Source organism: Balaenoptera acutorostrata, chromosome 9 (genome assembly GCF_949987535.1).
Source record: "Balaenoptera acutorostrata chromosome 9, mBalAcu1.1, whole genome shotgun sequence".
Taxonomy (NCBI): domain Eukaryota; kingdom Metazoa; phylum Chordata; class Mammalia; order Artiodactyla; family Balaenopteridae; genus Balaenoptera; species Balaenoptera acutorostrata.
In genome coordinates, this window is record NC_080072.1 from 73,679,211 (window position 1) to 73,751,299 (window position 72,089).

Below are 72,089 nucleotides of genomic sequence, written 5' to 3' on the forward strand. Positions count from 1 at the left end.
CCGCTTTTCTTGCCAAACTAGGCCCTTTTGACTAATTAGGTCAGTAGAGACTCAGATAATAACTGATAAACTTTCTGAGTCTTTGATGTACTGATAATGTGTACTCTGCCAGTATGGTAACTAGAATGTTAAAATCTGACTTTATTAAATATATTAAAGATAACCAGAATGTTAAAATCTGACTTTATTTTTTGTGTTGTTCAGTCAGTCAACTGAGAGGTGGTCGTTTTTTCTGCACTTTTCTTAATAATTATATCAAAACATTTCAAGCAAAACTTATTTTTATGAGCTTGTTGCCTTGTGTGATGTTGGTGAGTGAGTTTGGGGTTGATTGTTGGGTTCCAGCTGGCTGGCTGGGTTGGGGTATTTGGTTTGCAGCCCGATCTGAAGGATGACTTGGTGGGAATCACCTGGCACTTGGCTGATCCAAGTTGCTAGGAGGGATGAGCGAACATAGGACAATAAGTGCCAGCATGTGAAAATCTTCTCTGCAAGTCACCACTGTCTTCTCAATGCTGTATGTATATTTCACATCATTAAGTCATTGACACATCCCAATAAACCAATCCACAAATAAAGGAACAAGACAATTTCAAGTGGGCATATGTTCTGTGAAGAGATGAAAGGGGATGGGATGAGAGTGCAGAATGGGCAGTGTGGTTCAGTGGTCAGGGAATACTTCATAGAGCAGGAGACCTTTTTGAGTCCCAAATGACAAGAAGGAAGGTCAGGAGCTGATTTCCACTTGGATGAAACAGCAAGTGTAACAGCCCTAACATAGAGCTTGGTGTTTTTGTGTGGATAGAGAGGAAGCTCATTTGTGTCTGGGGCACTGAGAAGGGAGAGGCAGGGTCCAGGGTATGCAGGACCTTGTAGCTCATGTGAAATATTTGAGTTTTTTTCAAATTGAAATGAGAAGGCATTGGAAGTTTAAAAGAGCACTTGGCATGATATAATTTGCATAGTTAACTAATCACCTTAATTGTTCTGTGGACCCCTTGGGGGCAGGAGAAGTAGTTAGAACATCTAAGTAATACAGGTGAGAATTGATGGTTACTGACTTAGGCCATAGTGTTGAAAATGCACAGAAGTGGCCAAACTCAGAATAAATTTTGGAAATTGAACATGATAGTTTGGATGCAGAAGGAAACACTTCAGAGAATCAAACCACATCTCTCTTCCCTCCAGCTCTCCCCTACAGAATTTCAGTAAGAATCTGGAATTTGAAGCACCATGTAAGACTACAGGCAGGACTAATGAAAAAGTAAGGCTTCTTTGAAGTTCTGATTGAGGAGTAGCAAAAGCCCATGTGTCATCCCTATCACCATGCAGCTAGGCAACTCTGTGGTAGTATATTCTGTGGGAAACTGAAGCTGAGAGACTGAACTCTGGATCCGCAGTGGAGGATGGCAGTGAGATGCTTGGCTGGAAAGATGATTAAGCCCTGTATTGAGATGGTGGAACCACATGATGGAAGCAGACTGGAATTACTGGGAAGGCAGCAGCCCTAGAGAGCAACTGGACCATAGTAGATCTCATATGAGCAAGGAGTAAACTTTCAGGTGATAAGTAACTGAGATCTTGAGGGCTTTTGGTCCTTTCATTTAGGTCAGTTGTGGATATGGCAGTGCAGAGAAATAAGGGAACTTTGAAAAGTCTCTATGAAGACAGTAGCCTGGCTCATATTGCTATTTTAAATTTTAGAAACTGAAATTTTCCTTGTTATATTTCAGGGATATTACAATCTCTTCCCGGCAGATACACGCTCCAAATAGCCTAGGCTAACAAACTTGGGCGATTTGAAGGCCAGGAAACAAAAATAAATTTCAGAAAATATTTCTTCCACTACACTCCTTATATTTTCACTCACTTTTATACTTGAAACAAAATTTCCTTTGCCCAATAAAGAGAAGCAATGTTAAAAATACAGTTTAGTTTTACCAGTATACTGGTTCCTAAATTAGTCTTCTTGACCTAAGTAGGCATTTCTCAACAGAAGATATACAAATGGCCAACAGGCCCATGAAAAGATGCTCAACATCGCTAATTATTAAAGAAATGCAAATCAAAACCACAGAGGGGTATCACCTCACACCTGTCAGAATGGCCATCATCAAAAAGTGTACAAATAATAAATGCTGGAGAGGGTGTGGATGAAAGGGAACCCTCTTACACTTTCGGTGGGAATGCAAATTGGTTCAGCCACTATGGAAAACTGTATGGAGGTTGCTTAAAAAAACTAAAAATAGAGCTACCATATGATCCAACAATCCCATTCCTAGGCGTATATCCAGAAAAGACGAAAACTCTAATTCGAAAAGATACATGCACCCCAGTGTTCATAACAGCCCTTTTTACAATAGCCAAGACATGGAAACAAACCAAGTGCCCATCAACAGATGATTAGTTTAAGAAGAAGTGGTATATACATATCGTGGAATATTACTCAGCTACAAAATTATGAAATATTGTCACTTGCAGCAGCATAGAAGGACCTAGAGAATATCATACTAAGTGAAGTAAGTAAGACAGAAAAAGTCAAATAGATTACTTACATGTGTAATCTAAAAAACAATACAGGTGAATCTATATACAAAACAGAAACAGACTCACAGACATAGAAAACAAACTTGTGGTTTGCTAAGGGGAAAGGGAGCAGGGGAAGGATAAATTAGGGGTATGGTATTAACAGATACACACTACTGTACAGAAAACAGATAAGCAACAAGGATTTGCACAAAAAAACAAAACAAACAAAAACCAAACAAAAAAAACCCCCTAGGATTTGCTATATAGCACAGGGAACTGTATTCAATATCTTGAAATAACCTATTATGAAAAATAATCTGAAAACATATGTATATCACAATCACTATTCTGTACACCTGCGACTAACACAATATTGCAAATCAACTATACTTCCATTAAAAAAAAAATTAGTCTTCTTGAAAGGATCAGGAGCTGGGGGTGGTGATGAAGGGGGTTCATCAAGCAATTCTATTGAAAATTCTATTTTATTTCAAGTCAACCGGCACACTCATTTAGATATTCACAATCTGGACCACTCTTCTCAGGAAAAGATACCCAGATCCAGCTCTTCTTCCATGGTCAGTAAGTTGTTGCTATACTTAATCTTGGAAAAGCAAGGGACATTGACAATGACAATTACATAAAGGCAAGGATAGAGCCACCTTTGTTCTCACTGCCACGATCTCTCTTAGGCCTCTCTCCACTCCTGAGAAATAACAATCACGAATCCACTGTATATTCATAAAGTTTGTAGACAAAGGCTACGAAATCGAAAAGTAGTATGTCATGTGGTTTAAACAACATACCCGCACCATCAACTTTTAAAAAAGTCAATATTACAGTTACAAGATCTAAAGACTTTCTTATCTATAGTTCTTAGTCAGTTCAACAAAGTCAACTAGATCTGTGTAATTTATTTTATTTTATTCCTTCTGCTGCTGATGGACAATAGGGTTATTTGCAAATCTTTGTTATTTCAAACTATGCTTTACAGAACCGCTTTGTATATAGGATTCCTGGGTTGTATTTATGTTCACTTTTAACTTTTTAGGAAAAGCCAGCTTGCCCTCCAATTTCCACCTCTATTGGCAGTGTGGGAGAGTTCTGGTTTCTCCCTATCTTGACCCACTTTTTTATATTGTCAGACCTAATTGAAATGGGCAGAGAATAGCTTCTTAGATTGCTAGTGATCCTGCACATCTTCTTGTATTTATTGGCCATTTGGATTTCCTCTTTTCTGAATTACCTATTCTAAAGCTCTGCCTACTTTTTTTGGTTTGACTATTTTTTGTTGTTGTTATGTGGAAGTTATGTGATATTCAGGATACTAATTCATTGTCTATTTCATGTATGATGACAAACTTCTCCTAGACTGTAATTTCTTTTAATTTTTTAAGTCATTGTATGAGTCAGGGTTCTTCAGAGTAATAGAACCGGTAGGACATATGTGTATAGCTCTTAGTAGAGGAACTCATTCATTTGGCTATGGAGGCTGAGGAATCCCACGATCTGTCAGGTGGGCCATCAGCAAGATGGAGAACAGGGAATATGGTTGGGTCTGGGTTCGAAAGCCTGGGAACCAGGAGTGCCCACGTCACGTGTCCCAAAGCAAGAGAAGACGGATGCGTCTGCTCAAGCAGAGAGAGTAAATTCACCCTTACTCTGCTCTTTTGTTGAATCTGGGCTCTCAGTGGTTTGGGTGATCCCACCTGCAGTGGTGAAGGCACTCTTTACTCAGTCTACTGATGCTAGTGCTAATCTCTTCCCTGAAGAGCCATGCAGGACACACAGAAGTGATGCTTTACCAGCTATCTAGGCATCTCTTAGCCCAATCTACATGTGAAATTAACCATCACAGTCATTAGTTTGGAATCATTTAAATATATCAGACATTCCCATCATGGTGCTTTTGGTTCTCTAAGCCATTGTTCCACCCTGAGTTCATAAAGACATTCTTCAATATTTTCTCTTAAAATTCTGTATTGTATCCATCTGTAATGCACCTCAAATTTATTTAGGTAAGTTGTATGAGGTCAAGCTCCAATTCCACCCCCCAAAATAGTGCCACTGCCACTACCACATATTAAATAGCCCATCCTTCCCCATTGGTTTGCTACACTACCTCCATCATAGGCACACTCCCACATATCCATGTGTCTGTGTCTGGCCTCTCTATTTTGTACGTAGATATATTTGTCCATTGAAGCTCAAATATCACAGTTTGGTAGAGGAGAAGTCACCCCACTTTGTTCTTCTTTTACGGAATCATCTTGGAGATTCTTGTTTGAATACTTCCCTACTTACTAGATCTGTCATCTTGAGCAAGTTTCTTAATATCTCCTTGATGCGGTTTCCTCATATGAGAAATAGGGTTCATAGGATTTCCCTTATAGGGTCATTATGAAGATAAGGCATAAATAAATTATTCTATGCAGAGTGCCTGGCACTCTTTGAACAGTGTCTGGCATTAGATAGTCACCATATATTAGCTATTTTTAATAATATTTGTTCTGTTGGAGGTACAGAGAAACTTCTGTGGATCAAAAACAATGAAAAAGAGAGGGAAAAGACAAATCAAAGAGTGAGAACAGATATCGCATTACTCATACCCAGTAAAGAACTAATAAGCAGAACATGTAACTACTACCAAGGCAGACAACCCAGCAGAAAAATGGACAAAATACTTGATGAGGCACTTCCTGAAGGAGCACCTCCAATCAGGCAATAATCATCAGAAAAATTGGTTCAACCCTATTAGGAACCAAGTAAATGCAAATCATTATGAGCTACCCCTATGCCCTCACCTGATCGGCTAAAACTAAAAAGGCAGAAAATCACCAAAGGTTTGCAAAAGTGAAGGGCGATGAGCACCCTTGCATGCAGCTAGTGTGTAAACTGGTAAAATGTGTTGAAAAAATTTGGCAAGTTGAAGTTTACATATTCTATGGCCAGTATACACGTCAGAGAATTTTCAGAGCAACGCTGTTTGTAAGAGACCAAAAGTGGAAACAACCCAAAGCCCCATCAACAGTAGAAAGTTTATATGGTTGAATACTTTACAGCCCTGAAACAGAGAAGTCCATCTGCATGTAACGGTGTAAATGATGAAAAAATACACCAAAAATACACTAAAGTACATAAATACATTTGTGTTTCTTCAAGGTTATATAAAGATTTCAAAAATGGACAGATTTTTAATTTTATAATGTTTACCAAAATTACTATGTGAATAGTTAGGATAAGGTCAGTGTAGGAGGCAGAAGGGGCTGTAATCTGGGAAAAAGAGCACAAGTCAGGCAGCCAGGTGCCTGGCAATGTTGCATTTCTTGACCTGGGTAGTGGCTCCACTTCTGTTCACTCTATAGTCATTTGTTGAACTGTACATATATGCTCTACAGATGTCTGTGAACACTTTATATTTCATAATTTAAAATATTTTTAAAAGTGCTCTAAAAAATTAAGTCACATAGTGGTTCATAGAATCATTTGGTTTATAGCATGTTGTATTGTAGACTGTTTCCAAAACTCAGATTATGTTTCTAATTTTTTTCTTTCTAATATTGTTTATTGATGCCTTCTCCTGTTTGTTTATTATTTACCATATTATATTTAGTAATATGTAAGTTTTTGGACAGTTTTAGACTTACAAAACATTGAGCACGTGGATCAGGGAGTATTGACCCAACCCCACTCACATGTCCCCCTATTTTTAACATCTTAATTCCCAAGGTATATTGATGACAATTAATGAACAAATGTCAATATGTTATTGTCTACTAAAGGCTCTCATTGGTTCAGATTTCCTCACCTTTTACCCAACCTCCTTTTTCTGTTCCAAGATCTCATCTAAAATATCAAATTACATTTAGTTTTCATGTCTCCTTAGGTTTCTCTTGGCTGTAACAGATTCTCAGACTTTCCTTGTTTTTGACCAAAAGTTAGTATAGAAACCTGAAAGTTTGGGGGAATACTGGTCAGGTATATTGTAAGATGCCCCTCTAGTGGAATTTGATGCTTTTCTTATGATTATCTTGGGTTTCTGTATTTTTTTGGAGGAAGATTTCGGAGGGAATTTTATCACATTTTAATCGCATCATATCAAGCACATATACTATTAAAGTAATTTATGGCTTTTTTTTTTTTTGGCCACACCTCGCAGTTTGTGGGATCTTAGTTCCCTGGCCAGGGATCGAACCTGGGCCCTAGGCAGTGAAAGCGCGGAGTTCTAACCACTGGACTGCCAGGGAATTCCCAGTTTACGACTCTTGATGTTGACCTGGTTAAAATGGTGTTTGGCACGGTCCTCCTCTATAAAATCACTACCTCTCCCCGACTCCCATCCCCACTTACCACTCTGCACCTGCTTCTCACGCTAAGGGAGCACTCCCTTCCTTTAGCAGGGAGCACGATATAATTTATTACCCAGTCCTTTCTTTATTTTATTTTTTAAGTAACAGACTTCTACTTTATTAATCATTTGTATTTTTGTATATGGCTGTTCTCCCTTTTGTTTTTTGAATTGTTCTATCATTTTTATATTTTTTTTCTTTCAAATAATTCTGAGGTATTCTGGTTTAGGTTTTACTAACTACTTGTGTACAACATAAAAATCAATAGATTTTAAGCTATTATATGGATATTGTTGTAGATGTTATGTGGATATTCATTTTTATATAAATATGGTTGTGTTCAGTTTTTCGATTATTGACTTTCAATTTTATTTCATGATTGAAATAAAAGATTGATCAAGATGGTACTCAATATGTGATTCTATGGAATTTTTGTTGAGATTTATTATGTGGTCTTACAGTGGTAAATTTTTGTAAATGTTTTATATGTGTTGAAAAGCATTTTGCTATGTGGTCGCTGCAGGTAATATAATCAAAGTTGTTAAATTTATTGTTTAAACTTTTATAACGTTATTAATTTTCTTCTCTCCTCGTCTATCAGTTTCTGGGGGAACGGTGTTTGAAAAAAAAAACTTCCCACCATGATTGCAAATATGCCAGTTTTACCTCATAAGTCTCAGTCTTGGTGTTCTATGTCTCAGTGCTATGTGTCTAGGTGCGTAAAGTACGTCATTGTAATCTTTCCCATGAGTTGTTCTTTTTGATAACCATAAGCTGTCCTTCTTTGACCTTATAAATACATTTGATATTAATTGCTGCTAGACCAGGTTTCTTTTGTTTAATATTTGCTTGGTTTGACTTTCGCACGCCTTTTATTTTCAACCTCTTAGTTCGCGGTCAGATTGGTTTAAAAAATCAAAAGGGCGCAGACAAAGTGGGCTGACCAACCAGAGCAAATACCTTTGATTGGTGCTGATCAAATTATACCTTTGCCCCAGTAGAAAGCCAGAGCCATCAGGACATGGGTCTGCATTTGGAGATCAGCTGCCCAGAGAACACTGTCTCTCTCTCTGGGTCCTTGAATATCTCCAACTGGAATCAGGATTTTGTTGGTAGAAGGTAGGTCACTTTATTTCTGTAATTTGTGCGCATGAGCAAAAGAGTTATTTTCCTACCAGAAGTTTTAAAAAATGACACTATTTATGCATATATATATAGAGAGAGAGAGAGAGTGAGAGGGAACTATACATTGGGATATCCTTTCCTTGAGTTTTTATTTTTAAACTATTTTCCAACTTGTTAAGTTAATGTTTTCTTAATATTTTCTTGGTAAAAATCACACAGATTTTCAGGAAAAAGCACCTCATTGAGTGAACTGCGATCTAACGGGAATGAGAGGGTTTCTAGAACTGGGTAAGGAGCGTGTCAATTGGAAGGGACTTGAAAATTATGTGGGATCAAATTAGAGATTTTGATTGGATATGAGTGTATTAGAATTGGGGTGGTACTGATTGAATTGAACTTGCTGTGGGACATACATAGCCAGACTTTGAGCACAGCCTGTTTCATTCAGAGGCTGAATCCTTCAAGGAAACCATTTTCTGGGTCCTCGTGTATCATCATTTGGAATTAAGATTTTAGACTAGCAGAAGGCAAGCACATTTTTGGCCTTTTTTTTTTTATCCTTTAAAGCATAAAGATGAAAAGGATGACATTTTATATCAGAGAACAACTCTTTTTCCCTGGTAAAATTTTCATTTATTTATGCATTTAAACTACAAGCATTGCATGCATATCATTTTTAGATTTCTTTATTGGGGCCATGTATTTCTGTTATTAAAGGGATTAAAACCTTTTTACTCTTTCACTTTATAATTGATTGTGTGCAGAAGCCCGACGTCAGGCAGCGGCTGCCCGGGCCCGCCCTTGCCGAAGAGGTCCAAGGTCACGTACTGGCTCAGCTGGCGGTAGTAGGGGACCCGCGCCTGGCGCTCGTCCCAGTTGCTCACCACCCAGGCCACCAGCCCTTGTTTCCGGGCCAGCGGCGGGACCAGACCCGCCGGCTGCTCGCTGGGATGGGTCCTAGGGTAGAGGTAGCCGTAAGGCACGAAGATGTCCGAGTCGGCCCGGTAGGAGAGCGTCCAGTTGAAGAGGTTACGTGCCAGGCTCTGCAGCCCCGGGGAGTGGGTGGGTGACTCGAAGTTCATCCACACCCAGCGCTCAGCCAGGGCTAAGGCCTCCGCGGCTTTCTCCTCGTCGTCGATCAGCACCTGCTGCTCCTCCGCCGGGCGCACGTGGACGCCCCAGGGCGGGGGCCAGTCCGGGGGTCCCTTCACCAAGTCTCCGTGGTGGAAAAGCACCGCCTGGGCCTCCCCGGAGGCCGCGCGATCAGTGAGCAGGCGGCAGCCGCTGATGTTGAAGCGCAGCCGGCAATCAGCGGGCGGCCTTTTGGCTCTGTGCCGGCCCCCGAAGGGCTCCCACCACAGCAGCACGCTCACCCGCCGCGGCGGGACGGAGGAGGCCCAGGGCAGCGGCGGCAGCTGCTTCCAGCAAACATAGACGACCACGGCGCTGCACACCAGGCTGGCGGCCATCAGCGCCAACTGGGCCTCGGACAGCCTCAGGCCTCCACGCCGAGTGCGCTGCCGGCCCCACCGCGCGCCCATGGCGAGCGCCGGCAGAGCCGCCGCCGCCCGCCGCGCGGCCGCAAGCCCGGAGCGGCGGTGCCCGCTCTCATGCTGCCGCTGAGGGTTCAGCCTTCGTTGCTGCTCGCCGCCCGACCTGGAGCGGGAAAGGGCGGTCCCAGGATCTAAAGGCCCGCAGGTCTTGCTCTCTTCCCCACCACTCGCCGCCTGGCGAGAGTCCAGGGCGAGGGAAGCGGACCCGGCGGCCCAGCCCAGCGCAGCCCCGTCCCTCCCCTCCACCGCGCGCCCGACCAGACCAGCCCGGCCAAGCCCCAGGCGCCTCCTGCAGCACCTCCGCCCACTCCCCGGCCCCTCCAGGGTTCCCGGACTCCCCGGCAGCGCCCCGCCCGCGACTCCGGATGCCGTCGCCGTGATCCCGGACCTCTCCGCGCACCCCACGCCTTGGCCTGGCGCTGGCGCTCTCGCCTGCCGGGGATTCCTTCCCAGCTGCGCCCGAGCCCTCAATCGCGGCCGCCCAGATTCTTGCCTTCCAGAGTGAGGGCCCGGTTCATCCCTGGGCGCCGGCAGCTGGCGCGAGACCCTCCAGAAGCTGCGGCGGCGCGAGCGCAGGCGGGCGCGGGAGGAAGGCGGCCCAGGGGTACCGAGCCTCCGGGCGGGAACGAAGATCCTCTTCCTTCCTCTCGCCCCATCAATGGCCAGCGACGCCTGCCGGAGGGAGGGAGCCCGCGAGGCCGCGGAAACGTGCTGACAGAGGCGCAGCCTACGCGGAGCGGACCTTTACCTCGTGACCTGCCGCCGACGCAGGCAGGTAGCGCAGTCAGCTCCCGAGGCGCGGCCCACAGAGGTGGTGCATTTTGTGAAACCAAGTTTTCAAGGAAACCCTACTGTCAGGAGAACATTCGCTTTGCCTACTGCCCCAGCAGAGGAAACAGAAGAATCGAAAGTTTTCTGAGCAGTGAAAACACGTTCTTTTTCTTCGCTCCCCCACTGAATGAACGCTTCTGCCTGCTGGCTCATAGCTTTCTTTGTACCAGAGCTATGAACTTCCTGCCTATTCAGTGAGATGAATGAATGAACAACACCATTAATTTTACTAAGCACTTAAGAAGCAGCTTAATATCTGGGCTCATGAAGATCCAGCAAAACACTGTGGACTATAAAACGATGACTAAGATAAATATTATAGCATCCAAGTTTAGGGTATAAAGGGTATCACACTGGCCTCTTCAGGTTTATCAATGAAGCAACTGAGGCATCTACTTCTACCGTGACTTAAGGAGGTTTTTTTCTCGATGGCTTGAATTTGAATTTCTGGATTTTGGCCTTCATTTATGTAATTACACTTTTATTCAGCAAAGTTCTAAATAGGGCATGGGTGGGCTGTTGACCTAAGGAGAGGAGGCAGTTTGAGAGAATTTTTAGATCACAGCGGTGCATTGGTGGTGCCCCAGCCCAGTGCCATGTAAGTTACAAGATGTTAGGGAAGAAATAGACTTGCTGGGAATGGGGCCAACCTGTCAGGTATTTTTGATGTTATGCCATTTGGATTTATTATGAAGAACTTTTTCATTGAAAACCAAGTACAGATTGTAAAAGCTTCTATAAAAATGGTTTCATTTAGGTAGTTTCAAGTGGCATTACCTGCCCGCCCACAGTGACAGTTTGGGAGCTGAATGGACAGCGTTAGGTGCTCTGGCTATACCCATCAGCCTAGTGATACTTTCTCTTACACACCAAAAGCTTTTATAATAATGTTTTTATAGAATCATTTTTCAAGCTAGTTAAACAAATTGTCTTTGAAATTAGAAATTTCAGTGATTCTCCACTCTGTTATTTTTAATTAGAAAGAAAAGGCTATAAATGCATGAATAACTTTTTTCAACCAAAGGAAGGAAAGGACATATTGGCTTCTCTTTTTATGCAATTCAAAAACCTATACGTTTATGCCCATTCCTCTCCCACTTCAGTTAAATAAGACATCATAGATAGAGCCTAACATTGTGTTTGGCATTTGGTAAATGTTAGCCTGCTTGCTTTTATCCTTCCCCCACTCCCAATTTTCCCTTAGATCCTTCAGATATTCCAATTAAAGCAACTTTTTACTGGCAGAATGGCTCAGATCTCATGAATATCAATTTCCATTGTGTCCACTTATCTTGGTAGGGTGCAGGACCACAAACTGTCCCTACTTCAGTCATATCTTGGTGTATGCGAGGGGATACCAAGCAGAAGTTTGTGGCTGGATCAGTGAAAAAGTCATGACTTACCTACAAACTATATGCATTTATTCACCGGGCAGTGGTTTGTTCTTACTTAAAAGGAATGGAGGGGAGGAGGCAAGAGGAGGAAAGGCTTTAAGGGAAAGTAATAAAGCCAGGTGTTCTCATTTATTCATTTACCCAACTGGGAAACTGGGATGAAAAACACTATTTCTACCTTTCAGAATCTATGAGAAGTGCAGACAGTGGAGAGGAAGGGATCTTGGAAGGTTTTGAGAATGTGGTTCCTGGAATAATTAGGAATGATTAAAATGGGGGTGGAAGAGGGCGGAGACATTAGTCTAAACAGAATAAGCAGCATATGCAAAGGCCAGGCAGTGAGAACCAGGATAGTAGGTTAGGAATTATAAGAGTTTAGTTTGGCTAAGGAGATGAGGTTTTATCCTGAAGCCTGTGGAGAGTCCTTGAAAAGCTGTAACAAAGCAAGGGAGCAATATAATGATATTAGTATTCTTTTTTAAATTTATTTATTTTATTTATTTTAGTTTTGGCTGCGTTGGGTCTTTGTTGCTGTGCGCGGGCTTTCTCTAGTTGTGGTGAGCGGGGGCTACCCTTCATTGCGGTGCGCGGGTTTCTCATTGCGGTGGCTTCTCTTGTTGAGGAGCATGGGCTCTAGTTGCACAGGCTTCAGTAGTTGTGGCTCGCAGCTTCTAGAGCGCAGGCTCAGTCACTGTGGCACACGAGCTTAATTGCTCCGCGGTATGTGGGCTCTTCCCGGCCCAGGGCTCGAACCTGTGTCCCCTGCATTGGCAGGCGGATTCTTAACCACTGTGCCACCAGGGAAGCCCCGAGATTAGTATTTTTAAACACTCATTTGTGGGAGGAGGTGAGTATACAGAAGAGGACGTGAGATGGGCTTCTGGTGTGGTGGCCATGTTTATTGATGTGGGCACTGGTTAATGGGTGTGCTTGGTTGAGGAAATTCATCAAACCTTATGCTTACATATGTAATTTTGTGTATGTATATAATATGTCAGTAAAATGTTGCTAAGAAACAAATCATTCTGTCATCACTAAAGAATGAGTTGGATATTAGGGACCAGGATAAGAGTAGAAGTATCTAGTCCAGTTAGAAAGCTCTTGCTATAATTCAGATGTGAAACAAAAAAGGCTGAACTAAGACAGTAGCTGTGAGAATGAGATTAAATTAAAATTAAAGGAGAATAGATTCAGAGGTACTTAGGAAGCCAGTCTCTTTCTCCAGGAAGCCTTCCTGGACACCCATACGCACACATCCAGGGTAGGTTACATGCCCCTCCTGTGTGTGCCCATATCTTTCAGAACATCATTGGGCAGCAATCATGGCTGTTTCAGTCAAACTCCATCTGTTGCACAGAACCAGGCATCTAGTAGTATTCATCATCTCAATGAATACTTGAATGAATGAATGAATGAATGCTCTTAATGTATTATTGAAATGATCTGTTGGTATCACTGTTCCCCATCTAGAAAGTGGGCCAGTATCAGGAGAAGCTGGCTATGTGAATGGCTTGCTGTGACCTTAAGAAGCTCCTTAAGCTTTCCGTGTAAAATGCTACACATGTATTAATCAGGACCCTGGGGACAAGCTTCGGAAACTCCATCAAATTAGGCTGCGTTTCATCGGCCCAACCTGGGCAGGGCGCTCATCCTCGAAGCGATCACAGTGGTCAGGGGATGTGGACCCTCTTCTGGATCCAGGGGGTGGAATCAGTCCCATATAAACCTCGTGGACTAATAGTGGGGTGAAGGTAGTTGCCCAAAAGAAAAAGTGAAGTGCTGTTCCCTGAAGAAGAGGGAGGGGATGGTGGGCAGAGGCCAAAACAACGTGTCTACCAGCCTTGTGCAAGGAATTATTATTATTCTAAATGAATTCTAAATCAATTTAGAACGTTAAACATTCTATGATTCTTTTTAATTTGGTCATAATAAACAAATGTTTCTTTCGTGTATTTAAAGGCCTCCCAGTTTCCACAAAATATTACACAGGAAGAACTGGATTTCAGTCGCAAGCATGATGACAAGGTCAGGTATCAAGAAGGGCTTTTGGCCCCTGAATTTGCTAAAGGTGTGTAGAGGGGAGCTCCAAAATTCAAGGCTCATTTTTTTTCTTTTTTTTATTTCTTTTTTAAAAATATGGAACACTTCACGAATTTGCATGTCATCCTTGTGCAGGGGCCATGCTAATCTTCTCTGTATCGTTCCAGTTTTAGTCTATGTGCTGCCAGAGCGAGCACTCAAGGCTCATTTAATCAAGATAGATGAGGGCTCCACACACAATGGGGCCAAGAATGGCCTATTCAGTTCCAAAATTTAATATAGGACAGGATTCTCTGGGGGCAAGAACCAGGCCAACTGTGGTTCCTAAAACTCTAACTTGTGCTTTGTTCTTCCCCAGGGAAAGAATTCATTTTAAGTCTCTCCTACTGCTCCTCACCAGAGACAGTTGCTGTTTTCCAGGGATGCCTCAGAACATGTTCCGACTGCCTTGAGTCTGCCCACCAGCACTTAGCTCGGTCAGCTGCAGGTGCATGAGAACCAGGCTGCCCTCAGATGGGTGGCTATTTTTGGTTGAGACTTCTGTGACTGAACATTGACCTGCCAAGTATACTTCAAATTTTTTTCTTCAAGAGATAAAAGGGGAAAGTTCCTCCCAGTGTTACGTACTTACCAGGAAATGGGGAGCAGCCGGTGAGCAGGTTCAACTGGAAAAGCTAACCCGTATGCAAAAAAAGGTGGAGATTATTTCTTTTGTCAGATACAAGTTTTTAACTGTGTATAATTGGGCAGATGATTATGGAATGACTGTTAGTTAAAAAGTGTTAGGACTTGTGTAAATTCCACAACAATCCACAAGTTATTGTTCATTGCCCTATTAATTCCTTGATAGAAAAAAGAAAACTAACACCAACTTTTAAGGTCATTTCTTTTTATCTAAGTGCAAAAATTGACTGCCCCTAAAAGATACTGTTATGAATAGTCAATATGAGAATTTATTACATTTATTTTAGGGTTTTACTCTTATGCACTCAAGTTCTTCCTGTATTCTTACTTGACTGAACAGGTAGTGCAAGAATTTTGGATGTTCAGAAAAAGGTACATTGTGAAATTCTGGTTAAAGTCAGAAATATTCGCACCACATTTAAAATATTTATAGGGCTTACTTCTGCATTCTTCTTGTTAAACTACTCTTTCCTAAAAGAGAGTTTATTTGCAGTCACATGTAGAAGTTATGGAATACAAGACACACAAAAGGAAATTATTTTGACATTGCAATAAGCATGTTAATATCACACAGTGCAATGCCTGGCACATACGAGGTGTTTAATAAATGTTTGTTAAATAAATGAATAGATGAGTGAATCAATGAATGCCACTGTTAATTTTACTTTTCATGAGGCACTTATGAAACAGTTCACTTTCTTCATTCACGGAGAGTATGCAAAAGACTTTGGACTAAAAAGTAATGACTAAGATAAATAATATAGCACAAGTGTAGGGTGAAAATGGTAAGTATCATACTGGCCTCCCCAAATCCTCTTCAGGTTCACCAGCATTATCTCTGTACCTCACCTGAAGTCTACTTGGGTCCTCAGTCAAATGAGTTAGCTCAAATTCCGTACAGTCTCAGGAACTCAAACACATCTGATCTGGATTTACTATGGTCCTGGCTCCACATCAGAACTTATGTGTGGCCATACTCAAGGCAATCGGACCCTAGCTCAAGACAAGACCCTAACTCAGGCAGGCAGCCCAAATCTCTACAGTTGGAGAAAGGGATCGTGACTCCCCTCCCCTCCCCCTGCCCTGACCCCACTTCTCACACAGACCCAGGGCACACCTCACTAAAGAAAATGGAGAGAAGATGCCTTTTCCATAGAAGTCAGGGAATTCTGTCTTGACCAGCAAATTACCTCCAAGCAGCCACTGAGAGCACAAAAGTGGTCAGACCAGGTTGCATCACACTTGTTCCTGTGATTCTTCTAAAAGGGCTCTGAGGCACTTGAAATATTAAGAAATACTTGTTGGATTAAAGTCAACAAAATTAGTGACATACAAATGATTTTGGAAGAGTGTGAGAATGGAAGGGTAAATGCATGTTGCTTATGCATGGCAAGGAAAAACCATTCTTGAATAAGTGGGACAGCCACTTTTTATAGTTCCACCACCAGCATACCGTGGCCAAATAAACCACAGCCCAGAAATCTTGCAAGATTCACCAGGGTGAAATCACAATAAAAGTGCTGGTTATGTTATTTTCAACCACTCCAAAAAGAACCTTTTGTCTGTATTTACCCTTAGCAATGTTTAAGCCAATTCAGCAAGTATTTGATCTTGGGAGAAAGGGAAAGACAGGTGAATAAACACTGCCCCAACTGTCTGATGGCACTGCAGGAACTACTTCTGTCCTGGAAGCACCACTGGACTTCTGCAAAAAAAGGGAACTTCTTTGAGTGAGCTCACTGCTCAAAGACTTAATTTCCAGGATCATCCAAGACAGCAGGGGAGTAACAGCCCCTCTTGAAGTCAGAGAAGAGAAATTAGATGTGAATAAAAGCCGTAGATGCTGCCTGACCACCATTCACACATTCTCACTGTTCGTCACTGAAAATCTGCTGTGCCTCTTTCGTTCCCTTGAAACTCTCAAGGGCCCATTTCCCTGTCCACAGTTTGAGAAAGAACTTTGGGGATTGTTGTTAGAAGATTTTGATAGGATGACCCCAGGATTGGCTGTGTTCCTTTAAAAGATAAAATACTGCAGTTTTTCTTTATTTTGATATATTATGACGACTCCTTTGTCATTATCAGCTTGCAGAGCTATTTCTCAAGTGTTTTCCAAGCAATACAGGACTGAGAGTTGTTCTATATTGATATTTGGAGGGCTACATTAGGGTCAGACCTTGTTTGGGCTTAAAAACTTGCAAAGGCTGTAACTTCATGCAGTAACACTTACTGGATGTCGGTTATGTGCCAGACACATGAGGTATATCTGAACAAACAGACAAAAATTTCTGCCCTTGTGGGACATGCTAGCTATCACACTCAACCCACCCATGTAAATTACAGCTTTAGAGAAATTCCAGATCTGAAGAATCCAAAGGTAGACTTCAGAAGCTATGATGTGTCAGGCCTTTAGTAACCCTGCCTATTTGCTTCTTGAGGCAACATTTCCTTGATTGCCTTGTCACTTTGTCATTTGTCACTTCTGAACTGATCAAGTGTCATTAGCAGAGTGGAAAGTTCTTTCAGACACCTATCTTTGCAACTTTCTCATATCCGTTTATAAATAGTTAAGCAAGGTTTGTTCATATTATCAAAGACGTTTTTCAAGTTAAAGGGAAACAATGTTTTTTGAGGGGTGGGGTGTACACCTGGGTCTCTCCACCCAAATGTTTCCACTCTATCCCCTTGAGTTATAGAGACCTGGAATTATGAACCGGAAGGAAGCTATTTAGCCCACACACGTGCTCCAAGCAGGTATTATAATTAAGCCAGATAAAACTAAAGGCAGTTGTACTACTAAGGATTCTTTTCGTTGCCATTACAGTGACTTACTAGAGACAGCTTTATGATGACTGTTTCTTTTTTTTTTGGCCACACGGTGCGGCGTGCGGGATCTTAGTTCCCTGACCAGGGATCAAACCCATGCCCCCTGCAGTGGAAGTGCAGAGTCTTAACCACTGGACTGCCAGGGAAGTCCCAGCTTTAGACCAAAAAAAAAAAAGGGCAGGGTGGGGGACAAAATTTACTGTCATGTAAGAAGTGTGTCTCATAGAGACCCACCTTTTTTTTTTTTTAATAGTTGAAGAGTTGTATTAAAAATAGTAAGAAAAAAAAAGCTAATGTAATTAAGTTAAAGAGTCATTAGGCAGAAATTTCCTTAAATGATGAGAGACTTAACCTTTCCGTGAGTCCAAAGGCCCCTCCACCGAGGGACAGTCTCCAGTGATGCCCTGCATGTTCACTGGTTCCCAGGCTCTCATCTGACAAACTCACTGGTAGCTAAGGCTTTGGTGTCCTGCACCCAAGGCTAGTCTGTGACAGAGAGCTCCCTTGAACAAAATTTACTATCTTGTGAGAAGGGGTTCTTACAAGGCCCAAGAGGAGGACTACAGGACAGAGAATGCTGTCAGAATGCTACATCTCCTTCCTTCCCTCCACCCCGCCATCCCCATCAGCTTTCTGTGTTTCTCCAGTTCACTGGGCAGAATATAGTTCTCCCTAGCTCCATAGTTCTCCAACAGCAGAGTGTGACAAGCAGATTTTGAATCTCAGTTTTAAGTCTTTGGCAGCAAAAATCTGACTGGACTTCCTTGGCCTGGTGTCCCTCTAGTGAAATTAGCTATGGTCTGGCACTGGGTCCAGAGCAGTGGTGGTCAGTAGGTGGGTTTGGGCAGGGAGTGAGGGTACTAGTTCTCAGAGAAATGAACACCTTTGTGAGCTGAACAGTTCTGGAGAGGTGTCTGCCTCTTGTGTTTGTTCTGATTTTGAACAGATGACCAAGGAAGGAACTTTCTCAGTCTTTCTATTACTTCCATAAACAAATGCTTCCTTATGTCTAAAATAAATACCTGCAAACAACTTATTATGAAAAACTATAAACACATACAAAAGTAGAAAGAAAAAGGTGATGAACCCCCAGTTCCCTTCATCAAGATTCAGCGATTATTAAGATTGCTCACATATGCTCCACCTAACCATTTTTCTTTTATTTCTATGTTTTCAATTAAATCCCATATATCATCTTTCATTCCTTCATGATTACGTATGTCACCTACAAAGTCTACGTACCAAAAGAGCTGAACCTGAATCCAATCAAGCCACAGGTAACTTCACACCAGGTGGCACTTGGTGTCCAATTGTTGCACTTGTGTGATGTTAAGATTAATCACAGGTTCTTGTGGTGCCTAGCCTTCTCTCCCAATGAGGAATCTCCCATCAACATTTGTCTAGGGCTTCCCTGGTGGCACAGTGGTTAAGAATCTGCCTGCCAATGCAGGGGACACGGGTTCGAGCCCTGGTCTGGGAAGATCTCACATGCCGCGGAGCAACTAAGCCCGTGCGCCACAACTACTGAGCCTGCGAGCCACCGCAATGAGAAGCCCGCGTGCCGCAGCTACAGAAAAGCCCGCGCGCAGCAACAAAGACCCAGCACAGCCCAAAATAAAAACAAATAAATTAAAAAAAACAAAAAACCACATTCATCCAATGGTTTCATCCATTGATGAGCAGAGTCAGTTAATGCTTTGGGGATTATAAAATGGTAGTTTCACTAATCTATCATTCTTTCCACATTTATTAACTGAAATTCTGTAAAGAGGACTTCCCTTAATCTATCTACTAGGGCTATTTGGTACCTAAATTACCAAATTGTTCAGAAAAGGTAAGATAATAGATAATTCTTTCTTTTCAGTCGCTGCCTTTGTAAGTAAGAATTAATGCCTTTGCAATTTCGATTAGTGTTTAGTGAAGCTGGGTTTTGTTTTTGTTGTTGCTGTTTGCCTTATTCTCTCTCATTTAAAAAGTACACTTATGAACTCATGGCTTTTTATATATTCAGTGAGAGCCAAATGTTTTATGCTAAAATTTCCCCATCTTTGGCCAGAGGATTACTTCACGGTGGCTCCTAAGTCCTTTGGATATGACCTATTAATTTTGGAAACTTCCCTGTTTTCTGTACAAGATGCTCCAAATTCATCCTGGAGATTTCCTGCCTCAGATCTGGAATCAGACATTCCTCCAAGGAGCCATGGCTTCTTTTTTAATCTAAGTGTTCTTAAAACTCAACTTTATTGAGGTACTAGGGGTTAGGATTTCCATATAAGAATTTTGGGGAGACATAATTCAACCTATATTCAACATGGGGAATTTTTAAAAATGTTATAAACAATATGAATTGTTTAACTTACCAGGTTTTCCTTTCAATATTGGCTACCAGAATCAAACTTGATAAACTTTAAATTAGAATTTAAATGAAAGAATATAGTGAAGTAAAGATCAGGATCAGGGGAAAAAGACATAGCTTAATGATCTAGGCACACTTACAATAGAAGGACCAAAAATCTCATTGTTAAACAATCTGAAGCTGTAAATCTTTTTTGAAACTCTGCAGAGTATAAAGAAATAAAGGGTTGATGGGGAAGGAAGAAAGTAAGGCAGACAGGCAGTCAGAAAGAAAAGAATAAAGGAAGGAAGGAAAGATGAGAAGGAAGGGAGGAAAATGAGAGAGAGCAAGAGAGGGGTGGAGAAGAGAGAGAGAAACAGAGACAGAGACAGAGACAGAGAAAGAGAGAGATTAGGAGCTAATCCAAATCTACATTGTTGGGACACAACTAAATCTTAGGCCCAATGACGCTGCACCCTACCCCCATGTCCCTGGATAATTAGTTTGGGTATATTTTTCTTTTTCATTTTCTCGCTACATATTGTAATATTATTTCTTAGGAAATAGGTAATACTATTAAATCAGAATATAGAAAGCCTAATTCGAGTTTCAACACAATCCCAGCTGCAGGGGAAATCCTAATCTCTTTGCTTTTTAGCATTCTGAGAAGCAGTCCTTTCTTTCCCAAGATAATTTTCCTATGTTATGTTTTGCTTTGTTTTGTTTTGAAGATATACGTAAAGAACACAAAACTTAAGCACACAGCTCAATGCTTTTTACATGCAGCACACACATACTCTTACTTGTGTAACAACTACCCAGATAAAGATATAAAACACAACAGGATCCTTCATGCTTGTTTCTAGTCAATAGTTCCCAAAGGAAACCACGATTTTGCATAGTTAAATTTATCATTTTTATTGTTTCTGACTTTCATATCATACTTAGAAAATCATACTTCTCCACCCCAATATTTTCTTTAAAATCTGCCCATATTGTCTTGTTACTTTTTATTGTTTTATTTTATTTATTTTTAAATTGAAGTATAGTTGCTTTACAATGTTTCAGTTGTATAGCAAAGTGATTCAGTTATACAGATATGTGTATATATATGTATATATATATTAATATATATTTATATATATATACACTTATGTATTCTTTTTCAGGTTCTTCAGAAGCTACTATTTTGACTTCTGTCTCTCTAGGTTAGTTTTACCTGTTTTTCAAAATCTATACATGGATTCCTCCAGTATGTTCTCTTTGTGTCTGGCTTCTTTTTGTCATCATAATGACTGTGAGAGTCATTGGTCTCATATGGTTTATTCTTTTTTGTTTTCTTGTATCTTTCCACTGTATAAATATATTACAATTTATCTAGTTTCCTGTTGATAGACATTTGGGTTGTTTCCATTTTTAGGCTATTTTGAATAAAGCCATCATAAACATTTTTTTACTGTCCTTTTAGGTGGCATCATCTATTGTACAGGCACCATAAAAAAATATGGCTTTGTATTTAAGAGATATCATTACCATTTACCATCAAAAGGGCATCTAAAAAGTAAGAAAACAAGACTAAAAGTAACTGAGACATGGCAAGAAATAAAATATATAAAATTACCTTGGTGCGGTCAGGGAAGATTATTTCATAGCATTTATTGTGTTTGTCTCATATATACAGCACATATTTACTATATAAAATTTTTTTTAATATAGAAAATATAAAGAAGAAGATAAAGAAGATATTGCTCCTCCCCCAACTCCATCCCCAGATAACCACTGTTTGTATTTGGGTATTTAACGAATATCCAGTATAATATAGTTTAGATATATATAGTTTATATATTGTGATACTATTTGTAGTCATCTTTCCTCCTTTAACATCAGCTTTGTCCCATGTCTTTAAATGCACTTTGAAAACATGACTTTAATAGTTTTAGCATATGACCAAGAAAAAGGATCTGTAGTTACTGATGGTACAGGTGCTGGATGGACCACACCAGGTAAAGGGAAAACCATGAGTCAAAAGCCCTGTCTATGCACACAGTTTTGATCAGCATTTAGTCCCTTACTTACTTAAAAAATTTTTTTTAGTTTTACCGTAGTAAGAATACTTTACATGAGAACTATCCTCTGAACAGATTTTTAAGTGTACAATACAGTCTTGTTATCTAGAGGCACAGTGATGTATAGCAGATCTCTAGAACTTATTCACCTTCTACAATTGAAATTTTATAGCCGTTGATTAGCAAACCCCCCATTCTCTCTCACCCTGGCCCCTGGCAGCCACCATTCTATTCTTTGCTTCTGTGAGTTTGACTAGTTTAGATTCCTCGTGTAAGTAGAATCATGCAGTATTTATTCTTCTGTGACTGGCTGATTTCACTTAGCATAAAGTCCTCCAGGTCCATCCCTGTTAATTTCCAATCTCCTGTCGTGTGTGTGTGTGCATGCACGTGCGCGTGTGTGTGTTGTGTAGGCAGGAGTGTGACTCTGGCTGAAAAATTCTGGGGACTAAGGGAATTTGGGCTCTTGAAATGGACAATGTTGACTCCCAACTTGATCACCCTATTTCATCCAAACACCTTCTAGCTTATTCCATCTAGAGTGTAAACGTGCAGATTTCTATCAGGATTAGGGAGTCATCTCGGCTATGAGGAAAATATAAAGCATTTCCTGTTTGTTGTATCAGTGGGAGGAGGTAGAAATATTTCTTAAAATGCCAAGTTTAGAAAAATCAGATGCAACATGAAGGTAAGTAAATTGTGGTACTGTCATATCAGGACATACGATATAGACTGTAAAATCATGATTTAAACAAACATATATGATATAGGAAAATGGTCATAATGTCTGACTAAGTGAAAAAATGCAGGCTATAAAATAGGTGTAATGTGATAGTATTTTTATTTAAAAAAATCCTCATTGTATGATTTCTATCTCTATAAATATTTTGGTTGTAAACAAAGGATATCTTAATAAGATAAACCAGAGGATACATTTCTTTAAAAGTAAGTCTAAAACATTGTCTTTTCAAAAAAATTTTGTCCCATTGAAAGTGGGAGTCTGGCTGCTCGCAGGTCTAAAGCCAGTAAAGAGGCAAATGGGTGGAAAGGAAAGTTTGCTGTATTTTGGAGGCCAGCAGCCTGGGGGGAAGGGCGGACTCCTGTCCAAAGGCCAACTCCCCCCCACAGACAATCAGTTTCACAGTGTAAATATTTTTAAGTAGGGAAGAGACATACCCAGTCAACAAATCTTTGTTGAGCTGACTTGATTTATTTCATTCATCTGAGAAATAAACTTGAGAACCATGAACTGGAGGAAGTTTTAAGATGAGCTTAAGTGAAGAAGGAGAATGAAACGTGTTTAACCAGAATACTAGGAAAAAGAACTTTTTAAGTGGGTGAGGGGGTGTAAGTAAATCACAGCAGTTATGTATAAAATGAAAAATCTGAAAAATCCAAAGGTCCAAAACATAGAGTAATAAATGCAAAAAAAAAATAGTACAAACATATAAAGATTTTTAATATAATTATTCATTTATATTTTAATGAGTGGAAAATTATATGTTGTGCTATATATACCATACAATGTGATTTCAAATATTTCCTATGCATGTAAAGTAAAACATGCATAGGAAAAAAGAATAAAAATATATCAGTATGTTATCAGTGGCTTTTTCTGGGAATTGAATTACAGATGGGTTTTTTTTCCTTTATTTTTTAAAATTTTCTACACAGTACATATGTTACTTTTGACAACTGGGGGGAAAGGAAGGTTAGGGTTTTTTTCTCCTTTTTAACTAACCTCTTTTTAGCCCAGCAATATTACAGTATTTGTAAAATGCCCCCCTCCCTTTAAAATCTCTTCATAAATTTCCTGGCTCCTTACTATTTAGTGACAAATTCTAGAGAAAGGATGAGCTCTACCAAGGCTAGCATTAAAATGGTTGTCTCTGAGTCAGAGACTTTTCATCTCTGCCATTCATTTACTAACCTTTACCTATACCTGTAATTTTTTTTTAATGGATGACCACAATTATATTACAGTGAAATGTAAACATTTATAATGTTTTCCTTGAAGTAGACTCAATAAACATGCCTTTGTTTTATCATATTTGACATACTTAATAAAATAAGCTGAAATAGAAGGCCAGTGTATCCCAACTGTGATAACTAAAAATAAATATATTTTCCTCCATTGTTTTCAGGTGCTTAGCAAAACTTTACCAATCGTCTTTCATTGCTTTGGATTAATTTATAGATAGGAACTAATATCAATAATAGGAATTACAGGCTAATATACATTTTTTTAAACACATCTAAACCGTGAAACAAGCCTGGGTTTCTTCCGTTTTTTCAGACATCAGGAGAAAGAGGTTTCTTCTCAATGGAAAAATTGTTCATCTTATCCTAGAGTAAAGCAATAAGTGAACAAATAAGTAAGTTTTTACTTTGGGGAAATGCTCTTTAATTCCAACCCCGTTTTAATCTAAAATTGATTTAATTTTCTTAACAGTGCTTCATTTGGTAGAGCAGAATGTAAAAGCCCTACCCATGTGATTCAAGTAACTGGAGAAACCTCGGTCTTCTAGACCCTCATTACTCAGAGTATAGTGTCTGAACATCAGCACCACCAGGGAGCTGGTTAGAAATGCAAAATCTCATCCCACCCCAGATCGACTGTATCAGAAACTGCTTTTTGATAAGATACCTATGTGATTTGTAGGCACATTAAAGCCTGAGAAGTGCTGGGCTGGACAACTTTAATATTATGATTTTATTGTTGTTGTTACATGCCACAGAATAAGAAGAAAACGATCAAGGTAAATGACTCAGTCTTGTTAGTATAATGAAAGCAGGAGATGCTTCATAGTCTCTAACCAAAAACTGTTTTAGGATTTAGAACTACAATTAGATGATCATGATTCTAAATTTAAATTTTAAATGACGTGTATTAAATGTTGGAGGAGTTACAACTACAGTGATCGTGTTGTTCATGAGAAAAAGGAAAAGAAGCACAAGTGAATAGGAAAAAGATGGCAGTGAGGATTGCCCAAATTATCTACCTAAAGTACACTTTATAGGAGAGGTTTCTGGAAATATTGTGTTCCAAGGAAAACCTCTCTTTGAAAGCATCAGCGTGTATAGAAGATATGCACAACTATTCATGACTCACACACTAAAGTCAATGGGTTCCCTTGCTTTTCCTTCTATTGTTTACATTGTTTAATTTAGTACTTCAAAGAGGGAAAACCATATACTTTTGTGGAGGGGGAGACGTGTAGGGTAGCAGCAAGAAGGTTCCGAACATACAGGAGGCATTCAACACTTATGTATTTCCTGTTTCATCATTCGCGCGGTCATTCTTGTGACTGATAGCGATTGAGCACCTACCGTGCCAGGTACCGTGCTAAGTGCCAGACAAACAGTGGTGAGTGAGAGAGACATGGGTCCCGCCTTCATTGGGTTTCTGACAGTGTCTGAATTAATACTGACCCATTTTTGAGAGTTATCTGTGGGTTTTGTTCATCTGTGATATTTCTGTCTTGCATCTAACTTTTCTAATTGATAATGAGAAATATCTAATTCTCAGTTATCAGTTATCAGCTAATTCTTATGGATTCATCAGTTGTGATTTGTAGAGCAGATAGTAGCAGTTTATATGGCAAAATGCAGCTGGTAACTTACAGAGATGAAGCTAAAACATACAACAATGTCAGTTACATACTATAACATGACCACTGTAAGGGCTTGATGTAGGCTGGAGATAGAGGGCTGGGGGCCACTAGGAAGGTAGTGTGGATGAGTATCAATGAGCGGGAGCTGTGAATAAGTTTCTCCTAAACTGTATGGATAAAAGTAATGTAATTATGGTCAAAATCAAACATATATTTTTTATTATATGCCTCCAATTGATAAATCGGGTAATCTGTTGCACTTCTATGTCTTCAAATGAAGGTAATTTGTTCTTCAAACCAGTCTTATAATATGGCATTTAGAAAATCATCTTTAAAATAAATTGCTCTGTGAGTTTTCGTGGAATGATGGATTTGCCCACTAGAGTTGGGACCTGAAAAATTGGGTAGAAAGCTGAAATAAATAGCCCCCACTGGGCAAGTGTCCCAGACTTGGGTGCAACAACCATTACTTCAGGTCACTCACATCTCTGTGGATTTTGCATGTAGTTGACTCCCAGGTTCCTAACCCTGCATTCCCATGGCCCTGGCATTTGTACCTCTTTAACCACTACTATTCCACCCTTGTTTTCTGATGAGCGAATTCTCTGCCATGATGGCCCAAAGCTTGAAGCATAGTCTTGGAGTCAGATGGAAACAGGTTTGTAGTTCTGGCCTCACTACCCCCTAGACATAGTACCTTGGGTAATGTAATGTCTCCAAGCCTCTGTTTTCTTACGTGAAAAATGAAGATTGAATCCCTCATCTCATGTGACCCTGTGGATTACATAACTATAAAAGACTGCCACGCCTGGCACATGATAAATGGTGGCTACTACTACTTTATTATTATTAGACCCAGGTCTCTATTACTGGTTCCTTTTTGCTACATGAATCCCCTTAAGTAACAAGTTTGTTTATTTTTTCACCTTGTGTTTCAGTCTTTAGTGGCTGTATTTTCCTCCTATTGAATCCATATTCTGGAGGCTTCCTCCCTGGGGACGCCCCTCCTTTGTGGCACTTGGGCTGAGCCCTCACCCCATTCCAGATTCACCAGACAGCCCAGTTCCTGTGCATCGTTGGCTCACAGAGTTGGTGGTGCCTCGTGACTTCTACTCACTAGCTGAGTGACTTGGGTAAATTATTCAAACCTTTCTGTGCCTCAGTTTCCTCATCTGTGAAATGAACTGTACTTGTTTCATGTGATTGTTGTAAAGATTTAGTAGATAATTATATATGAAGAATCTAGAATATGAAGTGCTATATAGCATTTGCCAGTATGACTCATATCTTGGTTAAGAGGACCCAAGCTTGGCACTTACACACTTCTTTCCTCTCAGCCCAGGGTTCCCTCCCAATTGTAGAGCTGTTTTCAGGACTTACAGACCCAATTGTATGTCCGTACACTATCTGGACACTGCTTGTGCTTCCATGTCAGAACCCCTGCCTTCTCCACATCCTGCCACAAATATCACTGGCAGACGCTGGCTGGGGCAGCGAGGAATGAGTAACAGTTCTTTCCCCAAACATAATGTCTGTGAGGAAGAGTCTACTGGGGCCAGCCTGGTGGCCTCCTACCTAAAATAGGGTAAAACTAATGGAACCTAGCAAAGCAGTTGCCTTATTCTTCCTGAATTCCCTCTTCTCCCTTTCCTCATTTCCACTAGTAAACGCAGATCTTCTGTCTAGAAGAAAGGACAGTGCAAGATTCCTCCCCACTGAGCCTGTGTGCTGGAAGGTCTTCCGTGGATAAAAAGGAAAGGAAAGAGTCAGGAGTATAACTCAAGAGTGTGAACTTCTATTGTATCCATGGGGTAAATTGGTTACTTAAACTATTACTATTTAAGTTCCACAATAAGGCAATGTAGCTAAACTGCAAGTAACCTGAGAGAAGCAAGTCAAAAGAAGATTGGATTTTGACTGGGAGCTGTAAATAAAGCATACACCACTGGTTTATAAACAGCTCAGTATCTTCCATACTTGGGGTGGAAGTCAAGGGTATCCAGGTCTTACTTTGTAGCCCTCCGTGCCTCGAATAGTACTTGGCTTGTGGCAGTAAACTGTTTCTGCTCGGCAGTCCTGGCTTCAAGCCTCCCACAGGGAGATTCCTTTTAATGCTCCAAATCCCTTCCAGGGCCACTGTCAATATTTTCAAAAGCAAGATAATGATTATTAGCTTCTTCTCTTTTCAGCACAAAATGTTCCTAAAGTATTTACTTGGTGATTATTTTCTTTCGCCATTTGGGTGGAGGTTTATTTGGTTTGATTGATCAAACCACCCAAGGTCTTTAGCCTTTGTTTAATCTGTAATTCTAGTTCATTCATTGAATTATTCCCTATGCAATTAAACCTCTACAGTGTTATGAATTTAACCTGCCCCTAAAGAAATAGATGAAAAGTCAATTAAGAAATACAAATAGCAAGACACAGAGAAATCAGGAATAAATAATCATTAATATATGGGCTTCATCAGGCAATCTTATCTGATTCTGCTTTAACTCCTAGAAGCACAAGTATTTCCAAAGATAACATAACCCAAAATTACCAGAGTAATTCATTCAATAGATCCAACAATCTTCTAAACTAGTTGTTGTTTAATCTCCCCCCTTGAAAGAAATAGTAAACTCACTGGAAAACATCATAACAAAATATTTGTAATGTGATGTCTATGCACTGTGCAAGGCAAATTATAGCCCTAAATCCTGATACCACCAATAAGTATTGGTTTAGTAATGATTTGCACTGGGCTTTTCTCCATATCCTAAAATCACATGTTTAGATTCTGGGAGTCAGTTAACAAGCATTTAGTGAAAATCTACTGTGTAGAAAACTGTGACCCAAGTCAAACAAAGAAGTGAATTCAGGTAAATGCCGTAAGCTGTTTTTCCCATTTCTGAAGCTGCAAATGTCAATGCCCACTAGTCCCCACAGACCCAAGGCTGCCCACTGGCGCACCCACTGACATGATCTCTCCCTAAAGGAGTCTGTGCCATGCAACGAGTAGGGGCACAGCCTTTGAGTTCAGAGGAGATCTGGGTTTCAACCTCTGCTCTACCACCTACCAATTCTATGACTTCGGGCAAGTTCTTTAATCTACGATGTCTCAGTTCCTTCATGGGGATGACAATAATATCTACCTTGAAGGACTATTATAGTATTTGGATGAAATGGACATAAGTGCTTTGTACTCAATAAATAGTAGCTTTTGTTTTTTTTTTTGTTTGTTTGTTTTTTACAGGGACAATGATTTTCCTGTACAAGCATGGACTCAGATTCTATTTCCAGAGGCACAGTCACTGAGCTGACCCACCAGGCTGAATGTCAGTCCTTTCCCCTCCTTCCCGGCTCCTGAATGGAGTGGCTGGAGCTATCTGTCAAGATTCGTTTCCTCTCTCTTCTTCAAAGACCTTCAAGGAAGACTCCACAATCTCCTTCTGCCAAGACCTTACAAAGTTCAAGCTGTTCCTTATACCTAACCCAAATCTTCCCTTACTCATCAAGCCAGTTTCCTTTCCTGACCCGTCTAGAGATAGAAAAGGGTAACAAACTCTCAGACGTAGGAGTCCACAAACATTTATTCAATAACCCCCGTGACACCCTGTGAGAAACCAAGAAAATAGATTTAGATTTGTTCCACATTGTGGGAAGGTCTGGTAAATGGAAAATGGTTAAAAATCCAGAGGTAGAACTCTGTAGAAAACCCACATCAAATCAGATAGAAGAATTGTACTAGTCTAATCTAGGTGGCTCTTTCAGATGCAATCACATTTATGGCTTAATAGAGAAAATACCTGAAATGTAAATGCATATGCCTAGAAATGCATGGAAAAAAAACCCTCAAAGCAAAATGTTGTTATACGTAAGTGTTTACTGTACTTGGGGATAGAGGGTGCTGGGAAAAATAGCATGACTTTGATTTGATAGGATATTGGCATGAAGACATTACGGAAAGTGATATATTCAACTGGAGGAAAAGAGGACCAAAAAGAAGTGTGACTATCCTTTGAAGCAGCGGCTTCTTTAAAGGGAAATTCAACTCTCTCAGCTCTGGGCAAATGTTTTCCAGGAGGAGGAAGGAAGACAAAGGGGGGTTGTGCAGAACAATGGGGCCAGAGAGACCTCAATGTTGGCAGCTTAACCTGAAAAGGAAAAGGGCAGCAGGCATAAGAGAGACGCTAAGAGAAAGGAATCAAATCCTTTCTTGAAGTTCGGAATCTTAGAGATTCTTCTTCTCTCTCCTCTTCTCATGCCCCCAAACCTCTTCTACTCAAAAACCTTTTTAGGTGTGTTTTTATCCTGAATTTTAAAGTTACAAAACCAAGTCTTTATGCTGAAAATTTTAGTGTAAAATTTTAGATCCCAATGGGATCTGACCTGGTCTATCAGAAGGTCGCCTTTTAAAAATATTTTTGTTTCCCCAGCTGTCTCAGGACTGTGAATAAGGAACCCTGGAGCTTTAAAAGCCAGTTGAGAAACATATTGTCTATTCTTCCTTTGTGTAAACATGTTCAGAGGGAGAAAATTTTAAGTAATTTAAATTTATATTTGGTGACTTCTAAGCTCCGTAATTATTATTATTTTTTTTGTAATTATCTTGACATGCCTTTGGTGTCTAGTAAGTTCCTTGTATATTATAGGTACAAAAACATTTTTGTTGAATGAATTAATGAATAGCAAAAATATCCACGCTTGCTGGGTAATATTTCACATTTCTTAAATTTGTACTAAACATAATAAACAAACCAGACTCAACATTAAGTTTGCATGCATTCAGGCACATGTAGACACAAATGAATGCATCTGACAGTACACTCTTGAAGTTCATTGGGAAAGAAATGTATAAGAGAACACTAGTGAGCTTCATGAATCAAATTTTTCATGACTACCATAAACTCTGCAGGTTTTAGCCAGAAAAATACAAAAGCCCTTGCAATTTGAAAACATTAAAGTAGTACATTAATGTATTTCCACATGGTCCTCTATAGAAAATTTTCAAAATGTAGAAATAGCTTTAAAATAAATGGCAAAATGAATGCAATAGTCCCATAATGCATGTCTCATAAACCTACCTCTTCTTTTTAAAAAAGTTGTAAGGAGGGGGAAGTCTTCAGGGAACCACTAAGAATATATGAATTGTGATGTTAGCTAAATTCTTACTTATCCAGAAGGTTCCATAGGTTGCCCAAATTCCATTTACACCTGACAGCAGATCTGATCAGAAAATTGCATTTCTTCTTTTCATCATTTCAGGATGATGAGACCCTGTAGATCCAGGTCCCTGTGCTTGGGGCAGGAATGTGTAAAGCCTCTGAAACCTCTTCTACCTCAAGTTTGAACTTAAACCTGGAGAAGATTGTGACAACTTTGTTGTTACTGAAGAGAATACTATTTGCTACCAGTACAGTTTCAAATCTTTTTTCCTCTAAGAAAACATAATCTTATATTTTAAAGTATATCCCAATGGCTAAGAACAAAGACATCAGCTTCTGATGAGCCTACATTCAAGTATCAGTTATTCCACTGTGTGACAACAGGCAAGTCATTGTACCTCCCCCAAGCCTCAGCTTCCAGAGCTGCAAAATGGGAATAATAATGATAGGGACAGAGTACAGGGACAAAGTAGGTGATTAAATAGTTAATCCCACGATGGGATCATAAGTAAAGAAAAAAGTATGGGAGACCCCTATAAGTTAATGATCACTCAAGAAAGCAGGCTTGCTTAACAACAAAACCACGCATCAGAAGCATGAGACATGTCCCAAAACAATAAAACAATGGTGGAATGAGACCCACATCCTGTCCAGTGAGGCCAGTAAGTTAATGATTCCTAGGACATGCTTCTCTGCTCACACTAAAAACAAAAATACGAGGAAAAGGTGACATTAAACTGAAACCTGAGATGATTTACCATATTTTAGTATATGTAACCGCCTTTTCGCTTATTTCCATTGCTCCGTGATAGTCCCAGTTTGACCATGTAGGGACAAGAATACTCCTGCCCAATGTGGAGGAGAAACTGATGATGGAAGCTTGATGTCTACCCTCCCCACTTTTCCTTTGATTATAAAACTGCAGCCCACTAAGTTCTTGGCGTGCCACCCTCTTGCCCACCCACTTGTAAATCTCACAAGTGTCCTATACTAACAAACTCTTTGCTTACCTGTCACTCTGTCTCTCACTGAATTCTTTCCGCACGGAGACAGAAGCTCTACCAAGCTCTACGCTCTACTAAGTCCCAAAACGCATTCTGCAGTTTCAATAAGAGCATAGGGTTGTTGCAAAGATTAAGAGAGGTAATTTGTAAAAACTTTCATGTCCAGGAGACACACTGTGAATGATGGCCAATATAATAAATAAATAAATAAAATTATGAATGATTACCACCATCATCATCATCATCATCATTAGAGAGACTCCCTTCACCCACCTACCCCTCCCCTTCTCACTGAACCCATATAGCTCTACATCAGGAACCTAGAAGGACTCAAAAACCCAGAGAAGGGAAGGCTTAGAGGCCTGGCAGTCCATTTTTCTTGTTGTCACTGATGCCATTCCCCAGACCCAAATATGGGGTGCACAGTAATAATCACCTGGGACATGTTGGCCACTGCAAGGTCTTCACAGCTCTTATTAACTGTTGTCATACATGACCACAAGAACAGGTGGCATAGCTCAATCACCTGAGGGTCCCTCACTGAACGGCTTTTTCCTGAGTCCCTTCTTGCTACCCAAATAACAATATTCTAAAATAAATGTAATGTTCACTCTGTTAAACATCCTTAAAACCTAACTTCTGGATCTTTTGACCTTTGGTTGATTTTGTGCAACCCAAAGAGAAGAAACTTTTGACCTTTTACCAATTTCATTCAACCAAAGGAGAAGAAAAAAGGACAGAAATAACTTAAGTCCACTGCTTTGGGGTACGTCCATTATTGTCATCATTAGCTCAATCGGAAGTAAAACATGCTCTCTTTTAAGTTGCTTAACTTCAGAACAAATGCCCCTCAATAGATGGTACGATTGAAACCAGGAGATTGAATTTGACCTTCAAGATCACTGCATTTGACCTTCAAGAAAAAGGTCATTTGCAATCTGGAAAAGAACAATTTCCCTGCACTCATGGAAGCAAAAGCCTATTTGGGATGGGTGAAGGAGCAAACGATAAGTAAAGAAGTGAAGACAATGAATGGGTCAAGCATACTTACTCCTAACATCTGGGAATAGCTACGATATAAATCATACAAGCCCCTCAGAATTTTATGCAGAATTATGGGTGTACGTGACAAGGTGTGTTTTCCAGCAAGAGAAGCCATAGCTTTCTTCTGATATTTAAAAGAGTGTGTCACTGAAAACCTCCTTCTAGAAGGTCCAGTGGCTGACCCGAGCTGCCAGCCCTCTGGGCTAGGCTGGAAGAGTGTGGCATTCTCCCTGGGTGCTAGTTTCCTATTCTGGCCAAGGACGTGGCGCCCCCAGCCATTAAAAAAAGGAGAAGAAGAAAAGGAAAAGAAAAAATATAGTAGGTTTTTGTTTTTCATCAGTAGAGCCCTTTAAGACTTAACCTTACAGAATCAATCCTCAGCTTTGAAAGATTTTTCTAAGCTAAAATAGCACCTCCGTGCGACCTCTGGTGGATGTTATTTAAAATGCAGCTCCCCATGCAGCCCAAGCATTCTCCGTTTTACATGAAGAATATTTGAAAACACTGCCTAGAAAAATGAATTTTTATAAACCAAATGATTTTTCCTAATCATTTAGACTGTCTCATAATCAAATGTATCCATTAAGAATAATACAACATCCAACTAGTGTATAAATCAGCTTTTATGTAATCACTGAAAACAATGAAGGTGACCCAAAATATAATAGTATGGACTTAACTATTTTTTTTAATCACCAGGGAAGTAGTATATGTAGATTGGGGTTCAGAGAAGTAATTTAGTAGGTCATTTTGCATCCATCCATAGAGTTCACACTCTAAGACTTTCAACTTTCCTTCAAGACACTATATGAACAAAATGAGCCGTTTTGTTGATCTCTTTCCATAAGAATGGGTGACACAAGAAGCCCTAAAAGGTGTTTCTATGCTGGTTTTAAAACATAAAGTGGGAAAACATTTTTAAAAATTGGAAAAAAAAAGACTTATTATAAAGCTATAGTAACAAAGACAATGTGGCACTGGTATTGAGATCAATAAATAGATCAAGAGGACCGAATAAAGAGTGAAGAAATACGAAAAAAAAAAAGTGGGAAAATACACCATGGAGTCTGAAAAGATGTACCTCTGGGCCTGCAGCATCTTCTCTTAGGAATTCTTAGTGAATTTGGGTCCCACCAGACAGTTGTTTAACAATCCTCCTCAGAAAATGTCAACTTCTCTGAGTATAGGAGTCGTGCCTTAACAGTTCTTTTATATCTTCAAGCAACTGCTGGTACCCAAGAGGGTTGCAATAAAAACCTGATGGTTTGAAAAGCATGAAATATGCACCTAGCAATCATTGAGAAGGAACTATGAAAATGAGGGGATCCAGCAGTTTCAAAATAACATCTGTGAGGGATTCTTGAGAGCATATCTTTTTTCAAATGAAGCATCAGTGCAAGCTCTCAATGCCCAGGCCATGTAACTCATATACCATGTGTATGTGGGATAAAATCCTTGGCTGCTTTGACCGATTTAAATGACTTAGATTCTTCTGGGTCAGTGACTTGCAAAGTGGGGTCCCTGGACCAGCATCATCAACGTCACCCGGAAACCTGGTAGAAATGCAAATTCTTGGACCCCACCCCAGACCTTTTTTTTTTTTAAATTAATTAATTTATTTATTTATTTTTGGCTGCATTGGGTCTTTGCTGCTGTGCGCAGACTCTTCTCTAGTTGCGGTGAGCGGGGGCTACTGTTCATTGTGGTGCGCAAACTTCTCATTGAGGTGGCTTCTCTTGTTAAGGAGCACGAGCTCTAGGTGCGTGGGCTTCAGTAGTTGTGGTACGAGGGCTCAGTAGTTGTGGCTCATGGGCTCTAGAGCGCAGGCTCAGTAGTTGTGGTGCACGGGCTTAGTTGCTCCGCGGCATGTGGGATCTTCCCAGACCAGAGCTCGAACCCATGTCCTCTGCATTGGCAGGCGGATTCTTAACCACTGTGCCACCAGGGAAGTCCCACCAAAGACGTTCTGAGCCAGTTACTCAGAAGTAACTGATGGATGAGGCCCAGCTATTTGCTTTTAACAGGTAATTCCCAGGTAATTCTGATGCAGTCTAAACTTTGAGAACCACTGTTATTGCTCATACTTATATTGATAAAGATAGAATATGTTATTGTGCTTTTCAGGCACTTGGAAAAAAATTCTACTTATCATTAAATACAAATAACTCCACCAAAAATGTGGGACAGCAATGTAGATTCTGATACCTAGCTCATTTTTTTTCTAAATACAACACTTTATTTGGAATAGGCAAAATAATTATAAAATTAGCCAAGAATTTCCCAGGGACCCATTTTTCTTTTAATAGTCATGGTTTTGCAATAAATAAAATAATCGCTCTGCCATCAGACAGACAATTTTATATCCATTTTGCAAATATACCTCATTTGTTACTGAGATTACCTGCAGGTGGATGTTTAATGTGGCATTCATCTCTCTTAATATAAAGTTCTTCTTCCAGTACTTCCTTAATTCTCTTATGTGGCTCACAATATAAAAATTTCTTCCCTAAAAAGACATTAACAAAACTGGTTACTTATCATAAATTCTGCCCAACCTTCTAGCCACTACCTACATGAATAACTACTTTTTAAAGAGACAAATCCTTCCATATAAACAGCAGACGATTCACCCTGCAGACTCTATTTTGGAAAGATCTCTTCCATTGTAACTTTTAGTTTTGGGGGGAACTTTACATTTGGGGGTTAAGTTTCAGATACCTCTTTTAGGTGTTATGAAGTAATATATGAAGTTTTCTTCATTAGCTTGAAGAAAACTTTCATTTATTCAACAAATTCTTATTAAAGACATACTCTGTGCCAGGCATTTGGGGCAGAGGACACAGCAATGAATAAGAAAGATGTATGCTTGGAGCCTACAATCCAGATACATAATACAGAAGAGTCTAGCAGTATTTCATTATCTTTTTAAAAAAATAAATTTATTATTTATTTATTTATATTGGGTCTTCGTTGCTGTGCACAGGCTTCTCATTGCGGTGGCTTCTCTTGTTGTGGAGCACAGGCTCTAGGCGCGCTGGCTTCAGTAGTTGTGGTGCACGGGCTTAGTTGTTCCATGGCATGTGGGATCTTCCCGGATCAAGGATCAAACCCGTGTCCCCTGCATTGGCAGGCAGACTCTCAACCACTGCGCCGCCAGGGAAGTCCCTCATCATCTTTTAAAGAATAAACCTGAATTGTAGTAGTGAGCCACTAATGGACATAGGACTTTTTCCTGTCCTCTAAACCTGCCCCCACAAGACAACACTGCTATAGTTGAGGATGGATTATTTGTTCTAAGTACTTTAGCTACATTTCTTCTGCTCACCCCAGGGAGCGCTGTGTCATTTGAGCCCTTCCATCTCTCTAATCTCTCCTGTCAGCTTCTCTCTCTTGCTCTCTGAGCTCCGACCACATGGCCCTTCTGTCCATCCCCACATGGAAGCCTTTGAACATTCTATTTTCTCTGCCTGAATTGCCTTTCTCCTAATTTTTTTTCCCCCGGGTAACTTCTACCTGAATTTCAGGTCTATGCTGAAATGTCAGTTCTTTAAGGAAACTTTCCTTGGCTCCACAATCTTGAAATGCCCCTGGTTACTTTTTCTCATAGTACTCTCCTCTTTTCTTTCATTTGATTTATTGCAATGTGTGTGCAGCCTCATTTACTTTATATACAATTATTCGTGTACCTATTAGTTTACCATATGTCTCCCTTACCAGGCCATAAATACCATAAGAGCCGGGATGTTGTCTGTTCAGTTCATTAGAGTCCTAGAACAGAGTTTGACATAATAATAGATGCTCAACAAATGCGTTTCAAGTGGAACTAAGCATTGTTCAATTAGTGAAATATTCTTCTATATGCATGTCTGCGCACGCAGCCTTGTGAACATCAGGGAGCCGGTAGCTCTAGTCTTAGTGCCCAAAAGCTCAATCCAAGGAGCCATGGAAAACCTAACTAACCAACACAAAGCTATGGCAGGTGTCATCTTTTCCTGACTAACCGATAGGGAAGACAAGTAAATACTTTTGACTTGTGTGCAGACTGACCCAAATAGGGAAAAAGACCTGCTGCATATGGCTGTGGGTCTGGTTCATTCCTGGTCATGAGACCCAAACACACCCTCAGACATGAACAAGGCAGAGTTGGATACTTTCTGAATCTTGTTTCCCCCAAATTAGGAGTCATATGAATGAGAGATGAATGAAGGTCAGAATTACTCTAGCTTAACTTTGGTTTAAACTTTTTTGGTTAAATCATGATCTTCAGGCAGAAAAAGGGTGTAAGAAATGTGGCCAAGAAAGAAGAAAAGCCTATAATAGTTCAGAAGAGAGGAGGAGATCACTTGCTCTAAGTTCAAGTCTCTTGACAAATTTCAGCCCTTCTGTTATGAGAATTTACAGAGGAAATCACCAAAGGTTTTGAGGAACTATGAAAAATGAGATAGTAGTAAAGAGCTAGTATAGACAAATGTTCCCAGCTCCAAGAAAGACAGAAAGAAAGAAAGAAAGCAAGCAAACAAGCTGGCTAATAACAATTGCTACAATTTATTGAATGCTACCGTGCCCTAGGCATCTTACATACATTATCTCTCTTCCGGACAACCTATGGGCAGGTATAATTATTCCTATTTGATAGACGAAAAAGTAACTTCCAGAAGTCATAAAAACTAAAAGTCGTGCCTACCTACCTCTCTCAAATCAAGTTACTAAACTAGACAGACCAGGGAGACGCTGTAGTCACGGTGCAGTGTGCGCATTTCAGCAAGGCATTTGATAACGTGCATTTCTCTTTGGCAGAGAGCGCCCACGCCAAAGATGCTGACTGACAGATCAGGGGCTTCTAGAGACTCTACTTGGAACTGTTGGGGTCACCATTTAATTTGTTAATTTGAATATAGGAACTTTCAGCAAACTCACCAAATGTGAGAATGGCACAAACCTGGTGAACAGTTCATGTGCTGAATGGCAAACTCAGGACTCAAAGGGCCTTCTACACCCAGAATGAAGTGCTAAAATTCATAGGACGGGATGGTTGGGGATACATATAACGACCTGTATTTAGGACCAAACAAAGGAATTGCATAAGCATAGGACAGAAAAGGCCTGGGTCAAATGTTTTCAATTGGACAGGGGGGGAAAGAGAAACTAAGGATGTCATAGACTGCGTTTGTTATGTGTGTTAATAATATAATGTGTCTGTCAAAACAGCTCATGTAATTTTAGATCCACTTAATAGAAGTATAATTTTCAGATCAAGGGAGGTTATAGCCCCACCACACTACACTAACCTGATTGTACTGGATTCACTGATTTAATAAAATGGAGAATACTGGGATAGTTCAGCCAGCGTGGTGAAAGCACTACAAATTATTTTAAAGGTAACACTGAAAAAAGAAAAAAAGAAAGGTAACACTGAGTCTATGAAAGATTTGGTGGGTGCTCAAATAGCCGCCACTATATAATTCAAAAATGTTTCAGTGGGAAAGCACCACATTTTATCTGTGTATATTTGGGAGCAGATGTGTGATTAGGGAGTAGAAGCTGTACAGAGACTGGGGACCTTTCCAAAAAATAGAGATTGAAGACCTTTCAAAAAAAAAAATTTGAAAATTGAATGGGTACTTTGTGCAGGTGTAAATATTCTGTCTCTACTTCAGCTGAGGCCAGGAGCTCAGGAAGGCTGAGGCAGGAACTCTTCATATGCCCCCCACCCTGACTTTGTGAGCTCCTGAAAGTCTGGACACCTGCCTTAATCCATTACCCATTTCCCAGCAACCAGCCCAATGCCTGACATGCAGAAAGGACTCAATAGTTGTCAAATTGATGAGTGAATGGTTAATTCCACCTTTTACTCCTACAGTCATGGGGAATACAGAACCTTTAAATTATAGCATCTTTAACAGGAAAATTCCCAGATAGATAGAATTTTAAGTCGGAGTAAGGAATTACTTAAGTGTACTGAATACTTATATATACTGAATTTAGTTGCTGTAAATAAGGTCTCTGCATGCTGTTGACAGTAACAGGAATGAGGTATCATAGTCAGGCACATTGTGGCTGATGCTGAGGGAAGAGGTCCTTTCACCAGGCGGCAGCAGTTCTGTGGCTCCTCGGGGGGTCTCCGTCTCCCAAGAGGAGGGTGCGTGGTCCCTCGAGGAGCGGAAGCTGAGCCGCTTCAGCCCAACCCTCGCTCCTCTGTTGTCCTGGTGCAGAGGAAGCCACGCTGCTCTGGAGAGGCAATCAGGGAGGCGCTGCAAAAGGGCTGGGAACGCTTGCCTTCCTCTTCGGCCTATTATTTTCATCTTCATCATTCCTTACCACCTACTGAAGACCTGTGGGGCACAAAGGGCTGTGAAATATCTGTACATTTATGGAACAGTATGGAAGAGCACTTCGACCTAGCGCGGACTCAACCATGTTGGCTGTGACTGTGAACCAGAACTGCTTCTAGTTATTTGAATGTTGTTTGTGTGTTCGGCAGGGCAGGGAGGAAACAACAGCAGTGTGTTAAAATGTGGCCCATGATTGTGAGATTCTAAAAGGATCAGGTAATCATAATTTATGAACTGATAATCCAAGAGATGGGGGTTTAAGTGTTTGAAGGATTTCTCCAGCACTGAATGATGGTAGGCAAGTCACTTCCTTTCCTCTAGTGTAGACCTCAGTTTCCTGGCCTGTAAAATGAAGGAACTGACAAAAATGATCTGCATATTTCCATGTGTGTATATCATTTATGTATTTAAAAAATAAATTTCATAGTTTTATTATGTGTAAAATTTAAATTTATATATTACATTTTACACATTTTTATAATTTAAACATATTTTTACATATATTTAAAACTTATATATTATATTTTACACATTTTTATAATTAAGATATATTTTATAATTTAATATTTTTAATATCATATGTATGTATATATACACACACAATTTTTTTCAATACCTTCCAGGCCAATGCCACTACCAATTAAGTTGGAGGCTACCTGGACTCGGGTAGCCTTTTATGAAGGAGGGCTTGCGGAAATGGACCAGATGCCTTCGGCCACAAAACCATCACCCCTGCCTTTGCCAAAACAGCAGCTTCGCCCCCTCCCTACAAAACCTTTGCGGCTTCAGCTAGTCTTACTCCGGTTTCCCCCAGTTCATCTTTCACCACTTCTCCTCGTCCACGTCCCTCCCGCGGGGTCCGAGGCTGAAAGGGAACTCACACTGCTTCCGGGACTCTTGGGGGCCGCGGCCTCCGGTCTCCCCGCGCGCCCCGCACCCCAGGCCTGCGGGCGGCCGAGACTGCTCGCCGTCGCGGCCCGCCTCGGGCCTCGCCACCGCGGTCACCGCCTCCTCCCCCCTCATGCCGCGGGGGTCTTCTTCGCGGCGCGCGGCCGGCTGGCCTTCTCTGCTCCGCCGCAAGCTGCTGGGGAACGCGAGGCGTCTCCGGTTGCCATGCTGACTGTGGATCCTCCCCCCACCCCACAGCCGCTCCCAGCGGGAGTCTGCAGGTGTCCCGCGCGCCCAGGAAGGCGCTGGAGTTGGGGAGCTGCAATTACTTACCGACCAAAGCAAAGGACTTTCTTTCCATTAATCTCTCGTTTGTTTGTGACACCAGTTTGGCGAGAGAGGGTTCACTATTCCCTGGTAGGGAAACTGAGATTCAGAAAAGCTAAGGATATTGTCTGAGTTTACACAGCTAGAAGTGGCACAGCCGGAATCCGAATTCAGAAAAGTTTGGCCCCAAAGGCTAAAGAATAAATCACCACCTGGAACAAGTAGGGGCGGGAGGAGGGACTGGGCAGTGAGTTCAAGGAAAGGTCTCTGGTTTCACGCAGTGCTTTGCTTGTCGTGTCCCGCTCCCTGCTACACACACATGATCAAATAAGTCAATGTTGAGGATTCCCAACTTTTGGATTGTAAGGTGTTGTTGTTGTTATTATTAATAAACAACTCTTGTAGTGTCCAAGCACTTTTGTATTCACAATCTATTTGAATCCATATAAAAACTAAATTTTACAGATGAAGAAATCAAACTCAGAAAAGTTTAATTTGAATAGAAAATGGGAAAATCTAGAGTTTTATTTGGAGCAAGAAGTTGCTTTTGTTTTGTTTTTGCAGTCATTTAAAAATATGTTGTGGTGTTAATTTTATGAAAGCTAAACGTGCAGAATTAAATGGTTCTACAAGATTTGTAGCCAAATACAGGGGACCCCATCTGCCTCCATTTTACCTCCATTTTACTCCACTTTTCACCTCTTCTGGATGATAAGTTAGCGTTTACAACCATATAACCAACTGCTTATTTTGCTGCTCTTTAGATTTTTTAGTTTCAGATATCATGTCTTGATTTCCTGCTATGGGAGAGTGAAGATTTAGCTCTCTTCCATGCTTCCCACCTCACATGTACTTAACTGCACCTTCAAACTCCCAATGTAGATAAATTGAAATTTTGCCTAGAGGGTTTTCATTTACTATGGCTATGTAAACTCTAGTCGCAGCTGAGTTTATCCACTGCACAATATCCTAGGCTCACTTTTTCTTTCTGTACAACATTTTAATTACCTGGAGTTGATAGTTGCCTTGCATTTTTTTTTTTTTTTTTTGCTTCTTTTTCCTTTTTTTATTGGCATATAGTTAATTTACAATGTTGTGATAGTTTCAGGTGCACAGCAAGGTGATTCGGTTATATATATATATATTCTTTTTCAGATTCTTTTCCATTATAGATAATTGCAAGATACTGAGTATAGTTCCCTATGCTACACAGTAGGTCTTTGTTGTTTATCTGTTTTACATATAGTAGTGTGTATCTGTTAATCCCAAACTCCTAATTTATCTCCCCCCCATCCCCTTTGGTAATCAAAAGTTTGTTTTCTATGTCTGTGAGTCTGTTTCTGTTTTGTGAATAAATTCATTTGTGTCATTCTTTTAGATTCCACATACAAGTGATATCATATGGTATTTGTCTTTCTCTTTCTGACTTCACTTAATATGAGACTCTCTAGGTGCCTTGCTCTTTAATTTGCTTGATTTTTATTTTTAATTTATATTTGGCAAGTCTAAGGCCACTCAACATTTTCCTTTTTTTAAAAAAAAATATATATATATATTTTTTTAATTAATTTATTTATTTTTGGCTGTGTTGGGTCTTCGTTTCTGTGTGAGGGCTTTCTCTAGTTGTGGCAAGCAGAGGCCACTCTTCATCGCGGTGCGTGGGCCTCTCACTATCGCAGCCTCTCTTGTTGCGGAGCACAGGCTCCAGACGCGCAGGCTCAGTGGTTGTGGCTCACGGGCCTAGTTGCTCCGCAGCATGTGGGATCTTCCCAGACCAGGGCTCGAACCCGTGTCCCCTGCATTAGCAGGCAGATTCTCAACCACTGCGCCACCAGGGAAACCCCAATTTGCTTGATTTTTAATGTCATTATCACTAATTAATTCCCAAACTCTCCTTGTGTAAATCTCTTAATATATCCAAACACATGAGGAATTCTATCAATTTCATCCTTTTGAAAAAGTCCCTTCCAGAGAGACCTCTGACCTGCCCCAGTCTGCACTGGTCGCTCTCCAGACCTGTGGTTGCACAGCTGTTGTATAAGGATCTCCCTTCACCAGCATGCCTCTCTCTTGCCTTGAATCCCTGATTTCTAGAGTCCATATTCTTCTCTTTCTTGGTTTCCTTACTTATTTGGTGGAGCATATCTCCAGGAGCTTTTTCAGAAATTGTGTATGGGAGATAAAATGTCCAAGTTTTTACAGGTTTAAAAGTATCTTTATTTTATTCTCTACTAAAGTGAGGGTCTAGCTGGATAAAGAACTCTAATTTGGCTATAATTTTTCTTCAGAATTTTAAAGTCATTGCTCCATTGTCTTTTGGCATCTACTGCTGCCACAGAGAATTCTACTGCCATTCTATTCCTGACCTCTTGGATAGGACCTGTTCTTTCTTTCTAGAAACATGGAGGATCTTCTCTTTGTCTTCAATGTTCTGAAATTTCATGATGATACCCCTTGATGTGGGTAAATTTTCAACCATTTTGCTGGGCACTCAGCAGATCATTTCAATCTAGAAACTCATGTCCTTCATTTTAGAGACTTTTTCTTGAATTGTTTTATTGTAATGTCTATTTTTTCTCTGTTCCCTCTGGAACTCCTGTCATTTATATATTAGATCTCCTGATTTGTCCTCTAATTTTCTGACTTTTTTTCTATTTTATGTCTCTGTATTTTTGCACTATTTTCTGGAGATTTCCTCAACAGTACTTTCAATGCTGTTTATTTTTCACTTCTGCCATCAAGTTTCTAATTTCTCAGAACTCTCTTTTTTGTATAACACTTTGGCCTTATGCCATGGATGCAATATCTTATCTGTCTAAGGATATTAATGATACACTCATTTCCAATGGTACTTTCTTCTTGTATAATTGTTGCTTCCCCCAAGTTACCTGTTCTAGTTTGTTTTGTTCTCTTAGTAGCTTTCCTCTACCTTCAGGTGATCTTTGACTGTCTTGCCCTATCTAGTAGTGGGCATATGATTCTGTGCATAGAGGTGGGCTTATCAACTGGGGGTTTCACTGACGGGTGATCTGTCTCGGCTGTTCAGTTGCGGAAGCCCTCATGTTGGTATTTTAAGGTCTTATCTCGTGAACTGCTCTGATTCTCCATGGAGTGACTCCTCCGGTCTCCCTACTGGAGGGAATCAGTCTGATACCAGCACCCTGGGAAGTGAGGGGGAGAAGAGAACTGAAGGCTTAATATGTAGAATGTAAGTATTCATGAAATTCCCATTTCAGTATGGTGGTCCTGCCTTCAACTCTGCTTTGTACCTTCCATCCAGAGAGCCTGTTTGACTTCCTTCAGTGAATTACCTCCAATCTTCTGCTGGAGTGGACGGTGGGGGGGTGGTCAACCATCTAGCTGCTAGGTATGGGGGATCTGGAGGTCTAACTGCTTTATTTTTATTGTGATAAAATGTACATAACATAAAATTTACTCTTTTAACCATTTTTAAGTATACAATTCAGTGGCATTAAGTACATTCGTAGTGTTGTACAGTCATCACCACTATCCATTTCCAGAATTTTTTCATTATCCCAAACAGAAATTGTACCCATTAAACAATAATTCTCAATTTCCCCCTCTCCCTGCCCTCTGGTAACCTCTGTTCTATCTTCTGTCTCTGCGAATTTGACTACTTTAGGTACTTCATATAAGTGGAATCATACAAACCTTTACTTTTGTGTCTGGGTTATTTCATTTAGCATAATGTTTTTAAAGTTCATCCATGTTGTAGCATGAATCAGAATTGCATTCCTTTTTTAAGATTGAATAATATTCCATTGTATGTACATACAACATTGTGTATATCTGTTCATCTGTTGATGGACATTTGGGTTGTTTCCACCTTTAGGCAGTTGCAAGTAATGCTGCAATGAACACTGGTGTACAAGTATCAGTTTTGAGTTCTTGCTTCCAGTTCTTTTGAGTATATACCTAGAAATGGAATTACTGGATCATATGGTAGTTCTGTGTTTAATTTTGTGAGGAACCATTAAACTTTTTCAAGTGCCTGCACCACTTTACATTGCCACCAGCAATGCACAAAGGTTCCAATTTCTCTATATCCTTGCCAAGTCTTGTTACTTTCCTTTTTAAAAATATAACAGCTAGCTATCCTAATGAATGTGAAGTGGTATCTCTTTGTGATTTTGCTTTGCGTTTTCCTAATGACTAGTGATTTGAGTATCTTTTCATGTGTTTATGGGCTGTTTGTGTATCTTCTTTGGAGAAATGTCTATTCAAGTATTTTATCCTTTTTTGAATTGGGTTTTTTGTTGTTGTTGAGTTTTGAGAGTTCTTTGTATACTCTGGATATTAATCCCTTATCAGATATATGGTTTATAAATATTTTCTCCCATTTAATGAGTTGCCTTTCACTTTGTTGATAGTGTCCTTTGATTTTAAAAAAGTTTTAATTTTGATGTAGTCCCAGTTATCTATATTTTTCCTTTAATGTGGTGTTTTTGATGACATATCCAAGAAATCATTGCCAAATCTAATATCATGAAGATTTTTTCCATATGTTTTCTTCTAAAAGTTTTATAATTTTAGCTCTTACATTTAAGTATTTGATCATTTTAATTTTTGTATTAACATTATAGTGTGATGTAGGAGTCCAACTTCATTCTTTTGCCCATGGATACCCAGTTTTCCCAGAACCATTTATTGAAAAAGGCTATTTTTTCCTCCATTGAATTGTCTTGACACTATTGTCAAAAGTATTCAGTGCTCCATAAATGTGAGGGTTTATTTCCGGATTCAAAATTGATATATATGTTTATCCTTATGCCAGTACCACAAGCTTTCTAGTAAGTTTTGAAACAAAAAAGTGTGAGTTCTCCAACTTTGTTTTTTTTTTCGAGATTGTTTGGCGCTTCTGGGTTCTTTGCATTTCCATATGAATTTTAGGATCAGCTTGTCAATTTTTGTGAAGAAGTTAGCTGGAATTTTGATAGAATTGCATTGAATCTATAGATCAATATGGGGGGTAGTGCCATCTTAACAATAATAAGTGTTTTGATCCATGAAAATGGGATGTCGTTCTGTTTATTTTGTGCTTCTTTAGTTTCTTTCAACAATCTTTTATAGTTCGCAGAGCAAAAGTTTTGTATTTCTTTTGTTAAGTTTATTCCAAAGTATGTTTTTTCTTTTCAATGCTATTATAAATGAAATTGTTTTCTTAATTGAATTTTCAGTTTGCTCATTGATACTATATAAAAATACAGTTGATTTTTGTATATTGATCTTGTATCTTGGAGCATTGCTGAACTCATTTATTAGTTCTAATACTTTTTTCCCAGTGGATTCCTTATGATTTCTCATATACAAGATCATATCACCTGCATATAGAGATACTTTTGGTTCTTTTCCAATCTGGATGTCTTTTCTTTTCTTTTCTTGCCTAACTGCCCTGACTAGAATCTGCAGTAAACTGTTTAATAGAAGTGGTGACAGCAGACATCCTTGTCTGGAGGGTTGTGCTGCAAAGGTTCTGTGCTATCTTGATTTGGAATTGAATTGTCAAGGTGAATCCTGCCGCTAACCTATTTATAATCTGTGTTTAATCTTTCTGAAAAGAGAACCAGAGCCCTAAAAATACCTGTCTTGTAAATTCCAGATTTTTGTAATTGCATTTTTTCCCCCAGATGAAAGACTGGCCACCTACCTACAGTGAAACTATATGGAGGAAACAAACTAGCATTTGTTCAGTTTTGTTATAGGTTTAGTGCTTCACATTGTTTAGTTCATTTCATTCTTAAGTCAAAAATGTGAGGTAGGGGCTTCCCTGGTGGTGCAGTGGTTGAGAATCTGCCTGCCAATGCAGGAGACACGGGTTCGAGGCCTGGTCTGGGAGGATCCCACATGCCGCGGAGCAACTGGGCCCATGAGCCACAATTACTGAGCTTGCGCATCTGGAGCCTGTGCTCCGCAACAAGAGAGAACTCGATAGTGAGAGGCCCGCGCACCGCGATGAAGAGTGGCCCCCGCTTGCCACAACTAGAGAAAGCCCTCGCACAGAAACGAAGACCCAACACAGCCATAAATAAATAAATAAATAAATAAATAAAAATTAAAAAAAAAATGTGAGGTAGGTCTTATTATTCCCATTTTACAAATGAGGCATTTAAGGCTCAGAGAGCTCCAAAAGCTGATAAATGGCAGAGCTTAGATTTCAATCAAAGTCTCCTGATACCCAGACCTCTGCTTTTCCCATTTATCTGCACTTCTGGAGTTCTTTTGCAATTGCCAGATGCTGTTCTATTCAGACCAAGACAGACACATATAGACAGAGATAGGACTGAATGTCTTCCTTAATATATTTTGTAGTGATAAAAATAAACAGCAATTATTTTAAATTCATAAGTAGTTATAATGGAATAGATACTTAGGCAAATAGATTTCTGAAATAAATGTTTAAAGTTCCGTGTTGAAAATCGAGATGACCTGGTAGAAAGCTGAGACGGTGAGTTCCACGACAGCTGAGACCAAGTTTTATACACTCTGTGTCTCCAGCAATTAGCACTGAGCCTAGCCCACAGTGGGGAGGAAGGCACTCAGTGTTTGCTGAATGAATAAAAGTGTCTCCTCTATCCACATCCATATTTGGAAAAGAAGAGACCATCTACTTAAGTTAAATGGGCCTCCTTCACCCACTGAACAGACTGTTGTCTTCTACATTACTGCCATAGACTGAATGTTTGTCTCCCTCCAAAGTTCATGCGTTGAAACTTATGTGATGGTATTTGGAAGTGGAGCTTTTGGGAGGTGATTAGGTCTTGAGAGTAGAGCCCTCATGCAAGGGATTAGTGCCTCTAGAAAGAGACCAGAGAGAGCTTGCTTGCCCCTTCTGCCATGTGGGTATACAGCAAAAAGACGGCCATCTATGAACCAGGAAGTTGGTTCTCACCAGACACTGACTCTGCTGGCCCCTTGATCTTTGACTTCCCGGCCTCCAGAACAGTGAGAAGTAAATGCTTGTTTCTAAGCCACTATGATATTTTGTTATATCATCCTGAAAGGACCATGAAAACACTAAATAATATTAACAGTGGTTAGGCAAGAGAGACAAGCCAAGCAGTTTATCCATATCTGGAGAAGGTGGATTTTGGTCATCTTGCTTCATCAGAACCTCCATTTCCTGTTTGTATTATAAAATGACTCAGTGCCTTGGTGATCTATGAACAGCTAGTGAAAATGAAATACTCTTGTGAGTTTTTTTTTAAATGTATATTTACAAAAGCTACAGTGGTTTCCAAACTTCAACTGAATTTAATACTCTTTGCTTTGAAAAAGAATTTCATTTTTTCTCTTATAAGACAGTTTTTCTGTATAAAATTTTAAATACACAAAAATAAAACAAAATAATTTTATTTACCTATCGGGCAAAGGCAATTATTGAGCTTTTCTCAGTCTTTTATTATCCTTTGCGTATGTTCACACACTGTGACCAAACCATGCATAAGTTTTTTATTCTACTTTTCTAATTAGTCTTTCTATTATAAACATATTGATAGAATTTTATTTTCCTTTTTTCCTGGAAAGTAAAAAAAGCTTTCATAATACAAAGGCAATATATGTTTGTTTTAGTTAAATAAAACAATACAGATGAAAGATACACAGATTATTGAAAATGAAGAAAAATTTTAATGTGGAAGTTTAGAACAGAAAGTTCTGCTTTCTCTGGTTGACAGTCGAATATATTTTAAAACGGAACACACAATCAGTAAGAAACAAAAGGCCAGGGAAGCTCCTTTTGATCCCCTGTCTAAATACATAACATTCACTCATGTCTGCGTGTCTGCCATCTGAATAAACTCCTTTGGGGCCCAGAGATGAGCTGAATTAAAGTTGGTGGGGGAGGCTTAGGAGATGCTTATAGAAGCAGTCTCCAAGGTTCATTAGAGCATCACTGGAAACTTGCTGGTATTTAGAAAATGTGTTTATTGCATCTTCTCTTAGGGATAGCGGGGTCTGTAATTGGAAAACAAGACTCTCATTAGTCAGTTGGGGAACAGTAGTCCAATGATCACTATCCTCCTAAGAAGAGCAGTTGGGTAACTTGGGGCTTTGGATTTGTTCTCTGGTGTGTGCAGCTTTGGGGTGAGAGCTGGATTTCTGAGCCTCACTGTCAGAGATCCTACTTCTCTGCTGTGTCTCAGAGTACCAGTCGCTCTAATAAATGATTAGGAAAAGAATGTTGATCTAAAGAGGCATCAAATTTTTACCTGTCCAAGGTATCCACATCTCAGTGGGTCTCAGTTATATCACCTTTCTGAGATCTTGGCTAAGATAAAGGGATGGGTACCAGATGCTTCCACCAACTGCAGGCCAAGTATGAAGAGCAGCTTCTCACTTTCCTGGGAAATGGGTCAGTCATGTTATCATTTGCCATTGCGATCTTGGACATTTGTTTTAAAATGAGCTGTATAGGTTGGCTCTGATGAAGTTAGAAGAGCTATATATATTTTATATCTATATCATCTATTAACTATTCATTTAGTACTGTTTATGTGCTATGTATTGTTCTAAGCTCTTTGTATCCTGAATTTCATCACATCTAACATGCCACTGATTATAAGCTACACCATTATTTTTCATACCACTGAGGCAACTGAACTATGCTATACTATTGACTGTAAATTGCACCTCATTTTCAGACATGTTAAAATGTGAAAAATGCATGTCTCAGAATCAATGAACCATGGTATATTAATGCACGTTGTCATAATTAAAACAACTCTAGGAGGTAGGTTCTATCCTTATCCTCATTTTGTAGATGAGAAAACTGAGGCATAGAGAGGTTCCACAATGTGCCCAAGATCACACTGCATTTGCACCCAGACAGTCGAACTCCAGGGCCCAGCTCATAACCACTACACTCTTCTCCCTGCAGATAAGGAAAGCCGAAAAGAAAAAGTTTCAGAAAATTTATTTTAAATACTTCTCTGCATGAGGAGACTCAAAGTTATTCCTGTCTGCAGTTGTCCCCACACATCTGGACCAATATCGCAAAGCTGAGCAATCCGGAAGTGCTCAGGAGTTCTATGGAGCGTATGTCTTTTTTAGTGCAAGCTCATGGGGTGAGAGCGTCCCTGTGGACACATGGCTCCTTCTATGAGGACTGCGGTTGTCTAGCGTTACTTCTAGACACCATCCAGGGTGTAGCTTTGCTAGAAAGAAGACAGTTCTGTCCACAGTTTCAGGAGAGCGTGATTCAGTCTCCTGTTGGCTTGGGTGTCAACCACCACTTTTGACTCTGAGGCCTTCTGCTTCTCACTTGAGGGTTGAGCCTGGTATGCTTTCTTAGGTTTAGTCATGATTAGGAAAATAAATCAGACATCCTCACCCAAATAGGAGCTACTCCTCAGCCTCCTTGCCTCTCCTCATAATCCAAATGGGGTTAATTTCCTCCTTACCTGTCAATTTCATACAAGTGTTTGACAATCAACAGACAGGAGTGACAAAGAAGTAGCTTCAGGGACCTAGAAATTTAATCATTATTCCAGTATACAAGCCACAGTTTCACCATATCTCATTATTAAGTATGATTTTACCCATTGCTACTGTCTTTCCAGAGCTACTTCTCCCCAGAGTAGCTTCAGCGACCTTTCCCTGCCCTCATAGCACATAGCTCTCTTAAAGAGCACTTCTCACACTGTATCGGAACTCCTTGTCTGTCTGTCTGTTTGTCTTCCCTACCTACTTCAAGTTCTGTGGTACAAAGTTCTGTATCTGTCTTGCCCTGGGCTAGAGGTGACACAGCATGAAGTCTACGTTACAGAACTCACTCGTGGCGGGAAAGTTCCCCAGCGTTGCCCTTCCCTGTCTAAGGCAGAGCATCAGGTGACTTCTGCTTTCTTTTCTGGTTACCCATGGAGCCCTGCGAGGTGCTGGCATGAGAGAGGGACCAAGTCTAACCTCGTTCCTCCCTGAACACTCGGCATCTAGCCAGTGCTCATGGTAGATGTTTTTAAAACATTTTGAAAATGAATGAATGAACTAGAGCCATGAGACTCCAAATGAAATTTCATGGAAGGGTATTTTTTCCTTTCTTTTATTCATTTATTTACTCACTGTATTGAATACTTACTGCACAGCAGGCACGATGTTTATGTCTGAGGGGGAAGGTAGCAGTTAGATACAGGGGAAATACTGAGATTAATAGGCACAGTCAGGGAATTCCCTGGTGGTCCAGTGATTAGGACTCCATGCTTCCACTGTAGGGGGACTGGGTTAGATCCCTGGTCAGGGAACTAAGATCCCACAAGCTGCAAAAACAAAAGGCACAATCAGAAAGGGCCCTTAACATCACGTAAGACAGGAGGAGGGCAAGGGGTGAGTGAGGACATGCTTGTTAGGAAGATGGATGACTTGAGGAACTAATGTTTAGCTGGATTGTGTTTAAGAAAAAAAAAAAAAAGCTAAATGAAAGAGATGAAGGGATGGGATTACAAGGTGAGAATTCCAGGCCAAGGGAAGTATTTTATGATGTAAAGTCTCAGGGACAAGAGAGAGCACTGTCTGTGGTAGAAACAGCAAGAAGTTGAATAGCACTGCTCAGAGCATAGACGGCCAGGTGGCACAGGCCAGAGGTGAGGCCCAAGAGGGAGGGATCAGATCTCAGTGGTTTTGGGGGTCAGGTAGGGAGCAGGGTTTCATCCTAAGGCAAATGGGGAGCGATTGACGGGCTGTAAGAGTAGGATGATGTCATTAGATTTATTTTAGGAAGTCACTCCAGCTGCAGAATGGATTGGCGGGGATGAAGGGATGAAAAACTGGGTATGAGAGATGAGGTGGTGAGAACTGTAGGGCTGGAGAAGGGTCGATTTTGACTCATGTCTTCAAACAGCTTGGAACAGAATCAACCAAACCACTGAAATCCAAGTAGAGTGTCATTTTATTCCACATCAGCCATTATTCTTCCCCTTCAGGTCTTTGCTGACAGCTACCGACAGATGTTGGATTGGCATGGGTGTGAGTGCAGAGGCCTAAGAGGATCTGGTTTGAAACCTCGTCCCCAGGAGAAGAGCATCAGTGGCAAAGAAAAGGGACCAGAGGTGATCAAATGGAGACAGTGAATTATCGCTCATAAAGATGCTGTGAAAGACAGGCTTCCCCTAGAATGAGCTGTCAGCAAAAACTTTAATTAGATCAAGGTACTCCCATGAGATACTGTGTTCTAGAATCATCGGATGAGGACGTTTGTAATTTGCAAAAGTAAACTCAATATCATCATATAACTTATCTTTGGAAAGCAGGCAAACAAAAAGAAGCTCTCTTGTTTGTACTATAGACTAAAAGGAACTAAAGTAGACAAAATCGCCCTGGCTGTGGGATGTGCAAATGTTCTGTGTTATGTGCGTGTTGGTCACTGACAGGGGTCTGGGGAAAAACTAGAATTTGCCGAAGGGGGTGGGGGAGTAGTGGCAGAGATAGTTATGCTTATCAAAGGGGGGTGCAGGGATCAAGAAAGTTTGAAAAACAGTGAATTAAAATCATATAAATGCTTTAGTCATAAAAACTGAGAATTTAATTTTATATTCTGCATATTCTCAAACACAACATAATTATCAAATTTGACATCTATTACTCCAGACTCTGTGGTGGACAATGGGACCCAGAGACTAAGAAGGGACCACCCTGTTCCGCGAAGTACACGATCTAGTAGAGAAGACAGACAGAGGAATGATTAATACCCTTACATGACAAGCAGCATAATAGAGCATGTAGAAAGAACATGAGAAAGAGAGGGATTGATTTCCAGTTGTTTAATTGTGTTTAGAGTTGACAACATGAATCGACATTGGGGAACATGTATAATCCTAGATAGTAACATAAATATTAAAAAATCCCATGAAAACCATAATCCTCACAGCCTCCCATGGAGGACATGACAGAGGTGTACAAGGGTAAGGATGACCTGGTTGAGGGACAAGTACCTCGTGACCAGGGTCATCAACTCCAGATCAAAGGGGACTCCAAGTCTAGTTGTTACTGTGACATCACACTGTATGTGTCTTTTTTTTTTTTTTTAATTAACAAATAAATTTAGGTTTCATTTCAGGGCCCAAACATAGTCAACCTTTTCAGGTATTGAAGCCTCCAAGGAATTGGTTCTTAAGCTCTAAAATGTGCTCTTCTGACAATTTCTCTCCTATTATATAGGCTCACCTCATGGATTTGCTGTGACTTAGAGGAAAGGCCAGGCTTAGGAAGCAGACGGGCCTGGCTCAAATCTGGCTCAGGACTCACTGATTATGCCATCTTGGACAAGCATCTGAACGCTCTGGTCCAGTTCCCCATGTGGCACACTGAGGAAATAAGATTAAATAAGAAGATGTGAGTGAAGGCACCCTAGGAGGCACTCTGCTTCTGGCTCAACCACCACCCCAGTCCAAGCTACCATCTCTCATCTGGATCTTTATAAATGTTTTCCTTCATTCATTCTCGGCCACTCCAGTCTGCCCATTTCTGCCCAGAAAGCAAATGTGATTGTGTCTCGGCCATTGAAAGATCAAAAGCCTCAACATGATTTATAGAATATTTCTTTCCAAACTGCAGGACATGAGCCATTAGTGGGTCATAGAAACAACTTTGTGGGTTACCAGCAGCATATTTTTTAAAAGGGAACAAAATAGAACACAACAGAAATACTAGATTGCAATGTCAATTTTAAGCATAAGGATTATTACATGAAGCTTGCTTTCTCAATATGTGTCTGGTTTTAGTATTTTCTGAGAGATGAAATAAGTGCACCTGTGAAACAAAAAGAGGACAATGGTGGGGGACAGGGAAGGAAGCTATGTACACTGGAAAAACCTAAGGGGACAGAAATGAGCTGTTAAAAATTAAAAGTTTGATAGGAGAAATGAAAAAGACAATAGAAGTAGGTTTACAAGATAAAGATGAGAAAAAATTTCAGAAGGTAAAGCATAGTCATAAAGGGATAGAAAATTGGAAGAAGAAAAGACACAAAAATTGGAGGTACAGCCCATGAGGTCCGATATCCAAATACAGGAGTTAATGTACAGAGGGAAAAACTAGAGGATGTTGTCAAAGAAGTAACTAAAAAGCTTTCATAAAACTAAAGAACCAGAATTTTGAGACGGAAAACATTTAAGAGCACTGGGACAAAGAAAAACTCCTATAAACTAATAGAGAGGAACACAGCACACTAGGACTAGGAATCATACTTACATCTCCCTTATTCCTCGTACCACACTCACAAAACAATAAAACAAGTTAATAAAACAAACCCAAAACCCCAGTTAGAATTAAAGGTATAATTAAAATCAAAATTAAAAGTACAATTAACATATAAAAAGGAAAAACCCCATAAGAGAATATTTATCTGTCTCTGGTTGGGCAAATAACTTTCTAACTTTCTAAACATAAAGGCCATGAAAGGCATTACAAAGGAAAAGGCCGACTCAACATTTTAATACATTAAACTGAAATATATGTGAAAAACATTTAAAATTAAAATTAAATATAAATTAAAGAAATGGCAAACTGGGAAAAATCTATGAACAGATTAAACAAAGGGTTTAATATGGAAACTATTCACATGACAAGTAAAATGTTCATATACTGTGTAAAATATGCAGAATAGTCACATAATATATAAAATGTTCATGTAAGTAGATGAGAAAAAACACTAGAACCATATTGGAGAAAAATGGGCAAAGGATATGAAGCAATACAAATGGCTAGCATTCATTGAAGAAAAACAAGTCAATCTTAGTTGTAATCTAAGAAGTATAAATTAAAACTTGAGCTACACTTTTTCACCAAAATTTTTCACAATAATTTTCTTACCAAATTATTAGAGATTTCTTTTCATTGTAAAGTTAATGGTGAGGATGTAAAGTGATATGTTTCTGGAAAGTTTTGGCAATACATGTTAAGGATTTTAAATGTTTAACACTTGCAATGCAGTAATTCCATTTCTAGTTATCTAATCCAAGGAATTTCATTATTTCACTAATATTTTACCAAATATACTGATCTAGGTACTGAAATATAGGATATTTATAAGGGATTAGTAAAACTTGTGGAAAAGTAAAAAACAAAATAACTGTCCAATAATAGGGGGAAAGTTGAGTCACATATCTCCATCCAATAGAATTTATTTAGCCATCAAATATGATGGTTATAATTATTTTCAATAAACGGTAAGTAGACTTTCTAATGTGAGAAGAAATTTATTAAACACAGCATTTAGATATTGGCTGTCAGTGGAAACAATGGCTAACGTCTGAGGCATTCTGTCAACAATCCTCATTTGAAAGAATAGCTTTGAAATATGCACGGAACATGAAATACAAGAAGGCTTTCCTGCTGTCCTGAAATTGTTGAGCAATCTGTACAATAAGCAATCTGGACAATGGCCACAGTGAGAGGACTTATTAAACTTACTTCACTTCTTACCTTCCCCAGTTTAAAACACAGACACACACACACACATACACCCCAGGAAAGCTTAGTGGAATTATTTTTGAAAGACTCCTAATATCCAGAAATCAATCAAGTCTAATCATTCTGATAAAAATACTTTTCTTCAATTGTCAGAATTGTCAAGTTTCCTTAGAGGAAGAATTTCTGTGTTACTGGGGATACCAAGGATAAGGGTAAAATGGAAGAGTAACTGAAATGTAAGGGTGCTTATTCTCAGCTAGTACCTGTGGCTCCAATTGAAAGAAACACGGAGGCGGTTTCACAGTAAAAGCAACCATCTGAGACCCGGAGAGAAGACATTTGTCTGGAGCACTGAAGGAGCACCGTAATTGTACCCGGCAAATTCTGAGAAGTTTTGATTTGAGCACAGAGTTACACTTACAGAATCAGAGTGTTTCCTTTGGATGCTCAATATCTGAAGATTAATGTGTATCTAGATTATTTATTTTCTATAGATGCTAGCCCGGCCGCATACCTCCTAGGATCCTTAGAAATGTAAAAAGGAAATAATTTAGTTTATTAAACAAATACAGGGGACTTCCCTGGCAGTCCAGTGGTTGGGACTCTGTGCTTCCACTGCAGGGGGACGGGTTTGATCCCTGGTCAGGGAACGAAGATCCCACATGTCACGTGGCAAAGCCAACAAAAAGAAAAACAAAAGCAAATACTCAACTCAAGGCTTCTTTTAGTTGTCTATTAAGAATTCAATAAGAAATGAGGGCCTGTGTGATATTCATAATCAGCATTTTAGGGTTTATTAGGGGAAAGACCCTTAGCATGGTATTTAAATTTTTGACATTAATTTTCCTTGTAAATTGTTTCACTCTTCTCTTTTCATTTCTCTAGAGGAAGTTTTCATATAGAATGAAAAATTTGATTATATATTTATATAGTTTTAAATAAAATCATTATAGAAGAATTTTTAAGATTAAAAATTACAGTGAGATGGGGAGATTATCACATGATACAGGTGACGGGTACTTGTAGATCCTCAGGGTCTAGCTTGAGTGGTGACAGCTCTAAGGAGGAGAGGTAGGCAAGCTGGATTCTTGGGTCCTTATATAAGGAAGGAGAGCACAGGAAGCCTCCCTGGGGTATACAGGTGTCCCTGGGGCCTCACAGTAGACTGTCGTGGGATCCCCTGACATCACCGACTATATGTCTAGGGAGAGGGAGATGTAATAGCCAACGGTAACTAGGATACTGTATTCCCATCCTTAGAAAAAAAGATTTCTAAAGGACGAAGTTAATTTCAGGAGAGAGATGATCAATTTGTACTAAACAAGTTGATTTTCAGGGGCTCAGTGGCCAGTCAAGAAGGAAAAGCAAATCAGAAATGCAGGAGAAAGTCAGTGCTATTAGAGAAAGCTATGGCAATAAATAATATCTTTAAAGAGAGAGAGTGTGATACTAAAGAAATCCATGAACAGAAAAAGGAAATTGAAAGGGAGAAATAAAAAGAGTTAAAAGAGAGATGAGAATTGAGCTTTCAAATAAGACTGCATTTGTATAGTGGAAAAAGAAGTGGAACCAAGGAGAAAGAAAAGAACCGGAGAAGACTATCAGTACCCTAGAGGTCAGAGACATTTTAGGAGGAAGGAGGTGTTCCCTGAATCAATGATGTAGAGAGATAAAGTGTAACCCATGGAGGCGCACTTGGGAGACAATGTGATGATTGACAGAGATCAATTTCAGTGGAGAAGTGGGGTCAGAATCAGAAGACGAGAGAGATGAGGAAAGGTTTTTGTAAAGGTAGATTATTTTTGCTTATGTTTTGACATGTTCGGTATTGAAAGGAAGGTAAGAGAAAGGATGTAGCTTAAATCAGGAAACAGACTGATGACTGATGATTTAAGTCTTTACAGAGGTGATAGTGATCATTTAATTGACTGTAGTTTTGGAATGCATGGGAGGTGTCAATTTAAGGAGTTTAAATGGCAAGATTAGCTCTGGAGAGGGGGAGTACCTTCTCTTCCCCTGAGATAGGAGAGTAGGGAGAAAGATGGGGTGTAACCAAGAGGAGAGAGACTGCAGTGTGCGCCAAATGATTTTAGTTACTTATTTTTTAATAAATATTTTTGGAGTGTGCACCATATAGAGTACCAAGATCCCCTGGAAAATTTGATGATGAACAAGACCTAGACAATGCTCTCAAAGTAGTTTTATATGGAAGATAAGACAAGCACAAAAATAACTCTAGAGATTGAGAGCACAAGCTATGAAGTTAAATATAAATTTTTCTACACCTCAGTTTCTTCCTCCATAAAATGGGAATAATAATAGTACCAGCTATGTTTCAAGCATCCCATTCTCTTTCTAGCTTACATTTCCTAGTGTTCTAATACAAGTATTTCACCTAATGGAGACATTCAGCCCATGAATCAGGCACTGTTTCATTCTCCCTCATTGCCCTCATGTTCTCATTTCCTTTTTTACCCAGGATAAATTTACTGGTCCATCATTGTAATCACTGTCTTATCCCTCCATCCAATCCATCAAGACACTTGTTCCTCTCTCCTTGAGATACACATGGCTGGAAAACCTGAACCCTGATGAAACCTTACTATTTGCTTTCTTCCCATCTTTTGGGTCCCCTTGTCAATGGTGGACAGTTCCACAGAGTCATACAATATGAGTTCAGGAAACACATCAAGACCAAGGCACACATAGGCTCTGCATTTCCTCAGCGTCTACATGGAGAAGCATCCCATGTTGAGGAGGGTTTTGTTCTAGTGGAGGCCCCTTCCCCAGTGCTCTTCCTTCATATAGGGCTTTGATGACAACAACTTTATTAGGAAAGGGACCTTCGGACTGCTTGGTGAATTAAGCGGCCTAGATATCATGCCAGCCATTTACAGGAGCTGTCCGGGAAAGCCAGCAGCCCTGTACGTTAGGAGGCACCTGGGGACCTTGGGCCCTTTTGGATGCTATAGCCCTCCAGTCATGGAAGGAGTCTAGGCTAGCCCATTGTTCAGGCATCTTAGGATGAACATCTAGGGTCATGTTTGAACAATGCTTCTCCTTCATAACAATCTATCCCCAAGACCCTTGAGTGCTCATCAGCTGTTTCTGGAATAGGAAGAGAGAGATTATTTGACTTCCACCCAATCTTTAGAGGCTAAGTGAACTGCATTTGTCACACTCCCTCAAGGATGAACTAGATTGTCAACCACTTCCCCTCCCCACCATTTATTACCAACAAATTCTATAGAAACCTCGAGATTGTTTATTTTATCCTTTGACCTTAAAGTTGGAAAAAGAGAAGAGTGTTTTAATCCTCCATTACCTACCTTCTGCATGTTCCATGGTGCATGAGGCTCCAGGGCAGAGGTACACAGAGCTACTACTGCTCACTCAAAGAGCCCCTGCCACCAGTATTCAGGTCTGCAGCAAACATTCCTTTGATGCACTCTTACAAAAGCTACCAGCAGGGGTCACAGAGAGCAAGCCCTTCCTGGGCTATTTTTTTGTCCCTGATCCCAGATCCAAAGGAGAAATGTTTTATGTTTAAGCCAAATTGTGCTGACCTCTTTGGGGAGAGGGCTGGTAGAGGATTGGGCCCCAGTCCCAGCTTCCTCTTGTCTTGAATGGACCCCAGATAAGATATAGGGACCTCGGGCACCTCTTGCAGACCATAGGAGATGTGGGGAGTTTCTATTACTTGGAACAATGGCAGGCAAGCTGATCTTTCGAAGTCTAATTGGGGAGACTACAGGGTGAGGAAGATTAAATGCCTTTGTTCTCTAAAGGCATTTGAGCGCTTCCTCACCGATTTCTTTAGCATGGTTTTCTTCCCCTCTCCCTGGTTCTTGTGCTGACCCAATACTAGTGGTGTTTAATACCCTGACAACTGTGCTAGCTCCTCCCATTCTGGCAGCTTTCCCAGGGAAATCCCTCTGGACCTAAAAGGACCCTGAAATTTGTATAATATTTAGATCTCATTTATTTTCTTGTAAGAAATCTTAAAGGAAAAATTTCAGGTAAAATACCTGTGTTTTGTGGGCTGATAACTTTAAAAAGGAGACCTTTTAGTAGACAGTTGGAAGAGCCAGTTGGATTCCACTGTGATGCAATCAGGAACGTTGGAGTTACCATGGGGCTGATGTCAGTATATCTGGAAGAGATACATGGGTACTGACCATCAGTTCAAGTTTCATTTGGAAATGTTTTGTTGAGAGAGTACCTGTTTTCCTGGAAGGAAAATCGTCTCTACTTTTATCCAAAGCAAGAGAATCAGAGGAGAGTTCCCTGAAAAGGTGATGTTTGGGCTGAGGCTTGAGAGTTGCCTGGGTGCAAAGACCATCAGACAAGAGTATAGCGGCCTTTTTTGAGACACAGCCAGGAATGTGTTTGGAATGAGAGAGCAAGGAGCAGGGTCGAAAGGGGTGAGGTCAAGAGGTGATGGTGGGCCAGATCACTTAGGGACTTTTCGGACATTCGGAGGATTCTAAGTGGGGTGGAATAGGTGCGCCTGAAGTTTGAGGACAGGGGAAAGTGAGAGAGAATATTTGAATGGTGGAAATTAGGGGAGCTTAAGAGGATTAGGAAACAGTAATAAGGGAGCACTTGAAATTGGGTTAATGAGATAGTTTGTTTTGGTTATTTTTTGTGTTTTCTTATTTGTACACATATATTTTCTGTCCTAAATCATAACTATTACATTTGCTCTACACAGTTCAAGTGGAAAGTGGAGTGTACACGGTGAGATTTATTTTTCACATTGTTTTCAATATGTTTTTTTCTTTTCACACACACACACTGTATTTTATTTTTATAAGGGATAAATAAACTGACACCAAGCATTGTAAATGGATGACCACAACAAAAGCAACGATTGCAATTACCCAACACGAAACTCACTCATACTATGTCATAATATTGACATTCAGTCCAGTAATCCTCCACTGTAACAGCTCCTTTACTTTGCAGTGGAAATTGATTTGTATATTTTTTGCCTCTGAGTCCTTGTGGGATTTCTTTTTTTTTTTATTCAAACAGAAAGTCACAAAAATTAAATCATCCTCATAAATTGACTCAGTCCCACGTAATTAATTTTTTTTTTCATCTTGATCTTTTGTTAGCACTTTTATGAATTCATCAGTTTTCCATTAGTGTTCTGAACATGCTTATTCATTCAGTTCAGCAGTATAGTCAGTTACCAGAAACCTGTACTTGTCAGAGTCTTTTCCATGAATTTCTTGAAGATGAAACCCTTTTATAGGAACATTTTGGCAAAAGCATCAGAGAACACCCAGAACTGTCTGTAAATGACAAAAGACTTGAAAATGACCACGGTTAAAGATTGGATGAAAGTTCATAATAAAGCAATTGACAAGGAAATTTTGTTATTTCTGAGATATACATTTTAAAGTAATAACTAGAATTATGACTTATAACATTATACCAGAAGATATAAGATTTCTGGAAATTTCATGTAATGTCTGAAACCTTTATATTAACATATTTCCATACAAATAACCCAAAAAAAGTTTAGTATTACTTGTTTTTTGTTTGTTTGTTTGTTTTTTTATACTGCAGGTTCTTATTAGTCATCAATTTTATACACATCAGTGCATACATGTCAATCCCAATCGCCCAATTCAGCACACCACCACCCACAATCCACCGCGGTTTTCCCCCCTTGGTGTCCATACGCTTGTTCTCTACATCTCTGTCTCAACTTCTGCCCTGCAAACCGGTTCATCTGTACTATTTCTCTAGATTCCACATACATGCGTTAATATACGATATTTGTTTTTCTCTTTCTGACTTACTTCACTCTGTATGACAGTCTCTAGATCCATCCACGTCTCAACAAATGACTCAATTTCGTTCCTTTTTATGGCTGAGTAATATTCTATTGTATATATGTACCACCACTTCTTTATCCATTCATCTGTCGATGGGCATTGAGGTTGCCTCCGTGACCTGGCTATTGTAAATAGTGCTGCAATGAACATTGGGGTGCATGTATTTTTTCAATTATGGTTTTCTCTGTGTATATGCCCAGTAGTGGGATTGCTGGATCATATGGTAATTCTATTTTTAGCTTCTTAAGGAACCTCTATACTCTTCTCCATAGTGGCTCTATCTATTTACATTCCCACCAACAGTGCAAGAGGGTTCCCTTTTCTCCACACCCTCTCCAGCATTTGTTTGTAGATGTTCTAATGATGCCTATTCTAACTGGTGTGAGGTGATACCTCATTGTAGTTTTGATTTGCATTTCTCTAATAATTAGTGATATTGAGCAGCTTTTCATGCTGATGCATCTCTTTTTCCTAACTTTAATGAGAATGTTACTTTTGTTTCACTGTTAAGAATGATCATTGCTATTTTTTACCTTGAAATTCTTTATCTTACAAAAAAAAGTTTCTCTTGATGCTTTGCAAGTAAGAATTTTAAAATCATGAATGGATTTTCCATTTCATCAAATGCTTTTCTGGTACCTATAAGATGATGATATTTTTCATTTACTTTGTTAATATTCTGAATTATATCATTAAATTTTCCAATGTTCAATCATACTTGCATTCTATTTGGTCATCATGTATTATTCTTTTACTATATTGCTGCATTTCATTGGATAACATTCCATTTTATGCTTTCCTCTATGCTTATAAACAAAAATGGCCTGTAGCTTTATTTTTTATTGTCCTTTTTTCGTTTGGCTATCAGAGAGCAGAATAGCCTCATCTGAGTAGCTTTCCAGCTTTTTCTATACTCTGAAGCAATTTGCACAATAAGAGTTAACTGTTTCTTGAAAGTTTTCTAGATTCACATGCAAAATGATGCGTCTCCTGGACTTTCAGGGGTCATACTTTGAACCAGCTTCTTATACTGGGGTGTTATTCAAGCTTTCTGGTGTTTCTTGCATCCATTTTGGATATGTTTCCTCTCCAGAAATTTATTCTTTTCTCTTATCTTTTGAAAATGTTGCTGTCAAGTTTCTCCTAAGATTATCTTTGGAGATTTTAAAAATTCTTTTGTGCACTATTTCATTCCTAGTGGTTTATTTTCCCCTTCTTTCTTATGCTCAGTTATGCCCATGCTTTATTGCTATCATTAATTTCTTCCAAGAATATTTTTGGTCATCAGTGTTCAGTCTTGTATGTGTTTTCTTTCATTAATTTTGTCTTTATTCTTTGTTATTTTTTTACTCCTACCCCTTCTTTCTCTTCTTCTATTTTATAGCTTCTTCAATTGAATATTTAGTTCATATATTTTCAATCACCCTTCCTTTTCCTTTTGGTACGATGAAAGCTATCTGTCTCCTTTAATGCTTTTCACCCTAAACTATATTTTTAAATTTATTTAAATAATATAAATAAATTTTAAAAAATTTATTTCACAGAAATTTGTGAGATTCATCATAACTTGATGAATTATGACAATGAGCCATTCTGATGGCTGTGTAACCAGTACCTGGGTTCAGAACAGAATATTCACATTATTCTAGAGACTTCCTCACAGCCCCACTCACAACCTCTCTCTTTCACAAAGGTAACCACTACTCTGACTTCTAACATACATTATGTTGGTACCAAAAAATATCATCATCTTATAGGTACCTTTTTATCTTTATATAAATGGAAGCATAGAATAGGTATTCTTGTGAGTCCGGATAATTTTGCTCAGTATTATGTTTATAGAATTATTCTTTTATTTTCATGTAGTTTTTGTTTATCTCATTCCTGTATTGTATTCCATTGTATGAATATACTACAATGTACTTAGCCATTCTAATGTTGACTGGCATTTGCGTTGTTTCCAGTGTTTGACTACTGAAATCATGTTGTTCTGAACATTCTTGGACTTGACTTTCATTGCACAGACATACACATATCCTAGGCATGAATCATAGCACATGGGTAAGTTCAATTTTAGTGGATACTGTCCAAATAGGTTTTCAAAGTGAATGTAATGATTTCCGTTCTCCTTACTAGAGTACAAGAATTTCCATTGTTCACAACAACACCATTTCTTGTATTGTCAAACTTATGAAATTTTAGCCTTTATTTGAATATGCAATTAAAGTCCATGGTGGTGTTTTCTTTGTAGTTCCCTTGTAACTATTTCCAACCATCAGTTTTCAACCTGTCTCTATTCTTTTTCTTTTTAGGTTTTGTTTTCAATTCTGCCCTGAAGACACTGCATTTGGGATACCCAGCCAGGGCTGGGTGATTCACTAGATCTCAAGAGGACAGAGCCAAGGGTCAACCAAGGACATCACAGACTTGCAGGCTCAGCCGGCATCAGTCCTGAGCAAGGCTTCTGCCCAGCGTGGAGTCCCCTGGAGAATCAGCAAGCCTAAGAAATATTATCAACTCATTGCATTAAAGTCTACTGCGGGTTCCTGCTGATATACTCCAACCCATTTTTGAAAAAGTAGTGTTTTCCAGCATCCTCACCTGCCCAGAACATACATCAGAACTTGAGAGTTTCCTGCTTATTAATGAAAGCTATGAAGTCTAAGTCGAACTGGGCCCGGAACCCAAGTTGTAGAATAATGGTATTTCATCCAACCAAAGAAGAGTTTAATGATTTCGATAAATACATTGCTTATATGGAATCCCAAGGTGCACACCGAGCAGGCGTGGCGAAGATCATTCCACCCAAGGACTGGAAAGCCAGACAGACCTATGATGATATCAGTGACATCTTAATAGCCGCTCCCCTCCAGCAGGTGACTTCTGGGCAGGCAGGTGTGTTTACTCAATACCACAAAAAGAAGAAAGCCATGACCGTGGGTGAGTACCACCACTTAGCAAATAGTGCAAAATACCGGACTCCACCACACTTTGATTTTAAGGAGCTGGAGCGAAAATATTGGAAAACACGCCTCTATGATTCACCAGTATATGGTGCGGACGTGAGTGGCTCCTTATTCGATCAAAACACGGAGCAGTGGAACCTTGGACACCTGGGAACCATTCAGGACCTGCTGGAGCAGGAGTGCGGAGTGGTCATTGAAGGCGTCAACACCCCGTACCTGTACTTCGGCATGTGGAAGACCGCCTTCGCCTGGCACACGGAGGACATGGACCTTTACAGCATCAACTACCTGCACTTCGGGGAGCCCAAGACGTGGTACGCGGTGCCCCCGGAGCACGGCCGGCGCCTGGAACGCCTGGCCAGGGAGCTGTTCCCGGGCAGCGCGCGGGGCTGTGAGGCCTTCCTGCGGCACAAGGTGGCTCTCATCTCGCCCACGGTCCTCAAGGACAACGGCATCCCCTTCGATCAGGTCACTCAGGAGGCTGGAGAGTTCATGGTGACCTTTCCCTATGGCTACCACTCTGGCTTCAACCATGGCTTCAACTGCGCGGAAGCCATCAATTTCGCCTCCCCGCGCTGGATCGATTATGGCAAAGTGGCCTCGCAGTGCAGCTGCGGGGAGGCCCGGGTCGCCTTCTCCATGGACGCCTTCGTGCGCATCCTGCAACCGGAGCGCTACGAGCTGTGGAAACGCGGGCAGGACCGGACCGTGGTGGACTACACGCAGCCCACGGCGCCGGACAGCCAGGTCCTGAACGCCTGGAGGGAGGTCCGAGCGCCCGCGGGAGCCGCTCTCGGCCAGAGGCACCACCTGCCCCGCCGCGCTCTGCGCCCCCGTAGGGCTGTAGCCGCGGGCGGTGGGACCAGCCACCGAGTCCCTGCGCGTTCTGTGTCCCGGCGCCCCTCGCCGGCCCGGGGTTCTTGCTCTGCCGCCCAGTTCGGGGATGCGGTCACCAGCACCTCCGGGGAGCCCGGCCCGACCCAGCCGCCGACCCCAGGTCCATCCGCCCCGGATCGCCCCCCAGCTGGAAGATGTGGCCCTCGTAGTCGTCCTTGGGAACAGGGCACTGAGGAGCCAGCTGCTCCCCCCAGGGCTAAGAGGAGGCTTTCCTTAGACACAGATCAGGACCCAGAGGCTCAGCCCCTGCCTGTGGATGCACCCTCGCCGGACAGCGCCACCCCGCTCAGCCCTGGGCTGCAGCATCCCGCCATGGCTTCTGGCTGTGGTTGTGGCCCTGTCCCCTAAGCCCAGGGGATGTCTTTCTACCCCACTGCTCCTGCGTGGGGATCCTTTGAGACTGGTCACATTTACATTTCAGAGCTTTGGGTATTTGCAGGTCACTAGTCTTGCGTGAGAGTGCCTCTTGTGCTGCCGCTGGACGGGCTGGGTCCGTGGTGTTTACCAAATTCTGCAAAGTTTGTTCTTCCTTCCAGACCCTGGAATCTTTGGACACTGCTAACTCCTGTGTCACAAACTGAGGTTTCATGCACTGGACACTCTAGTGGCTCTGGGAACTAGGTCCTGCTGAGGTCGCCAGAGCCCAATCTACCTCACACTCCCATCCTGTGGGCCGGCTCTGGATGCTGCTGAACTTCTAAAGAACCCTGGGCTTTGATTACTCTCCAGTCTCTCTCCTTTTCCTCTTCCCCCTTCCCTTCCCACTTTTCTTGCCAAACTAGGCCCTTTTGACTAATTAGGTCAGTAGAGACTCAGATAATAACTGATAAACTTTCTGAGTCTTTGATGTACTGATAATGTGTACTCTGCCAGTATGGTAACTAGAATGTTAAAATCTGACTTTATTAAATATATTAAAGATAACCAGAATGTTAAAATCTGACTTTATTTTTTGTGTTGTTCAGTCAGTCAACTGAGAGGTGGTCGTTTTTTCTGCACTTTTCTTAATAATTATATCAAAACATTTCAAGCAAAACTTATTTTTATGAGCTTGTTGCCTTGTGTGATGTTCCTGAGTGACTTTGGGGTTGATTGTTGGGTTCCAGCTGGCTGGGTGGGTTGGGGTATTTGGTTTGCAGCCCGATCTGAAGGATGACTTGGTGGGAATCACCTGGCACTTGGCTGATCCAAGTTGCTAGGAGAGATGAGCAAACATAGGACAAAAAGTGCCAGCCTGTGAAAATCTTCTCTCCAAGTCTCCACTGCCTTCTCAATGCTGTATGTATATTTCACATGGTTAAGTCATTGATACATCCCAATAAACCAATCCACAAATAAAGGAACAAGACAATTTCAAGTGGGCATATGTTCTGTGAAGAGATTAAAGGGCATGGGATGCTAGTGCAGAATGGGCAGTGTGGTTCTGGTGGTCAGGGAATACTTCATAGAGCAGGAGGCTTTTCTGAGTCCCAAATGACAAGAAGGAAGGTCCGGAGCTGATTTCCACTTGGATGAAACAGCACGTGTAACAGCCCTAACATAGAGCTTGGTGTTTTTGTGTGGATAGAGAGGAAGCTCATTTGTGTCTGGGGCACTGAGAAGGGAGAGGCAGGGTCCAGGGTATGCAGGACCTTGTAGCTCATGTGAAATATTTGAGTTTTTTTCAACTTGAAATGAGAAGGCATTGGAAGTTTGAAACAGCACTTGACATGATATAATTTGCACATTTAACTAATCACCTTAATTGTTCTGTGGACCCCTTGGGGGCAGGAGAAGTAGTTAGAACATCTAAGTAATACAGGTGAGAATTGATGGTTACTGACTTAGGTCATATTGTTGAAAATGCACAGAAGTGGCCAAACTCAGAATAAATTTTGGAAATTGAACATGATAGTTTGAATGCAGAAGGAAACATTTCAGAGAATCAAACCACATCTCTCTTCCCTCCAGCTCTCCCCTACAGAAGTGCAGTAAGATTCTGGAATTTGAAGCACCATGTAAAAGTAAAGGCAGCAGTAATGAAAAAGTTAGGCTTGTTTGAAGGTCTGATTGAGGAGTAGCAAAAGCCCATGTCTCATCCCTATCACCATGCAGCTAGGCAGCACTTTGGTAGTATATTCTGTGGAAAACTGAAGCTGAGAGACTGAACTCAGGATCCTCAGTGGAGGATGGCAGTGAGATCTTTGGCTGGAAAGATGATTAAGCCCTGTATTCAGATTGTGGAACTGCATGATGGAAGCAGACTGGAATTACTGGGAAGGCAGCAGCCCTGGAGAGCAACTGGACCATAGTAGATCTCATATGAGCAAGGAGTAAACTTTCATGTGATAAGGAACTGAGATCTTGAGGGCTTTTGGTCCTTTCATTTAGGTCAGTTGTGGATATGGCAGTGCAGAGAAATAAGGGAACACTGAAAAATCTCTATGAAGACAGTAGCCTGGCTCATATTGCTATTTTAAATTTTAGAAACTGAAATTTTCCTTGTTATATTTCAGGGATATCACAATCTCTTCCCGGCAGATACACACGCCAAATAGCCTAGGATAACAAAATTGGGGGTTTTGAAGGCCAAGAAACAAAAATAAACTTCAGAAAATATTTCTTCCACTACACTCCTTATGTTTTCACTCACTATACTTGAAACAAAATTTCCTTTGCCCAATAAAGAGAAGCAATGTTAAAAATACAGTTTAGTTTTACCAGTATACTGGTTCCTAAATTAGTCTTCTTGACCTAAGTAGGCATTTCTCAAAAGAAGATATACAAATGGCCAACAGGCCCATGAAGAGATGCTCAACGTCGTTAATTATTAGAGAAATGCAAATCAAAACCACAGAGGGGTATCACCTCACACCTGTCAGAATGGCCATCATCAAAAAGTGTACAAATAATAAATGCTGGAGAGGGTGTGGATGAAAGGGAACGCTCTTACACTTTCGGTAGGAATGCAAATTGGTTCAGCCACTATGGAAAACTGTATGGAGGTTGCTTAAAAAAACTAAAAATAGAGCTACCATATGATCCAACAATCCCATTCCTAGGCATATATCTGGAAAAGACGAAAACTCTAATTCATAAATATACATGCACCCCAGTGTTCACAGCAGCCCTATTAACAATAGCCAAGACATGGAAACAAACCAAGTGCCCATCAACAGATGATTGGTTTAAGAAGAAGTGGTATATACGTACCGTGGAATATTACTCAGCCACAAAAGTATGAAATATTGCCACTTGCAGCAGCATAGATGGACCTAGAGAATATCATACTAAGTGAAGTAAGACAGAAAAACACAAATATATCACTTATATGTGTAATCTAAAAATCAATACAAGTGACTCTATATACAAAACAGAATCAGACTCACAGACATAGAAAACAAACTTGTGGTTAGCTAAGGGGAAAGGGAACAGGGGAGGGATAAATTAGGGGTATGGGATTAACAGATACACACGACTGTACAGAAAACAGATAAGCAACAAGGATTTGCACAAAAAAACAAAACAAACAAAAAACCCCCCAAGGATTTGCTATATAGCACAGGGACCTATATTCAATATCTTGTAATAACCTATTATGAAAAATAATCTGAAAAAATATGTATATAACAATCACGATTCTGTACACCTGCGACTAACACAATATTGCAAATCAATTATACTTCCATTAAAAAAAAATTAGTCTTCTTGAAAGGATCAGGGGCTGGGGGTGGTGATGAAGGGGGTTCATCAAGCAATTCTATTGAAAATTCTATTTTATTTCAAGTCAACCGGCACACTCATTTAGATTCTCACAATCTGGGCCACTCTTCTCAGGAAAAGATACCCAGATTCAGCTCTTCTTCCATGGTCAGTAAGTTGTTGCTATACTTAATCTTGGAGAAGCAAGGGACAATGACAATGACAATTACATAAAGGCAAGGATAGAGCCACCTTTGTTCTCACTGCCATGATCTCTCTTAGGCCTCTCTCCACTCCTGAGAAATAATAATCACGAGTCCAGTGTATATTCATCAAGTTTGTAGACAAAAGGCTACGAAATCGAAAGTAGTATGTCGTGTGGTTTAAACAACGTACCCCCGCCATCACCTTTTAAAAAAGTCAATATTACAGTTACAAGATCTAAAGACTTTCCTATCTATAGTCCCTAGTCAGTTTAACAACGTCCAGTAGATCTGTGTAATTTATTTTATTTTATTCGTTCTGCGGCTGATGGACAATAGAGTTATTTGCAAATCTTTGTTATTTCAAACTATGCTTTACAGAACAGCTTTGTATATAGGATTACTGGGTTGTATTTATGTTCACTTTTAACTTTTTAGGAAAAGCCAGCTTGCCCTCCAATTTCTACCTCTATTGGCAGTGTGGGAGAGTTCTGGTTTCTCCATATCTTGACCCACTTTTTTATATTGTCAGACCTAATCAAAATGGGCAGAGAATAGCTTCTCTGATCATTAGTGATCCTGCACATCTTCTTGTATTTATTGGCCATTTGGATTTCCTCTTTTCTGAATTACCTGTTCTAAAGCTCTACCTACTTTTTTTGGTTTGACTATTTTTTGTTGTTGTTATGTAGAAGTTATGTGATATTCAGGATACTAATTCTTTCTCTATTTCATGTATGATGACAAACTTCTCCTAGACTGTAATTTCTTTTAATTTTTTACGTCATTGTATGAGTCAGGGTTCTTCAGAGTAATAGAACCGATAGGAGATATATGTATAGCTCTTAGTAGAGGAACTCATTCATTTGGCTATGGAGGCTGAGGAATCCCATGATCTGTCAGATGGGCCGTCTGCAAGATGGAGAACGGGGAATATGGTTGAGTTCGAAAGCCTGGGAACCAGGAGTGCCCATGTCAGATGTCCTAAAGCAAGAGAAGACGGATGCGTCTGCTGAAGCAGAGAGAGTAAATTCACCCTTACTCTGCTCTTTTGTTGAATCTGGGCTCTCAGTGGTTTGGGTGATCCCACCTGCAGTGGTGAAGGCGCTCTTTACTCAGTTTACTGATGCAAGTGCTAATCTCTTCCCGGAAGAGCCATGCAGAACACACAGAAGTGATGCTTTACCAGCTATCTGGGCATCTCTTAGCCCAGTCTACATGTGAAATTAACCATCACAGTCATTAGTTTGGAATCATTTAAATATATCAGACATTCCCATCATGGTGCTTTTGGTTCTCTAAGCCATTGTTCCACCCTGAGTTCATAAAGACATTCTTCAATATTTTGTTTTAAAATTCTGTGTTGTATCTGTCTGTAATGCACCTCAAATTTATTTATGTAAGTGGTATGAGGTCGAGCTCCAATTCCACCCCCCAAAATAGTGACAATGCCACTACCACATATTGAATAGCCCATCCTTCCCCATTGCTTTGCTACACTACCTCCATCATAGGCAGACTCCCACATATCCATGTGTCTGTGTCTGGCCTCTCTATTCTGTACATAGATATATTTGTCCATTGAAGCTCAAATATCACAGTTCGGTAGAGGAGAAGTCACCCCTCTTTGTTCTTCTTTTAAGGAATCATCTTGGAGATTCTTGCTTGAATACTTCCCTACTTACTAGATCTGTCACCTTGACCAAGTTTCTTAATATCTCCTTGATGCGGTTTCCTCATATGAGAAATAGGGTTCATAGGATTTCCCTTATAGGGTCATTATGAAGATAAGGCGTAAATAAATTATTCTATGCAGAGTGCATTGAACAGTGTCTGGCATTAGATAGTCACCGTATATTAGCTATTTTTAATAATATTTGTTCTGTTAGAGGTACAGAGAAACTTCTGTGGATCAAAATCAATGAAAAAGAGAGTGAAAAGACAAATCAAAGAGTGAGAACAGATATCATGTTACTCATACCCAGTAAAGAAGTAATAAGCAGAACGTATAACTACTACCAAGACAGACAACCCAGCAGAAAAATGGACAAAATACTTGATGAGGCACTTCCTGAAGGAGCACCCCTAATCAGCCAATAATCATCAGAAAAATTGGTTCACCCCTATTAGTAACCAAGTAAATGCAAATCATTATGAGGTACCCCTACGCCCTCACCTGATCGGCTAAAACTATAAAGGCAGAAAATCACCAAAGGTCTGCAAAAGTGAAGGGCGATGAGCACCCTTGCATGCAGCTAGTGCCTAAACTGGTAAAATGTGTTGAAAAAATTTGGCACGTTGCAGTTTACATATTCTATGGCCAGTATACACGTCAGAGAATTTTCAGAGCAACGCTGTTTGTAAGAGGCCAAAAGTGGAAACAACCCAAAGCCCCATCAACAGTAGAAAGTTTATATGGTTGAATACTTTACAGCCCTGAAACAGAAAAGTCCAGCTGCATGCAACGGTGTAAATGATGAAAAAATACACCAAAAATACACTAAAGTACATAAATACATTTGTGTTTCTTCAAGGTTATATAAAGTTTTCAAAAATGGACAGAGTTTTAATTTTATAATGTTGACCAAAATTACTATGTGAATATGATAAGGTCAGTGTAGGAGGCAGAAGGGGCTGTAATCTGGGAAAAAGAGCACAAGTCAGGCAGCCAGGTGCCTGGCAATGTTGCATTTCTTGACCTGGGTAGTGGCTCCACTTCTGTTCACTCTATAGTCATTTGTTGAACTGTACATATATGCTCTACAGATGTCTGTGAACACTTTATATTTCATAATTTAAAATATTTTTAAAAGTGCTCTAAAAAATTAAGTCACATAGTGGTTCATAAAATCATTTGGTTTGTAGTGTGTTGTATTGTAGACTGTTTCCAAAACTCAGATTATGTTTCTAATCTTTTTCATTCTAATATTGTTTATTGATGCCTTCTCCTGTTTGTTTATTATTTACAATATTATATTTAGTAATACGTAAGTTTTTGGACAATTTTAGACTTACAAAACATTGAACACGTGGTTCAGGGAGTATTGACCCGACCCCACTCACATGTCCCCCTATTAGTAACATCTTACTTCCCATGGTATATTGATTACAATTAATGAACCAATGTCAATAAGTTATTGTCTACTAAAGCCTATCATTGGTTCAGATTTCCTCACCTTTTACCCAACATCCTTTTTCTGTTCCAAGATCTCATCTAAAATATCAAATTACATTTAGTTTTCATGTCTCCTTAGGTTTCTCTTGGCTGTAACAGATTCTCAGGCTTTCCTCGTTTTTGACCAAAAGTTTGTATAGAAACCTGACAGTTTGGGGGAATACTGGTCAGGTGTATTGTAGGATGCACCTCTTGTGGAATTTGACGCTTTTCTTATGATTATCTTGGGTTTCTGTATTTTTTTGGAGGAAGATTACAGAGGGAATTTTATCACATTTTAATCATATCATATCAAGGACATATACTATCAAAGTAATTTATGACTTTTTTTGGCCACGTCCCGCAGTTTGTGGGATCTTATTTCCCTAGCCAGGGATCGAACCTGGGCCCTAGGCAGTGAAAGTGTGGAGTCCTAACCACTGGACTGCCAGGGAATTCCCAGTTTATGACTCTTGATGTTGACCTGGTTAAAATGGTGTTTGGCAGGGTCTTCCTCCATAAAATCATTACCCCTCCCCGACTCCCAACTCCACTTGCCACTCTGCACCTGCTTCTCACGCTAAGGGAGCACTCCCTTCCTTTAGCAGGGAGGACTATATAATTTATTAACCACTTCTGTCTTTATTTTTTAAGTAACAGACTTCTATTTTAATAATCATTTATATTTTTGTATATGGCTGTTTTCCATTTTGTTTTTTGAATTGTTCTATCATTTTTATATTTATTTTCTTTCAAATAATTCTGAAGTATTCTGGTTTAGGTTTTACTAACTACTTGAGTACAACATAAAAATCAATAGATTTTTAGCA

At 40.1% G+C, this 72,089-nt stretch overlaps 3 protein-coding genes and 1 non-coding gene across 4 annotated transcripts; 1 reads left to right on the top strand and 3 right to left on the bottom strand.

Moving 5' to 3' along the window:
* Positions 1-8,662: 8,662 nt before the first annotated feature.
* LOC103013077 (alpha-(1,3)-fucosyltransferase 4) lies at positions 8,663-10,210 on the bottom strand. Its single transcript, XM_007182761.2, has 2 exons — positions 10,050-10,210; positions 8,663-9,659 (listed from the first exon to the last, which is right to left on the bottom strand). The coding sequence occupies exon 2, from the start codon at positions 9,542-9,544 to the stop codon at positions 8,735-8,737; it is 810 nt and encodes a 269-aa protein (XP_007182823.2). The 5' UTR covers positions 9,545-9,659; positions 10,050-10,210; the 3' UTR covers positions 8,663-8,734.
* Positions 10,211-13,384: 3,174 nt separating this feature from the next.
* On the bottom strand, positions 13,385-39,896 carry LOC103012890 (uncharacterized protein C11orf97 homolog). Its single transcript, XM_057553294.1, has 4 exons — positions 39,755-39,896; positions 34,943-35,047; positions 27,357-27,482; positions 13,385-13,515 (listed from the first exon to the last, which is right to left on the bottom strand). The coding sequence occupies exons 1-4, from the start codon at positions 39,894-39,896 to the stop codon at positions 13,385-13,387; spliced, it is 504 nt and encodes a 167-aa protein (XP_057409277.1).
* Positions 13,912-14,018, bottom strand: LOC114238015 (U6 spliceosomal RNA). The gene has a single exon (XR_003623457.2). It is a non-coding gene; the product is annotated as a U6 spliceosomal RNA (small nuclear RNA).
* A 23,107-nt stretch (positions 39,897-63,003) lies between the features above and the next one.
* Positions 63,004-64,569, top strand: LOC130708895 (lysine-specific demethylase 4D-like). Its single transcript, XM_057553295.1, has one exon. The coding sequence runs from the start codon at positions 63,004-63,006 to the stop codon at positions 64,567-64,569; it is 1,566 nt and encodes a 521-aa protein (XP_057409278.1).
* The last annotated feature ends 7,520 nt before the right edge of the window (positions 64,570-72,089 follow it).

Coding starts and splice junctions, on each gene's coding strand:
- LOC103013077 (XM_007182761.2), bottom strand. CDS start 9,544: ATGGGCGCGCGGTGGGGCCGGCAGCGCACTCGGCGTGGAGGCCTGAGG.
- LOC103012890 (XM_057553294.1), bottom strand. CDS start 39,896: ATGAGGGGGGAGGAGGCGGTGACCGCGGTGGCGAGGCCCGAGGCGGGC. Junction 35,048..39,754: donor CCAAGAGTCCCGGAAGCAGT/GTGAGTTCCCTT, acceptor ATGTCTTTTTAG/GGAAGAAATTTTTATATTGT. Junction 13,516..27,356: donor GAGGCACGGAGGGCTACAAA/GTAAGACCTGGA, acceptor CCCCACTATTAG/TCCACGAGGTTTATATGGGA.
- LOC130708895 (XM_057553295.1), top strand. CDS start 63,004: ATGAAAGCTATGAAGTCTAAGTCGAACTGGGCCCGGAACCCAAGTTGT.